The 72,089-nt window shown below is 36.8% G+C and overlaps 1 protein-coding gene and 1 pseudogene across 1 annotated transcript; one reads left to right on the top strand and one right to left on the bottom strand.

Annotated features, from left to right (window-relative positions):
• Positions 1-2,278: 2,278 nt before the first annotated feature.
• Positions 2,279-58,517, top strand: LOC105477532 (uncharacterized). The gene is made up of 2 exons (XM_071092483.1): positions 2,279-16,715; positions 22,500-58,517. The coding sequence occupies exon 2, from the start codon at positions 46,893-46,895 to the stop codon at positions 47,547-47,549; it is 657 nt and encodes a 218-aa protein (XP_070948584.1). The 5' UTR covers positions 2,279-16,715; positions 22,500-46,892; the 3' UTR covers positions 47,550-58,517.
• LOC139362073 (rRNA-processing protein FCF1 homolog pseudogene) lies at positions 21,069-21,615 on the bottom strand (annotated as a pseudogene).
• Positions 58,518-72,089: the final 13,572 nt, after the last annotated feature.

The raw sequence follows: 72,089 nt of genomic DNA on the forward strand, positions 1-72,089 counted from the left end.
GCCTGTCTTTGGTTTCACTACCTTGTTTTTTCTTAAAACAGGTACTGAGTATAAAACAATATAAAACAATATGAGAGCATTTCTCTCTTTCCTCACTACTCTTGGCTTGTCATCTTTCTACATTTCCCAGGGAGAAGAAAATGTAGTTTCATGGTTTTGATGAGGTGCAGGACACACTACCCCAACATATTTTAAACTGAAGGAATCTGAGAAAACTGTAGAAGCAGAAAGGTCTCTCTGACCTTCCCCTACCCTTCTGCCCTGAAGCAAGTCAGGAAACCTCCGAAGGATTTTCTGACCTTCCACTGAAGCAGGCCATAAGACCCTGAGGTGAGAGGGCCGCTCTCTATACCTGGAGGAAAAGAACGTCTTTATGTCAGAAGACAAAGCATCACAGAGAAGAATCTGAACAAACAGACCTCGCTAAGTTTCTTGCTATTTAGTACCATTAGCACGTACCCTTTTTGATCTATCCTATTTTTCCATGACTAATTAAACCTACTATACAAAACACTTAGGTTCAACTGTTTCTTCAGGCCTTCATTTCCTTATGAAGGCTCCCATACTTTGTAAAACTTACATTAAATAAATCTGTATGCTCTTCTCTTGTTAATCCGTCTTGTTATAGGAGCCTCTGCTAGGAACATAGGATGAATGAGAAAAATATGTATTTCCTTCTCTACAATTTCAGGAAATCATAGTCCTTGATTAGTGACAGACACAGTTATCATTTATACTTGCATGGTACAGTTGATTTGTTCCTTAATGAAGATGAACCCACTAGACAACTGAAGACAAAAAAATTGACAGCTTTCATCGACTTGTGCGCTTCTTTTTAAAATTACATTATCTTTTTTTGTTGTTGTTGTTGAGACAGAGTCTCCCTGTGTCGCCCAGACTGGAGTGCAGTGGCCCGATCTCAGCTCACTGCAAGCTCCGCCTCCCGGGTTTACGCCATTCTCCTGCCTCAGCCTTCGGAGCAGCTGGGACTACAGGCGCCCGCCACCTCGCCCGGCTAGTTTTTTGTATTTTTTAGTAGAGACGGGGTTTCACCGGATTAGCCAGGATGGTCTCGATCTCCTGACCTCGTGATCCGCCCGTCTCGGCCTCCCAAAGTGCTGGGATTACAGGCTTGAGCCACCGCACCCGGCCTAAAATTACATTATCTTATCTTAATTGTGTCTTTCTTTGAATTTTCTTTAGTGGTTTTACCCTAAATCTATCAGCCTAAATAAGAAATTATTTAATTGTAATTGTTTTTAAATTCAACAAAATGATATCAGTCTCATAAAACTTCTTATTCACTTAATATTAATATTAATGAACTGCATTTTATCTAGATTATTATGGGTAGTTATAGTTTATTTATTTTCACAGCTGTATAATATTGCATTATTTGGATATACCAAAACTTTGACTCCATTCTCCTTTCAGTAGACAGTTTTAATTTTTACAGTTGTACTCGATTATATATACCTTATTTCCTAGAATATACATCTCCTGGTTCACATTGGCAGGGGTTTCTCACACATATCTATGGTCAGAAGTGTTGGGTCATAGAGTATGTGTGTTTTCAAATTTTCTCAACAATGCCACACCACTTTCTGTCAGCAACATGGAAAAGATCTTGTTTGTTTTGCCTGTTTATCTAAGTAAAGCTCAGCTTTAATCAGGATCTCTAATCTCTCCCAAAGTGATACAGGAGGATAAAAAAACTTTAACTCCAGTAACTTTTCTTGATATTACATGTCATTATTGCCTACTTTTTTGGGTTAATTTTCTTAGATGTGTCTTCTACATTACTAACTCATAGTAGCAGGGCAGGGTACTACTGGTCAGGAGTATACGTTCAAATCCTGGGTCTACTATTTGCCAGCTGTAATTTCTTAAACAAGTTATTTAGTCATTCTTGGCCTAGTTTCACCATCTATAAGTGAGGATATTTCTTAAACAAGTTATTTAGTCATTTTTTGGCCTGGTTTCACCATCTATAAGTGAGGATATTAGTAGTAACTATATATATAGTTATATAAACTCTAGTTTATATAGTTTGTATATATATTATATATATTATATATTATATATAATAATTATATATATAATAATATATATACAAACTATATGGGGTTTATTATATATTATATATAATACATATATAGAGTATATTATATATAATACATATACAGACAGTATATTTTATATATATAAACTATATAGAATCTGAACAATTAGGCCTCATATTATACATATATAATATATATATGTACACACACAACTGTATATAAAGCCTAATATATATAAACTATAGCTCGAGACCAGCTATATAGTTTATATATATAGCTTATATATCTATATAGAATGTATATATATAAACTATATAGAGTTTATATCTATTAGGCTTTATATACAGTTGTGTGTGTGTGTATATATATTTATTATATATGTATAATACGAGGCCTAATTGTTCAGATTCTTCTCTGTAATGCTTTGCCTTCAGCAATAAGAATGTCCCTTTCCTTTAGGTATAGAGAGGGTCCCTCTCACTTGAGGTCTTATAACTTGCTTCAGTGGAGGGTCAGAAAAATCTTCCCAGATTTCATGACTTGCCTCAGAGAGGAAGGGTGGAGGAAGGTCAAAGAGACCTTTCTGCTTCTGCAGTTTTCTCAAATTAAAACATTTGGGGTAGCGTGTCCTGCATCTTTTCAAAACCATGAGACTACGTTTCTCTCTCTCTTTCTCACATTCCCTAAAGCACTTGAAAGAATTTCTAGCACATAGCTATACATGAATTGTCACTTTTTAATATTTTGTTTGTTCCTGCTCTTTATTCTTAGGTTAGTGATTATGATCACTGCTTTGGACAATACTTGATGAGATTTACTTGTGCGTACTGATTTCTCTGCTTATCATTATTTCTTGCATCCTCCTCCTTCATTAGCGTAAATTTCTCAGCTTCTCTCTGAATTATCTTCTAATCATTTCTTTAATAAGCATTTGTGGTGGTAATTTTTTAAAAAACTAAAAATGTTTTTCTTTTGCTTTGCTTCTGAATGATGATTTAGCTAAGCTTGAATTTTAGGTTGAATATTTTAATTCAGCACTTGAGATTCATTGTTTCCTCTACCACTGTTAATGAGCCGCTTTCTAACAGTCTGTTTTTGTTTGCTTGAAGATGACCTGTCTTTTTTCTTTGGGCACTTTTAGGATGTTTTCTTAGTTTTCGTGTTATCTCAAAATATTATGCTTTATATATGTTCTTTAATACAAGACTTAGTTGTTTTTAAATTAATTGTGGATATTTTTCAACCATTTGTCTTTTTTCATGAACTAGTTTATCACCTATTTCCTGTAATGTAGCATTTAGTTCCATGGTTTTAGTCGCTGCGGAAACTGGAATCCAGAGGTTAAATGCTTTTTCTAACATCAACATTAAAAAAGTAAGTATCTACAATGAATTAATAGATGAGTATTTTAGTAACAATGATAATAATAAGTTATTATTATTAGATTATCACTACTAAAATGGACTTCTTTTTCTGAGTGCAAAAGCCCAAGATTGATCTTTATCTCATTAAATGCCAAGTCAGACAGAAAAGGTATTTGTAAAATGAGATTCTCTTGGAAAAACAGATCTATCGAATGTTATAAGATATTGCACTACTTCTGGGACTAACTTGCTGGTTATAATCTTCCAGTAGCAGATTGTGGAGAGCTTTTTGGGAGGTTCCAGGAGGGAGATCCAGTAGCTTTCTCTAAGTTTATATGTGTCTGCAAGTTCTGGCTAGAGTCTTGTGGATGTTCATCAATGACATGGTTAGAATCTGAAGAGGAAAATCTTATCCAGGAGATAGGGGTGGGCTCTAAATGCAATTACATGTATTCTTATAACTGAGAGGCATAGGGAGTTTTGTAAGAGAAGAAGAGGAGAAGAGGAGACATAACATAACCAGGGAGTGATGTGGCCACAAGTCAAGGAATGCCTGGATCCACCAGAAACTAGGAGAAGCAAGAAACAGATCCTTCCTTGGAGTCTTCAAAAGGAGCATGGCTCTGTAGACATTTTGATTTAGTACATCTGGGTTTCAGAACTGTGATAGGATAAATTTCTGTTATTTTAGTTCACCAAGTTTGAAGTAATTTGTTATAGCAGCTATAGTAAACTAATACATACCCATTAGAGACACTCTATGTTAAATATTTGGGAGCCAAGATTTATTTCTTCTGGAATTTTCCAGTGTTTCACTATTACTCTTGATGTTACTGCTTCAATCTGGCATGGCTGAGCTTAGCAAATCAGATGGAAATGGAATGGGGAGAAACCACACCAAGGGGCTGGACAGTGGGTCTGTGGGCTCTGCCATGAGACAGATGAGGAAGCTGGGTTGGCATGAGTAGAGGCACCTGTAGCCCACATTGGCACAAGGGCAAAGAGGGCTATTCCATTGAGTTGCCAGAAGTTTGGTATTTAAAAGATGAGCTGAATTGGGGACTAGAGCAGATAGGTGGTTGTCATAGAGAAGAGGAATGGGGCCAGGCATGGTGGCTCCCACCTGTAATCACAGCACTTTGGGAGGCCGAAGTCGGCAGATCACTTGAGGTTAGGAGTTTGAGACCAGCCTGGCCAATATGGCGAAACCCCATTTCTACTAAAAATACAAAAAATTTAGCTGGGCATGGTGGCGAATGCCTGTAGTCTCAGCTACTCAGGAGGCTGAAGCACGAGAATCACTTGAACCTGAGTGGCAGAAGTTGTAGTGAGTTGAGATTGTGCCACTGCATTCCAGCCTGGGTGACAGAGTGAGACTGTGTCTTAATAAAAGATAATAAAATAAAATAAAATAAATATAAAAATAAAAAAAAGAAATGGGGTCCAAGTCGGTGCAGTCACATTTTGTTCTGTAGTTTCCACAAGGTGTTGTCCTTTTAATTGACACGGATTTCTATTTGGAGACTCTTATAACCTTCCCTGAAGGCACTTTTCAGACTCTCACAGTTATATATCAGAGGAGAAAAAAATTGTCAGCTTCTTCTTTAGCTGGGGAAGTAGTTGCATGGGTGATTGTTATTGTGTGATTGTGTCTTATATGATTTTATAAATAATCATATATATCTTATGATTATGCAGTGTATTTTTAAAATGTCTTCTACTAGTCAAGGAGTTACAATTGAAATAGACAATAACTGTTCTTCCTTTTAGAAAAATAGCCCATGCCCTTAACTAGATCGCTATGTGTGCAGCTTCTGTTTGTGTCATGTTTGCCAGCAAATCTAAATGAGTAATATTGAATAATAATATCCTACACCCCACTGAAGATCCCAGATGTGGATTGACACTTCTCCAATTTCTGATATTGGAAGCTCTCCTTGGCCCACTTCTATAGTTATTAGGACAGGATCCAAGATTGGCTTCAAGTGAGCATCGTGTGGAGTCAATTTACAAACCATGCGCATAATTTAGCTACCTAGTCAAGCTGATTTTCATGGGTAAGCTGCACTGTTTTTCTAGAAGAGTATTAGGGTATCTTGACCATGAAACATGCAGCACATCCTGGGGTGAATGCCCATGAATAAATGTGGCTCTAATCATACTTTTAATGTGAAAGAAAACTGTCATGTAACATAACTTCTAGTAGATGTTCAATACATAATAGTTCATTCTGATAGTCATTGACAAATCTGTCAGAGGGGTTAGAATATTTTCAGAGTGGAAAGGATATAAACAACTAAGCATGTTCCAGGATTTTTGGGATAACCTGTTGAACACTGGCATTTTTTTTCCAAGATGTGACCAAGAAGGCTATGCTGAACCTATGTGAGTTCGGCCTGCCTTTCATGGCAAAGCTTTCAAACAGATGCATAGACTTTGGTGAGACACATCAAGGTGTTCCTAGAGGTATGTTATTGTCCTGTTTTTTCATGGAAAGCTTCAATTCTTTCCAACATCTCCACTCGTGGTCATCCATCTATGCTTGGAGATCTCCACAGGTATCGCACCACTCTTATTTCCACAGCTGAAAAGTTTGCTCTCCCTTTCATGGATATAAGTCCTTTGATTTATTATCTCATACATTCCATGGGTCAGAATTCAGACACATCTTAGCTGGACCTTCAGCTCAGGGTCTCACGAGGCTACCCACCAGGTGTTGGCCAGGATATACGCCTTCTGGAGCTTGGGATTCTCTGCTATACTCACACAGTTGCCAGCATTCAGAGCCCTGCAACTGGAGGCCTTGAGGACCCTGCTTCCTTGCTGACTGTTCATGGGGACCACTCTCAGCCCTTGGAGGTATCCCATTGCTCTTTGCCACAGGCCATCTCACAGCATGGCAGCTCACTTCTCCCAGACATTACTTTTCAGGTGTTTGCATCTCCATATTTCTTTCTATTTTCTTTTTTGCAATTCCGTCTAGATGTATATTGGATTTTCATATTTTGTTCCCCTTGTCTCTTAACTCCTTTTATTATTTTTCTATCTCATTACCTCTCTAGGCTGCATATTAGGCAATTTTTTCATACCCATCTTGCAAGTAATTATGTCTTCAGCTGGGTTTAACGCTTATTTTTTTAACCTATTGACTGAGTTCTTAATGTAAACGACTATGTTTTTAATTTCTAAATATTATATATATTTTTTTCTGTTCCCAAGGTTTCCTGGCCTCCTGGTTGTTAAATGATGAAGGACAAACCCTTTAGTATAGCAGGAAAGCCTATTCAACCCCCTGACAAAGACTCCAGTTAGTTAGGCTCCTCTGAGCCCTCTTTTTGACTAGACTTCACCCTTGGACTCTGTCCTGGGGTCACTTAGTTCAGGTTTTTTTGTTGTTGTTTGTTTGTTTTGGGGGTGTTTTTTTTTTTTTTTTTTTTGAGATGGAGTCTCACTCTGTCGCCCAGGTTGCAGTGCAGTGGCATGATCTCAGCTCACTGCAACCTCCACCTCCCAGGTTCAAGCAATTCTCCTGCCTCAGCCTCCTGAGTAGCTGGGACTACAGGCACCCACCATCACGCCTAGCTAATTTTTGTATTTTTAGTAGAGATGGGGTTCCACCATATTGGCCAGGCTAGTCTCGAACTCCTGACCTTGTGATCCACCTGCCTTGGCCCCACAAAGTGCTGGGATTACAGGTGTGAGCCACCGTGCCCAGCCCTTAGTTCAGTTTTAGTAAGGTTCCTACTGGGTCAGTTTATCAAGACTTTCCCACCCTTGATATCTGATCAAATTCCTATTTCCTTACCCTCAATACCTGAACACCTTGTCTTGCCTTCTGCAAGAATCCTTGTGAGCTGGTTTAACCAGAATCCCCTTTACCCCTGATGTTTTCTCTTTGTAATTTTTTATCCACATGCCTGCGGGATGATCTTTGGCTGTAAATCCCCATTTGTTCTTGTTGTATTCAGAATGGAGCTCAATTCTGTTACTTTTTCCCTATTGCAATACTTTTGGAATAAAATCTATCTTTGCTGCTTTAACTTCTGTCCAGCTCTGGTTTCCTTTGATATCCCTTCCCAATTTGTTTCTTTTGCACTTCAAGATTGTTTAGGACGTCATATCCTAAGTCCTCCCTGTTCTTTACATACGCCATGCTTTTGAACATCACTACACCTTTACATTTGCTGTTCTCTTTGATGGAGATACCTTCCTCCTCTTTCTACTTATTGAACTCCTGTTCTTCCTTTAAGACCCACCTCTAAACCCTTTCTTCGTCAACTTTTCCCTGACTCCTCTTCCGTTCTGTGCTTCCATAACACCATATAAAGAACACTTTTTACATTGTACTTTAGTTACTAGTCATTTTTCTATTTCTTCCACTAAACTGTGACTACAACAACAATACCGTCCATGTCTTATTCACCTGTGTATTTCTGTCCTTTCCATTTAGTATCTGGCCCATAGTAGATATCCCATAGATTTCCTTTGTTGTTAGATAATAAAAATAAGTTCACTAAAATTTTTCTACACTACTAAATACAGAGTATAATTAAGTAGTTAATTGTATTCTGTATTCTGTATATCCTAACACATTATACAGAGATAAATCTCTGGGAGAAAAGTATTTGTAAATGAAATTGAAAATTGAACTACAACTTCTTATTTTCCAAGTTGCTAGATCTTACTTTTGATAAATTATCAATCATTCTTATCAGCTTTGTATCTGACCCATGACAAAACAGGAAATAATCTTTGAGTCAATATTTAATGCATTGCAGGGTTTACTATATTTAAAATAACCCTGGTATAAATCCTTTTATAAACTTGAGAGGGTTATAATATAAATAATTACTCCAAATTATAGCTTCAGAATTTCTCAGACTGTAGATATGTTATAATAGCAAAATGAACATATTCACTCATTTCTTGTCAAAACTAACTGGAAACATTTTCTTGCAATGATTGATATACGAGGACATTGAAACCCTAGTCAGTAGTTGAGACATTTCTAATTTTACGTCACAGATTTTTCACTTATTGAAAATACTTACTGGTTGTTCACTGCTTTTCTTCTTGGGGGCAACTTATATCAAATTGCATGACTCGAAGTTTGTTCAGGTTGAGAAATTGTGTACTTATGGTCAAAATATCTTCTCTTGTCTCTGCAGCCTGTGTTTTATTTTTCTTTCTCTTTATTTACATTATCTTTCAGATTCAATACTAAATCTGATGTCATTAAAGCTAAATTTTCTAAACAAATTTTAGAGAACTGAAGCAATTTTGTTGAAAGATTAGCTGCTACTAACACTTAAAATGTGAGCTGTCTGTGCATCTTATATAGTCATTTGAATACATTAAAATTTTGAATATCTAACAAGGAATGATTTAGTAAATTTTACATTAATAAAATAAATGTTAATTAACAGACAATACTTAAAATGACTTCAAAATGTGCATGCTAATGTCAGCTCTTGGAAACAATAGTAAAAGCTGAATCATAAAAATGAGTCCTCAGGGTAGCTGCTTTTATGTAAACTGACCTCCCGAATGTATGAGAAATGGGAAGCATTGCTTCTTAGCTAAAATTTAATAAAATGGTCACGGAAATGTCTTTCTGTGAAAAGGTAAGTTCCTAGGCTGTTTGGACAAAGAGAATTCAAGGAAATGAACTCATCACTGCTGCTGCTTCTTGTCAAAATTTCACTGAAATGAATATAGTTCTCTTATCAAAATAAACATGACATGAATTCCAGAGCTCACTGTTCCTATCTTTGCTGTTGGAGGTGCTGTTGGATTTTCTTGCAGCTATAAATGATGCTGAACAAATGTAGGCAAGAATCTAATGAATTGTATGCCGAGCAATCACAGAACCTGCCTGCTTTTCACTATCATCCTATTTATGGAGGGATTTTTATTTTACAAAGCTATTGATACAGAAAAGTCTATAGAATTCACGATGTTTGATGAAGCCTGGCAGGAAAGTCTATCTTTTGGAGCACTGTACCCTCCAGTTTCTGTATCTTTGTTTCCTTTGAAGATGTGAGAAATTATATAGAAGGGGTGCTGTTTTAGGTAAGCTGATGGTAGTGCTAGATTATATTTAGAGGTATTTACTGAAGCACAAAGCTACCGGTGAAAGCCCCAGTGACTTATCACTCAGTAAAAAGGTGAAGTAACAGCTTTTAACTCTGAAGACACTGATGCAAGATATGAAACGAAACAACTTACCCTTTTCAGGGAGAGTATTCATATTTACCAGAAAGAACAAAAACCTAAAATACTAAGCTATTTGACTCAAAAAGGACTCAAAGCTCCAAGTCTTTGTTGAAAGTGCTTGTTCAGTGTAAAACCATTCCCGTGACTGTTTCTTTTTAATTTTTCATATTTTATTTCAATAGGTTTTTGTGGAATAGGTGGGGTTTGGTTACATGAGTAAGCTCTTCAGTGGTGATTCCTGATATTTTGGTACACCCATCAGTCGAGCAGAATACACTGTACCCAATGTGTAATTTTTATCCCTTGCCACCCCCGCCCTTTCCCCTGAGTCCCCAAATTCCAATGCATTATTCTTATTTGTAAGAGGCCAATAACTCAAATGATTTGATAAAAATCTTTTTGTGTACTCATCTTAGAAACAGAGACTAAAACTTGTTTCCAATGTATTACTTCGTGATGTTTTAAACAATGCCTCAGAAATATTTTATTTGGTGGCCATATGGAACCTGACAGTGATTTGCATCTAAGGAGACTTATTTAAAAACTGTTCATTTGCATGTAGAATAATTTAAGGGGGTCAGATTAAAGAGAGTTCCACACTTACGTTACTTCCATCCATTGTTTCAAGTCACAATTCAACCTTAGTTTCTGTTTTAGTTTTCTGTTTTCAATTAATAATACATAGAGCCAACAGGCATGAGGCACTGCAAGGTAAGCGAAATGGAAAGAAAGTGATTCTGCCTTTGAGGAAGTGCGATCTCACTGGGAAGAGAAGTCACAAATAATTGACTTTCTTGCTTGGTGTGTAAAATATGGTAAAGCTGGGCACATGGTTTATAGGAGTGCTGAGGGGTATTATAATGACCATTAATTCACTAACCCCGTTGGTTTTCAATATTTGGAAAATCATTAGGCAAGCTGCAGATGAGGTGCATATAACAATAGTATTTTGAACTATTAGTTGTGTGGTTCTTAATTTAGTATTTGCTAGTTTTAAAATACTTATCCACACTGCTAGACCAAGCATCAATGCTGTCCCTCTGTTTTTGTTTTTCTAAAGATTGATTTTGGTGTAAGTAATGAGACAGCAAAATTTCAAAGAAGCATACATGGGACATTTTACCAGAGTTCATGAGAGTTGAGAATAATGTTGGTAGAAACCATTTTTGAATTAAGTACATTCATTGGTAAGTGTTCTTTTTTTTTTTAATTAATAGATTGGAAACTAGCATTTATAAAGTTAGCTATTTGAGCATTTGTCTGACTATCCACTACTTTAGGAAGACCCTGTAAAAAGTAGAAAAAATAAGATAGAACAGAACTACATTTGTATACCTTCTACAAATGACTTTGCTTACAAAACTCATTGGATAACTAATGCCAATGACTCATAGCTTTGAAATGAGCTCATTACTCTATTTTCAACATATTCCTTCTAATTACATGGTAAGGCATAGTCAGTGTAACCCTAAGGACAACAGCAGAATCATAGGTATACATATACTACCTGAATTTATGTCTAGGGACTAGATGTAAAATTATCCAGTATAAATTATTGTGGTCAGTATGTTTTGAGCAACCCAGAAAAGCTTTAATAAACTGCAGGAATTCAGTTGCTTTCAACCAACATGAGGGCAAAATGCACAGGCAAAATTTCTAGGACTTACGAAAGGGGACTATCCAAATCCTGTAGTTATAATATTTGATAATGAAGAAAAATGCTTTGAATATGATGGAAGAAGAAGGTAGGTATCACTTTTCTCCTATTATATTCTTGCTTAAATCAAGTTTGTTTGAGAGAATGATTTTTGGGTTGAGATGAATTTTATTTATAGTTGAAATTTTTCAGGATTAAAAAAATGGCCTTTAAAGAAAATACATACTTGATGCTAAGACTAAAACAACAACAAATAAATATCTCAGTTCTAGTTCAGGTTAATTATTTTTCTATAATTATTCATATCACTCAAGTTAATTTATTTTTCTCTAAGAAATGATTATTGAATATCCATGGACTCTCTTTCTTAGTTGGGTTTTGGGCTTATTTCCACTGCAAGATTATTTTTTATGAAAAATGTTTTGAAATTAGCTCCTTATGATCTATAAACTATCTGACTTATAACATATAAAGCAGCCACATAGGTTAAATAAAATTTTAGTGTATATATATTTGTATGAATCATTAAGAAGAATGTAGAATTTTAAGATTTTTATAGTTAACATCATAATGCTTTAAAAATCTTTGAATTATAGCTCATAAAGATATTCCCTTATACTTATGAAATCTCTAAAACTTTGCTTTTCACATTTAAGTCATGAATTCATATTAATTGATTTTATGTATGTAAAACCATCACTGTTTATTAAAGAGAACTTCATTTCCCCAGTGATGTGAAATGCCAGCTCTCTCATATGTTGTTTGGACCCATTTCTGGTCTCTTTCGTCCCATTCCATTGAGCAGTTTGGTTTTCTCTGAAATTATATCACATTGTCTTAATTCATCTAGTGATACAATAAGCTCTGCTTTTGCTATGAGGGCAAGTCCACACTCCTTTTTCTTTTATTTAATTTTACTTTAAGTTCTGGGATACATGTGCAGAACGTGCAGGTTTATTACATAGGCATACATTTGCCTTGGTGGTTTGCTGCAACTATGAACCCATCATCTAGGTTTTAAGCCTCACATGCATTAGGTATGTGTCCTAATACTCTCCCTCCCCTTGCCTCCTAACCCCTGGCAGGCCCTGGTGTGTGATGTTCCCCTCCCTGTGTCCATGTGTTCCCATCGTTCAACTCCCACTTATAAGCGAGAACATGCAGTGTTTGGTTTTCTGTTCATGTATTAGTTTGCTGAGAATGATGGCTTCCAGCTTCATCAATGTCCCTGCAAAGGACATGAACTCTTTCTGTTTTATAGCTGCATCATATTCCATGGTGTATATGTGCCACATTTTATTTATCCAGTCTATCATTGATGGGGATTTGGGTTGGTTCCAAGTCTTTGCTATTGTAAATAGTGCTGCAATAAACATATGTGTGCATGTCTCTTTACAGAAGAATGATTTATAATCCTTTGGGTATATACCCAGTAATGGGATTGCTGGGTAAGATGGTATTTCTGGTTCTAGATCCTTGAGGAATTGCTACACTATCTTCCACAATGATTGAACTAATTTACACTCCCACCAACAGTGTAAAAACGTTTCTATTTCTCCACATTCTCTCCAGCATCTGTTGTTTCCTGTTATAATAATCACCATTCTAAAAGGCCTGAGATGGTATCTCATTGTGGTTTTGATTTGACTTTCTCTAATGACCAGTGATGATGAGGTTTTTTTTTTCATATGTTTGTGGCTGTATAAATGTCTTATTTTGAGAAGCATCTGTTCATATCCTTCACCCACGTTTTGATGGGGTTGTTTTTTTTCTTGCAAATTTAAGTTCCTTGTAGATTCTGAATATTAGACCTTTGTCAGACAGGTAGATTGCAAAAACTTTCTTCCATTTTGTAGGTTGCCTGTTCATTCTGATAATACTTACTTTTGCTGTGCAGAAGCTCTTTGATTTAATTAGATCCCATTTGTCAATTTTGGCTTTTGTTGCAATTGCTTTTGGTGTTTTAGTCATGAAGTCTTTACCCATGCCTATGTCCTAAATGGTAGTGCCTAGGTTTTCTTCTAAGGTTTTTGTGGTTTTAGGTTTTACATTTAAGTCTTTAATCCATCTTGAGCTAATTTTTGTATAAGGTGTAAGGAAGGGATCCAGTTTCAGTTTTCCCAACACCATTTATTAAATAGGGAAGCCCTTCCCCATTGCTTGTTTTTGCCAGATTTGTCAAAGATCAGATGGCTGTAGATGTGTGGTGTTATTTCTGAGGTCTCTGTTCTATTCCATTGGTCTATGTATCTGTTTTGGTACCAGTACCATGCTGTTTTGGTTACTGTAGGCTTGTAGTACAGTTTGAAGTCAGGTAGCGTGATGCCTCCAACTTTGTTGTTTTTGCTTAGGATTCTCCTGGCTATACAGGCTGTTTTATGGTTCCATGTGAAATTTAAGGTAGTTTATTTCTAATTCTGCAAAGAAAGTCAATGGTCGTTAGATGGGAATAGCATTGAATCTATAAACTACTTTGGGTAGTGTAGCCATTTTCATGATACTGATTCTTCCTATCCATGAGCATAACATTTTTTTCCACTCATTTGTGTCATCCCTTATTTCCTTGAGCAGTGGTTTGTAGTTCTCTGTGAAAAGGTCTTTCACGTTTCTTGTAAATTGTATTCCTAGGTGTTTTATTCTCTTTGTAGCAATTGTGAATGGGAGTTCACTCACGATTTGACTCTCTTCTTGTGTACTGTTGATTTATAGGAAAGCTTGTGATATTCGCACATTGATTTTATATCCTGAGACTTTGCTGAAGTTGATCAGCTTAAGGAGTTTTTGTGCTGAGAAGATAGGGTTTTCTAAATATACAATCCTGTCATCTGCAAACAAAGACAATTTGAATTCCTCTCTTTCTATTTGAATACACTTTATTTCTTTCTCTTGTCTGATTGCCCTGGCCAGAAATTCCAATACTATGTTGAACAGGAGTGGTGAGAGAGGGCATCCTTGTCTTGTGCCAGTTTTCAAAGGGAATGCTTCCAGCTTTTGCCCATTTAGGATGATATTGGCTATGGATTTGTCATAAATAGCTCTTATTATTTGGAGATATGTTCCATCAATACCTAGTTTATTAAGCGTTTTTAGCATGAAGGGATGCTGAATTTTATCAACGGCCTTTTCTGCATCTATTGAGATAATCATATGGTTTTTGTCATTGGTTCTGTTTACGTGATGGATTACGTTTATTGATTTGTGTATGTTGAACCAACCTTGCATCCCGTGGATGAAGCCAACTTGATCGTGGTGGATAAGCTTTTTGATGTGCTGCTGGATTCTGTTTACCAGTATTTTATTGAAGATTTTTGCATCAATGTTCATCAGGGATATTGGCCTGAAATTTTCTTTTTTTGTTGTGTCTCTGCCAGGTTTTAGTATCAGGATGTTGCTGGTCTCATGCAATGAGTTAGGGAGGCATCCCTCTTTTTCTGTTGTTTGGAACAGTTTTAGAAGGAATGGTACCGGGTCTTCTTTGTACCGCTGGTAGAATTTGGCTGTGAATCTGTCTGGTCCTGGGTGCTTTTTGGTTGGTAGGCTATTAATTACTGCCTCAATTTCAGAACTTGTTATTGGTCTATTCAGGGATTCGACTTCTTTCTGGTTTAGTCTTAGGAGAGTGTGTATATCTAGGAATTTATCCATTTCTTCTAGAGTCTCTAGTTTATTTGCATAGAAGTGTTTGTAGTATTCTCTGATGATAGTTTGTATTTCTGTGGAATCAGTGGTGATATCCCCTGTATCATTTTTTATTGTATGTATTTGATCCTTCTCTCTTTTCTTCATTATTAGTCTAGCTAGCAGTCTATCTATTTTATTAATATTTTCAAAAAAACAGCTCCTAGATTCATTCATTTTTGAAGGATTTTTCGTGGCTCTATCTCCTTCAGTTCTACTTTGATCTTAGTTATTTCTTGTCTTCTACTAGCTTTTGAATTTGTTTGCCCTTGCTTCTCCAGTTCTTTTAATTGTGATGTTAGAGTGTCAATTTGAGATCTTTCCAGATTTCTGGTGTGGGCATTTAGTGCTATAAATTTCCCTCTTAATACTGCTTTAGCTGTGTCCCAGAGATTCAGGTACGTTGTCTCTTTCTTCTCATTAGTTTCAAAGCACTTCTTTATTTCTGCCTTAATTTCGGTATTTACCCAGTAGTCATTCAGGAGCAGGTTGTTTAACTTCCATGTGGTTGTGTTGTTTTGAGTGAGTTTCTTAATTCTGAGTTGTTCTCTAGCTGCCCTGAACATTTTTTCCTTTGTTTCAACCTTGGAGAATCTGTTGATTATTTGTTTTGGGGTTACTCTTCTTGGGGAATATCTTAGTGGCATTCTCTGAATTTCTTGAATTTGAATGTTGGCCTATCTTGCTAGGTTGGGGAAGTTCTCCTGGATAATATCCTGAAGTGTGTTTTCCAACTTGGTTCCATTCTCCCTGTCACTTTCAGGTACACCAATCAATCGTAGGTTTGGTCTTTTCACATAGTCCCGTATTTCTTGGAAGCTTTGTTCCTTCATTTTCATTATTTTTTCTCTAATCTTGTCTTCACACCTTAGTTCAGTAAGTTGATCTTTAATCTCTGATATCCTTTCTTCTGCTTGATCGATTTGGCTATTGATACTTGTGTATGCTTTACAAAGTTCTCCTGCTGTGCTTTTCAGTGCCATCAGGTCATTTATGTTTCTCTCTAAACTGGTTATTCTAGTTAGCAGTTCCTGTAACCTTTTAACAAGTTTCTTAGCTTCCTTGCAATGGGTGAGAACATGCTCCTTTTGCTCAGAGGAGTCTGTTATTACTCATCTTTTGAAGCTTACTTTTGCCACTTCATCAGTCTCATTCTCTGTCCTGTTTTGTGCCCTTGCTGAAGAGGAGTTGCGATCCTTTGGAGGAGAAGAGGCATTCTGGTTTTTGAAATTTTCAGCACTTTTTTTCTGGTTTTCCCTCATCTTTATGGATTTATCTACCTTTGATCTTTGGGGCTGATGATCTTTGGATGGGATTTTTGTGTGGGGATATTTTATGCTGACGGTATTGCTTTCTTTTTGTTATTCTTCTAACAGTCAGGTCCCTTTTCTGCAGGTCTGCTGCAGTTTGCTGGAGGTCCACTCCAGATCCTTTTCACCTGGGCATCACCAGTGGAGGCTGTAGAATAGCAAAGATTTCTGCCTGCACCTTCCTCTGGAAGCTTCATCCCAGAGGGCCACCAGCCTGATTCCAGCTGGACCTCTCCTGTATGAAGCGTCTGTTGACCCCTGTTGGGAGGTCTCTCCCCATCAAGAGGCACAGGGGTCAGGGACCCACTTCAGGAGGCAGTCTGTCCCTTAGCAGAGCTGGTGCACTGTGCTGGGAGAATCCCTCTTGTCAAGATCAGCTGCTCTCTCAGAAGGTACTTTTGCAATGTGGAGCCAGGTACTGCTGAAGGTAACGTCCTACTCTCCTACAGAAAGTGTGTAATAGGGTGTCTATTTTTGCTATTTATATTTCCAAGCAACAGTATCCAGTTCCATTTCTCAGCTTCAGGAATGTCCTGGAGTCTTAGCTCTGAATCTTCTAATACCAGCAGGTCACAGAGCGAAGGAGGCTGAGGCTATGGCAGAATCACCTAGACCTCCTGGAGCAGAGGACACAGGGCCGTGAAACCCTAACCCCAAGCTCCTTTTTTGTGTTTTGTTTTGTTTTTGTTTTTGTTTTTTGAGACAGAGTTTCGCTCTTGTTGCCCAGGCTGGAGTACAATGGCATGATCTCTGCTCACTGCAACCTCCATCTTCTGGGTTCAAGCAATTCTCCTGCCTCAGCCTCCCAGGTGGCTGGGATTACAGGTGTCCACCACCACACCTGGCTAATTTTTGTATTTTTAGTAGAGACAGGGTTCCAAATCCTGACCTCAGGTGATCCACCCACCTCGGCCTCCTAAATTGATGGGATTACAGGTGTGAGCCACTGTGCCTGGCTGCTCCTTTTTCTTTATGAGTGTCTTGAATGTACTTGACACTGTTATTCTATAAACATTTTAGAATCAGCTTATCAAATATTACAGCAAATCCTATGGTGTTTTTGCTTGGGAATGCACTGACTCTTCACATCAATTAGGAAAGAGCTGACATTAAGGGTATCTCTTTATTCACAGATATGTAAAGATTTTCATTAGTTTATCATTTGGAATATCTTTTAATGCTTGCATAATTTTCTCCATATAAGTTTTGAAATGTTTTTTAGGTATCTTCCTAGCATTCTTACAATATTTGTTGCTGTCACAAATGTCACTTATACAAGACTTTTTTCCTAATTGTTGTTTGATGAGATATAAATACACAAATAATTTTTGCATATTAATCTTATAACCAACCACCTAGCTTTACTTTAATCAATTTCTACAAATTTTAGTTAGATTATTTTGTGTTTTCTCCATTATATCATCTGTGAATAATATGTTTTGTCTCTTCCCTTCACATCCTTAGTTTCCCATTATTTTTCTAGTCTGATGCTGCTAGTTAGACATTCTAACTGAATGTTAATTTGAAACTATTGATTCTTTGCTAAATTTCTGTCTTTGAAAGTGATGCTTCCAATATTTCATCATTAATGATAACATTTGCTGTAGGCTTTTGGCAGATATCATTTATCAGATTAAGTTCATTTCCCTTCTCATTTTGCTAAGAACTTTTCTCCCAAATCAGTGTCTATTTTTTATCAAATTATTTTGACAGGTTTTAAAATTTAAAGAGTTTTTATTCTGAATCAGTGTCTATTTTTTCTCAAATAAGTTTTTCTCTCAAGATGGTCATATGGTTTTCCTTCCATTTTCTGTAATTTTATTTGTAAGAAATCATTTGTGAATTTCTGGCATAATGATAAATTGCTCTTAGTAGATCGTGTAGTTTATAAATTTTTAAATTTGGATTGGCAATATTTTCTTTAAAACTTTTGTTTGTATATTTATGAATGAGAGAGACTGGCCTGTCATTTTCCTTTTTTTTTTTTTTTTTTTTAAACTCTCCTTATCATATCTTTGTATCAAGGTTATACTGGTCTCATTGAATGATTTGGGCAATATCCTCCCCCTCTAGTTTTCCATTATCTGGAAGACTTTATATTAGATTGAAGATATAATATCATCAAAAGTATATTAGAGCTTGCATGTTAAATAACTTGGGCCTAGAATTTTTCTTTATTTCAGCATTGATCAATTTTTATAATAATTTGAGGGCTATTCAGACTTTCTACCTCTTGATTAAAAGTTTGTAGTTCTATTTTTTATAAATTTCTCATAATTTCCTAAGTTGATACATTTATTGGCAAGCCTCTCTTCTATTCCCTCATTTCTCTTTTTCTAGGACTCTACTCAGAGCGCTACTTTGGATTGAACATTTTCATTCAATCCTACATGTATATATCTCCATTTTCATATTTCTATTCCCCTGGCTCTCTGCTCTTTTTTTGTGGGTAATATTTCAGATATACCTTTACTGTTACCTCTTTGGCTATGTTTTTTCTGCTATTTAACCTCTTTAATTAGTGTTTGCTTCATTTCAGCCATTATATTTTCAATATCTAGAAGTTCCATTTGGTTGCTTTTCTAGAATTCCCTGCTTATTTATGAAAGTCTCTTGTGGCTTGGTCTATCAGAGAATTCAGTTTTTATGTTTTCTACATTGGCTATTCTACATTTTGCGTCTGACAATTTAATTATCTTAAGGTTTTTATGGGCTAAATCTTTTTTTTTTTCTCTTTTTTCTACTGCCTCATTCATGATATCTTGTCTCCTTATTTGCTTGATAGTATTTAGAAACTTAAGATTGACTTTGGTCTGGGAATAGTGTGGCCTTACATTGGGAATGCTTTTCTTCAGCTTTTGTTTCTGTTAAGGGTCTCTGGCGTATCATAGATCTAGTTGGACCTTTTAGGGTATCCTAGCTTAAGATAGGCATTTCAGCTTCAGCTTCCTTACTTCGTTGTCGGCCAAAAGTTTAATGTATAATTGCAGTAGTATGAAGGGCACCTGCTCGTATTAAAGCCACCTGTTTGAGGAGCAATCGCATTTCTCTCACTTGCTTACCTCTCACAGCACGCACTTTCAGCTACTTAAGTCCTTTTGAGGGAGGGAGAACAGCTTTCCCCTGCTTCCTGGAGCTCAGCATGCTCTGGAAAATGTGTTATTCATCATTTAGTTGTGTTTTTGTAGGAGACCTTCTCAGAGAATTCAGTCTCCAGCATTGCCAGATGTAGTTACTCTTGCATGATGTTTGCACTAGTGTGGAATTCCTTCAGCTATTTGAAGATGTTATACCAGTATTTCCTAGCATTTATTTATTTTTGCTAAAAAGTTTGCTGCCAAGGCAATTACTATTCTTTGGTAAGTAAATGGTTTTACTTTATGGTAACTTTTCAAATTTGTATTTTACCATGTCATTTCTAAGGTGAACTTTAAAATCTCCAGCCTTGGAATTGGATATCCTTTTGATTTTACATCTCCTCTCTTCATTTTGAAAAAAACATAAAAATCAGTCATTATCTCTCCTGTCATTACTTCTCTTCTATTTTTTGGCAGGGAAAAGAAGTGGTGGAGGCCGGGCGCGGTGGCTCAAGCCTGTAATCCCAGCACTTTGGGAGGCCGAGACGGGTGGATCACGAGGTCAGGAGATCGAGACCATCCTGGCTAACACGGTGAAACCCCGTCTCTACTAAAAAATACAAAAAAAATAGCCGGGCGAGGTGGGGGCGCCTGTAGTCCCAGCTACTCAGCAGGCTGAGGCAGGAGAATGGCGTGAACCCGGGAGGCGGAGCTTGCAGTGAGCTGAGATCCGGCCACTGCAGTCTATCTTGTAAATTTTCAACTATTTCCCGAGTCTGTAAACTGTCTTCTTTCTTCCTTCATCTCTCTCTGTCTCCCTTCCTTTCCTTCTTCTTTTTTTCTTTCTTCCTTTCCTTTTATTCTTTCTAAATATTTTAACCTCTGCCTTCTGTTTGTACTGAATATTTTTTTTCTAAAAACATGCCACTTTTTATTGTAAACTGACAATTTATAATTGTGTAAATTTATGGGTTACAAAGTTATGTCATAATCTATGGATACAATGTCAAATAATTAATTAAATCAAGTTAGTTAACATACCCATCACTTTAAATACTTAACATTTTCATGTTAAGAACATTTGAAGTTTACTCTCATAGCAATTTTGAAATGTGTGACACTTTTTTATTAACCATATTCACCACACTGTGCAACAGAACTCAGAAAAAAGTATAAGACATATTCTTCCTAGGATTTTGTACACTTTGATCATTATTTAAATTTTTTTTTTTTTTTTTTTTTTTGAGAAAGAGTTTCGCTCCTGTTGCCCAGGCTGGAGTGCAGTGTCGTGATCTTGGCTCACTGTAACCTCTACCTCCCAGGTTCAAGCGATTCTCCTGCCTCAGCCTCCCAAGTAGCTGGGATTACAGGCACATACCACCATGCCTGGCTAATTTTTGTATTTTTAGTAGAGATGGGGTTTCATCATATTGGTCAGGCTTGTCTCGAACTCCTGACCTCAGGTGATCCACCTGCCTTGGCCTCCCAAAGTGCTGGGATTACAGTTGTGAGCCACTGAGCCCGGCCTAAAATTTTTAAGTGAGACAAAGTATCAATTTCAAAACAGCATACGAAAGTGAGCATAATTAACCATACTCAGCTCATAATAGAGCAAATGGGTGAATGGAAGCTACATATCACACTACGGAATGTTTAATGAACTGGAAACAACAGAAAGTTGGTCGAAGAAAGGCATATAAGAGTTAGAACCTAGGGGCTCCATAGTCACCTGACATCTATTCAGAGTTTTATCTAGGTTAGAAATGTACATGTTAGGAACTCCAGGATTCTTTTGGATTCTTTTTTAAGGTCCTTGTCAACCAAGGACACAATGTAGCACTTGTGAGTTACTCTCTGTGCTAAGTTGTCATCTGCATAGGTTTTTTTGTGTGTCCCCGGTAATCATTCAAATATTAGATCCTTAACAATCCTTAGAGCTACCTGATACTTCTGCCCTAATTCCCCAATTTCAGCCATTACACAGTTATACAAGGGATAGACGTGTATACAGACAGTCCAACATTGACTACACTATTTTAATGGAAAAGTTGATAAAGCTGGTATCAAACAGGATGTGGTAAGGTGGACTCAGCGTGTATTGTATTGGAAAAATAACCAAGAAGGGTGTTGAGGAACTTTTCTTTTCTTTAGCATGCCGGGATACTATTTTTCTTTCTTTTTAGGTTTCAGTCTATCCTATTCTTTAAGCCTCTGATCTCTGAGACTGAGCATTCACTTCATGGTCACATACTTCCTGTTTAATTTTGCTTCTCCATGTTCATGCCACACTCTTGTGTCTCCTATTATTATCTTTAAACTGAATTATTCCTTTATTCAACAGTACTGTATATGGCTTATTAAATTTTAATTTCAATGATCATATTCTTAATTTCCAAAAATGTTGATTGGTTTATTTTTATATCTACCTGTTCACATTTTGTAATATCTATTTTTGGTTTGGTTTGGTTGGCTGATTTGCCTATTTGTAATGTTAGTTATCTTCATGTATTTTGAAGTTTAATTTTGCATCCTTTTCAATGACACATTGTGGTTTTTCCCTCTCCATTCTTAACTTTATTGGCTAATAGTTTTGCATTATCTACTGGATCCCCTTGCATAAAGAGATCTGTTCTTCTTTGATATAATTACCTCTGGAAATATCTCATTACACATCATTTAACTTCCTTTCGTAGGTTATCTAAGTGTTGCAATATGATATAGACATAACGACAATATGATTGTCAGACAGAAGTTCGTTCCCATCACACTTCCAATAGCAGAGGGACTGAGAAAGCTTCTAGATTTTATTTTCTCTCTAAAAACAAAATATCACTTTAAATATGAAAGAAGAATTAGATCAACACCATACAATTCTTATTCAACCTTACTCCATACAAGAGGCATAAAATACTCGGTACACAGGTTTTCACTTATTCATCTTGTAATGATGGCAGATTTCTACTAAACTTTGTAGTATCTGAGCCAAGATACAGCTGCAGAATTTTCCACAAGGAGCTCTTACCAAGTGAGAAGGGATGATATTGCAGAAAATCTATCTGTGATTTTAGCTCTGAACTCATCACTTTCACCTTTTTCTAATATGCCAAATTTACTTATTTTATTTTTTGAGACAGAACCCAAGCGGGAGTGCACTGGCACAATCTCGGCTTACTGCAACCTCTGCCTCCCAAGCTCAAGCAATCCTGCTGCCTGAGTCTCCCATGTAGCTGAGCCACCATGCCTGGCTAACTTTGTATTTTTAGTAGTGATGGGGTTTCACCATGTTGGCCAGGCTTGCCTCAAACTTCTGACCTCAGGTAACCTGAACTCCTTGGCCTCCCAAACTGCTGGGGTTACAGGCATGAGCCACTGTGCCCAGCCCATGCTGCATTTACTTATTGCTAATATGCACCAGTAAATAAATGTATCCATAGATCCAGGGAAGTGTTAATGTCTCATATGACTTAATTTTAGATGTGTCCTTTTTCTTAAACAGACTAGGATATAGAATAAGTAATTTTACAGAATAAATTATATTTGAGTGGCAATAATTATTAACTGGGAGAAAAGGATACGGACAAGAAATGGGTTGGCAGAATAACAGTTTAGCATAAAAGCACTTGAGAGAACATTTCAAATTGTATTCTCTAGGTTGTGAATATGTGTGTAGGGAGTGGGTTTGATGAGAAAACAACTTCATGATAAAATAAAATATAGATTTAATGAAGCTAATAATACTTTTTTTTTTCTGAAAAGAATTCTGAAGGAAGGAAATGGTAAGTGTTATTTCCCAAAGGTCATTGCCCATGGAACTCTTTTCTTTCTTAGGAATTTTATTAGCTTCTATATAGAAGTAGGACTGATAAGCCTCACTATATTGTACTAGCCAGTATCCTTTCTGACTGCAGACAATCACTTTATTAGTTTCTGCCTGTGCCATACCACTTGTTAAGTATTTTGAAAATCACCTTGTATAGGATGAATTTTAGAAAATTCCATTTGAGAGTTGATGTCATTGATGAGTCACAGGTGAAATAGGATTGAGAATATTTGTCATATTTGTTTATTTTTCATGGTTTCAGATTATTTTATGCAAAATAAATTTCAATTTGTATATTAATTACTATGTGACATGTAAAGTACCACTGTAGGCATTATGATGCAAAAACACATTTATTAAAAACACAAGTAATTCATGTCCAATGGAAAAATATTGAAAAGCACAGATAAGCAAAAATTTAAAAAAATAAAATTAAGAACTCAATTTTGGAGCTTTCCCCCATTCTTCCTGCCAAGTACAGCTAAAACCCCTAAACATTATGTATAAAACACAGAAGAAGGCTCTGAAAGGCAGAAAGAGGAAAATAGACCAGCTAAGAATCTTGAGACCAAGAAATGACACACTGGAGAGTTCCTTGGGTTTCCTTTTGCCTCATATATCCCAGACTTGGAGCTGAAGAAGCCAGCAACCTGAAACAGCCAGGGCGGAGATGTAACCATTGAAGATTCAAAGGATAACTTACTCTTTTTAACTACTCAAAACACTGCAATTTCACAAATTGTTTTTGAAAAGATTCCTTCTCTTTTAAAAGTCATCAAAAATCCTCTATTGCTTAAGTCAACTCATATAGAGTATTAGTTTCCTACTACTGTTGCAAATTACCACAAAATATGTGGCCTAAAACAACACAAATATGTCTTAACATCCTGGAGGTCAGAGGTCTGAAATGAATTGGCAAAGCCACATTTCTTCTCTCTAGGGGAGAATCCATTTCTTGGTCTTTTCCAGCTTCTAGAAGTCATCTGAGTTTTTTGGCTCCTCTCTTTTTCTCTCCCAGTCTCTTTCATACACCACCCCTCTGTTTTTATTACCGTATCCCTTTCTCTGACTCTAACTCTCCTGCTTCTGTCTCATAAGGATACTTGTGATGACATTGGGATTGCCCACATAATAATCTAGTTAAATCTCCCATTTTAGGGTCCTTCACTTAATCATCTCTGCAAAGTCCCTTTTGTCATATCATGTATCATATTCACAGTTCCTGGGGTTTAGAATGTGAATCTCATTTGAGAGCCATTACTTTACCTATCAAATATGGCATCTGCTTTCCTTGGATTCTTTGTTACATTTATATTTCTTAAATGTCTGGCTATTTCTTCTCAAATTGCCTTTCAGGTTTTACTCTCTGCTCTTTCCTTAATTATTGGGGCTTCTCAGGTTTTATTCTTAGTAACTGGGATCAATCCCAAATTAAATACTAGAAATTTCCATTGTATTTCTTATCCTGTGCAATCAAGATAATTCCCTAAGTGGGTTATAAGAATCTCTATTATATTTCTGACTCTGCTATTGAATTTTTACACAAATAATCCATAGACATCTCACAAATAACATGTCTCAGACTGAAATCATGTTTGCACCTTCAAAGGTGCACCGTTTTACCCATTCACTTAATGTCATTTCCACGCACCCTTTGCCAAGTCAAAGTCATCTTTATTTCCTCTATCTCCTTCCCTTCCCCAAATCATTATGGATCTGAAAAGCACATTAAATTTAATTTCTTTATAAATCTTTCTCCATATGCACCAACACTCCTCAATCTAGGTCAGTTTTGTCTTTTCTCTATATTTTGGCAACAGACTTCTAAATGGTCTTAAATCCAGTATGACTCCCTTTAAATTCATTCTCCATATTGAAGCTAGACTAGCAGTGAAACAAGCAACTATAGCCCTCTTTGTAAACCACAAATCTAATCATGCCACATTCCTATCTAAAATCATCCAGTGACCCTTAATTTATGTTAGGATAAAAACAAAACCATTTTTTACAACATGGTATGACAGCTCCATGTCTTATCCTGTTTTCTGCTGTTACAACAGAAGTAACACAGACTAGACAATGTATATATTTAAAAAAAGAGATTGATTTAGCTCATAGTTCTAGAAGTTGGCAAACTGAAGATTGAGGGGCTGCATCTGGTAAAGGTCTTCTTGCTGTGTCATAACATGGTAGAAGGTATCACTTGGCAAGAAAACATGCATGCAAGACAGAAAATGGGGGTCAAACTTACTCTTTTACGGGGAGACTACTCTCCAGACAATAGCATAATTCATTCATGAAGGCAGGCTCCTTATGCCTTAATCACTTCTTTAAAAAGCTTACTTTTTAATACTGTCACAATGGCAATTAAATTTCTACATGAGTTTTGGAGGGGACATTCAAACCACAGTACTCTTGTGTATTGAGGTCACTGGTTTCCTCTCTAGCTTCACTACTCATTGTATTCTTTCACTTCCTTAGTTGCTCTAATCATTCTCTCATTCTCTCGTTCTCCGTTTTCTCCTCCTGACTCTCCCATACACTGTTCATGCTACTCTTTTTGTCTAGAAGCTATTTTTCTCACCTTCTCATCTGGCTAACTGCTATTCTCTTTTCAGATTTCCAACTCCTCCAGGAAGCCTTTTCTGGCTGTGAATTCAGGTCAAACGTACTTTCCTAATGGCTCCTTTAACACTCCACTTGTCTCAAATTACCTGTTGTCCGTTTTTATGCCCATGATTAGCACTAGACTGTAAACACCATGAGAACAGGCGTAACATTTATGTGATAGGTATTCATTAATTGTTTGATGAAAGAAGAAAGAAGTTGTTTTATGAAATACAAATTGGATGTGAAGGATTGTAAATGTTATTTTTTTTTGCAAAATAGAAATACCTTTCAGGTGAAGTAGCTCATGTTTTCTTAACAAGAGAGGAAGGGAGAAGGAGAGCCATGATAGTTTTTAATATCTATAAAGGATATGCTCGAATTAATACTTTAACTCTTAAGAGTAGATGAACTTTAGTTTTAATTCAAACATGTTACTGTTTTAACTATTTAATGTCTTTTTCATGAATCTTTACTGTAATAAAAATAAATAAACACACAAAATCTCACACTGTTTTAGAGTTGACAAACATCATTTTGAATTGCTGTTGTTGTACCTACATGTAAACTAGAAATGAAACACTTGCTGAACTTAATATCGATCGAGTTCCATAATATTAGAGCCATTAAAGCAAAGCCATTGATGTTTTAATGAAAACAATTAGAAAAAGTTTAGACTCAGATTTTGCATCTTCATTTCAGTAGTGTCCTTCTGTAAGTCATAAACATGTCTTAAATTGGACTTTTAAGAATTATAAGCTAAATATAAGAGTTCTACTTGTTTGAAAGTATTTTATATGTTAAAACTGCTAAACTCTAAACATCTATGTGCTTTGGTGCCCCCATTTTCTTTGATTTGGAGTTTAGGATGAGAGACGTTAAGCTCCCAACTCAGAATAAGAATCTATAAGAAATATGCTTCAATGCAGAAGCTGTTCAAAAATGGTAATTATTCCTGAAACTCTGTAACACACACAAAAAGTTTTGCAGATTATTTATTCAATTGCCTTCTCTAATCAGAAAGTTGTTTATTTAATTTTCCTCTCTAACTGTTATAGAGGAAGATTGTTTCCTTGAGCCAAGAAAGAAATGCAGAAGTCTTGACAAACGAGAGAAGAGACTGCCTTAGGGAAAGGGACTACAGTGAACACTCAGAACTTCTTCCTGTGCTAAGAGAATCTTTAAAAGTAAACATAAGAAAACAAAATGTGGTGTGACTCACTGGCTTTTGACTATATAGTGGAACATTAAATCTTAAATTATTTGGTCATTTGAAAAATGCTTATATATGCTAAATGGGTAATCTTAATAATACTACCCTGCTTTTGATAAAGATTATCCAACCTTAAAATTGTTTTAATAAGCTCACAAGCCAGAGTTGTTCAAGTTTAGGGAACCGAAGGAGAAAACACAGTAATTATAAGTAAAAGTAAGAAGGAGCTATAGAAAGAAATCCAGAATACCAAGGGATCTTTAAAATGAAAGAAATAATAAAGCCCAGCTTAGTAGTATAGGAAAGGCATTCATTTTTAATCAAAATCTGTATTACCAATTTGGGAAAGTAACTTTTATTCCTAAAGAATCGGTTTATTCTTCTGTAAAAGAAGCTTCTGTCTGGGGAGTCAGTGATTATGACAATTTCCTATTTTAGTGAGTATTGTATTTTTCTGACATGTTCTGAGTAAAAATATCAAGGGGACTAAAAATATCAAGGATAAACCCCATGAGCAATGGGGTTTCTCTGTAAACATTTGCTACATTCCAGTGGTGATAATCAAAGACATCAGTTCTCACGTATTTGTTTCTAATCGTTGTGAGAAAGAAATGAAATTAGTGATAGCCTGTATTAGCAAATGTGTATAATCCCAACTTTTATCGACAGCCCAACTTCAATACCTGGGTATGTGATTATTTTGCATGTAAGCAGGTGTTAGAATGGAAAAAAAAAAAAGAACTACTGATGTACAGAGATAGGAAGTAGAAAAATAAATGCTTAGAGATGTCTAGATATTAAATAATTAAGTATAAAAACATCAAATCCTGTCCCATTTGATGATATTTTAGTTAAATATCAAAGTTTTTTCATAGCTTGAAATGCTCAGGTCAAATCTCTTTAAAATGCCATGGATGGCAGCTTTACAAAACTGTGTGAACCCATCATCCTCATGAAATGTTAAACACTGATGGTTCTAAAGAAAGTAAATGCAGATCTCTTGAATTTAATAGAAAATTTTTGTAGGTTTTTTTTAAACTGAATGTATCACCATATTGAGGCCAAATATTCTTAAAGTGAAAGGAAATGGCTATGTCAATTTATCTCCGAAAAGAAAATTATTTGGTAAATTAAGATAGATGTAAAAAATGGGTGAATAAAGAGTTAGATACTTAATTGTGATAAAAAAAGAAATATTGGGAAGAAGGATTGAGGATTCAAAGGAGAGCAGATAGCTGTGGATATTAACAGCTTCTCAAATTATGTAGTATTGTTGACAAAACATGAGTGATCATGCGACCACATGTTTGGTAGCCATGAAACCAATACATTTTTTAAAACTAAGAATATAAAAAAAGAAAGTTTTCATATTTTTATCATTCTAATTAAGCCACTCTAGCTCGATATATCTCTGTGATTTTCCAATTTTCCTCTTTTTGTAATTGTGTGGAGTGCCTTTGATTTTGAACTATGAAACCCACTTGAAGATTTTAACATGCTTTTTCTCTTGTCCTTCTCTTCAAGAATAGTCTTAGAGATGTTTTCAAAACACATAAATCAAAGACCTTAGATAAATCTATCTCACACCTTCTCTTTGATCCTATTTTCTATGTCCTTGAATGCTTTTGCTCCTTTCATAAAGTGAACAGAGTTTCAATTTTGCGTTGCAGATTTTCCAATCTGACTGTCAAAGATATAAAACTAATTCTTTCCATCACTGAAAGTGACATTACCCTTTTCTTTCCCTTTTTCATTAGTAAACAAACATCCCTGAATCATTAAGTTTTGTTGCCTGTTAATATTAATTTGGGATATAGCCTTACTTATGAAAATGGTGACAATTCTAAACTATTTAAGAAACAAAGAATAAAGATGCCGCCCTTGAAGGGCATTGAGGTTTTCAGCATCATAATAATTTCAAACTTCTTAATATACCGTAGTTAATTAAGTCATCAACTAGACATATCAGGTTTATTGCTCTTTTGGATTAAAATAAATTAAAGCAGAACAGAAAAACAACTTAATTGGCCTTAGATAAGTTGTTATATTGTTACTACAATAGTTCTCTTGGAATTTAGTAATCATAATTATGCAAATCTTAATTAGGTAATTATTGTTGTGCAGTTTTTCTTGACTTAAGGAGGAAAATCCATTGGCACAATCAACCGTATCATGCTGTGTCAGAAACTTTAAATCAGAAAATTTTTTAGAATAAGTTGTGGAGTGCTTTATTATTTACTGAGTATAATTCCCTAAGCAACTAAGGAGAAAAAGTTTGAAAATACTCCTTGATTCAATATATATTCTCTTTTGTAGCTGCCCGTATGCTGCTCTGATTTGTCAGAATAAAACTGATGGAGGGGACAAGTCATCATGCATGGGTGATTTTCCATCAAAGTAGACACTATGTAAAAGAGGCTCATGGATTCTTGGTTCCACCAAGAATAAATTTTGAACACAGTTTGGAATACTTTTATGTTTCTTAGCCCATAAGAGATTGAGTTCAGCCATTTAATTTCTACTTTTGATTTACAACAGCCATGGAAAGAGGAGAAACTGTGTTTCTAGTGTAACACATTACATGCATTTGAGGAAATTTATATACACTGCATTCTGCAAAATGAAAGAATCTTCATTTTGAGAAAAATAAATAGAGTTAAATACAATAAAAAGTTTTAACCAAAATACTAACAAAAACAATGAGAGGTATTTCAGGAGATAATTTGAATAATCCAGAAAGGCAGCTGAGCATGGCTAAAGATAGAATAGAATGGCTTGTGGTATCCTGCCAGTACAGATGGAAGTAGATCTCTGAGTCAGTACAGCTTTCATTAAGAAGGAGTCAGAGGAAGAACAGTCTGCTCTGAGGTTGAACTTTGCAAAGTTGGGAATGTTCCTGCTTTGAAGGAGATCTTAGTTTAAACATTCATTTTATTTTATTTTTTATAGAGTTAATGAACAAGTTTACAGTCTTCCTTTAACCAATGAGTTAAAGAAATCTTTGCATAAGTTCATTGAAACTAGAGGTTCCACCAAGATATCCATGTAAATGCACCTTCCAGAGCCAATTTAACTGTGTAGGCATAGAAACAAACATCCCCTCTTGGCTTCTGCAGCAAATTCCAAGTGGCAGTGGAAACTACCTTCACTGACTCTTTTGTTTCTTTTTCCCCCTGGATTCTGTGCTTGTGTTTTTGTTTCTGGTTTTGGTTTTTATATAACTCAGAAGTTATTTCCTAATGTGCCAGAAATGTTTGTGAATTTGGTTTTATAGCCTATTTGATCATCCTTTTTTAGGTGGAGACCCATTCTGTTGGGTTAGAGATGACAGAAAATCTTATTTGTTGGTTGGTTGGTTTGTTCAAGAGTACACTGACCTTCTACAAGAAAGGATATCTGGAAATGTGAGTTTTTTGTTCTCTGTTTATTTTAAACCATGACTAAGGGTATAGAACTAAAGCTGCCAGCTACTTGTCTGTCTGGCTGTAATTATCTTATAAGTCTAAAATCTTAATATCTTATGAGTCTAAGATATTAAAATTAATGTCTTATAAAATTAATATCCTATAATTAAGTATAATTTAGTTAATTTTAATATCTTAGACTTATTAACTCGTTATTAATGATCTCTTAATACTTGTATAATATCTCAGACAATTGAAAATTGGTCACCATGCATGGTTTTAATAAAAATATACATACATATTTAAATACATATTTACATGCATGTATATATCTTAAATATATATACATATATGTACACACCCTTGTGTTTCATAAGCTTGCAGAAGCTTGAGACAGCTCTGAATGGCAACACAGTCCTGAGATGTGTGATTTCCTGGGACTTTCACTGGACCTGCATTTCAGCTGTACTCTCCCTACTGCCCTATGCTTCTTTGACCCTATAAGTGAAGCCAGCTTGGCTAGGCACAGTGGCTCATGCCTGTAATTCCAGCACTTTGGGAAGCCAAGGCAGGCGGATCAAGAAGTCAGGAAATCGAGACCACCCTGGTCAACATTGTGAAACACTGTCTCTACTAAAATACAAAAAAATTAGCCAGGTGTGGTGGTGTGCACCTGTAGTCCCAGCTACTCAGGAGGCCAAGGCAGGGAAATCACTTGAACCCGGGAGGAGGAAATTGCAGTGAGCCAAGATTGTGCCACTGCACTCCAGCCTGGCAACAGAGAGAGACTCCACCTCAAAAACAAAACAAAAAACAAAACAGAAAGTGAAGCCAACTCAATTGTCTCAAATAATGATGTTTACAATGTTTTTAAATAAACACAGAAATTGTCCCTCCCAGTCTTAAAACTTCAAAAACTTACATTTGTATTATCTGAGTTCCTTTCTTACGAAACCAATCATCAAGGCTCCCAGATAGTATCAATGAACTGAAACTTACCAGATCACGACATCTGGACAATGAGATGTCAGACCCCTCATCCATCCTGATCACCTAACTGACTGCCTGCTTCCTGTTGGCCAACTACTCTACCTTACCCCTCCCTAATTCCTGTTTTCCCACAAATGGTTACATTTCTGTCCTGTTATAGAAGCCTTTAATTTTCATTGGTCGAAGAGATGAATTTGAGACTGATTTTTCTCTCTCCTTGGCTGTTGCACCTGCATAACCTTTTTCCCTGGCAATACTTTCTGTCTCAGTGATTGACTTTCTGTGCAGTGAGACCAAACTCCTGGTGTTTTGGTAACAAATTTTGGTTTCCTGATCGTGAACGCATTGCTTGTGACTTAGCTGCCATGGGCTGGGAGAGTTTCCCAGCCGACTAAGCAGCTATCTGACCATTTTGGCCAGAGGTGGATTTTAGTCTCTCCCTATTTGGGCCCACTTCTGCCAACCCTAGCCATGCTCCTGATTGCCTAGGAAGAACACCTCTTGAAATTTGACATCTATATCCAGAAAGGTGAATGTCTTTTATGGGTACTAGATAGTGGGAATGGCTCCTCTCGATTTGGAAAATCACAAAGGCATATCAGTTTGCAGGTTAAACAAGCCAAACTGATGGAGAGAGGATACTACCTTGACTGATTCAGTTTGAACACTCTTGGGGCTTGTTCATTGCTACAGAAGTTGGATTGTGTTTTGGTGATTGTTTGTGTATGTCTACGTAGTTATGGGAGGTCAAGCTTTGATCCCAGAGTGCAGCCCACATGGGTGCATTCTTTGGGTTAGTCTGTATGTAGTTGTGGGTTGATGGAGCAGGGGAAAGTCTACAGCCATACCACTCTGAGGGTGGCTGATCTTGTCTGATTGTGTTGTCTTTGCATTGTACTGCTATCTTAGAATTGAATTCATTTTCCTCTTGAATGGGAAAGCAGGATGGAGGTCCATGTATATATGCTTTTATGCTGCTGTTCTAAACGGAGTTGGGTCTGCTTAGTACTGTGATGCTCTTCTGTGGTGCTGTTTGGCTCCAGTGTTCTTTGGAATCTGGGGAAGTTTGACCTTTAAAAGTTAAACTGCCATGGGAACCAATTTACCCAGTTTTGTTTCATAGCCTTCACTGTACTATCTATGAGGGCGAAAAAGTTAGCCATGTGAACATGTTTGTAAACCAATGAGTTTGTATTGCTATCTCATGCCTAGAATTCTAAAGTAAAAACTATTGGATCTTTGTTTGCATAAATGTATATGGGTCTAGATGTTATGTGTTGTTTTTACAGGGTACCAGATTGGCTCATAAATAAAAGAGCACTCATAATTAAGGGAATATGTCCAAGCATTTTTCAAGTTCATGTGACTTGAGTAAATCATCAATAAAAAAGATGACTTTAAAATTATTGGTAAAATAAAAATAGAAATGTCTTCAGAATTGTCAGCATACATTTTTGTCTGGGTTTTATATTTGTCTTTATTAGATAGTTTGAGGTGTCAAGGTCTGGTACAGAAGGTTATAAAACTATAAAGCCAGCCAAAATAAAATAATCTGTGTTTGTGTGATTTGTTTGACAAGTCTAATTTAATGTTGTTTTAATGAAAACAGCTGAATCTTCTGAGTTATTAGGGGAAATGTCCATATATTTAATTTGAAAGTTCTCACTTAGGTAAGCACCTGATATCCACAGGGTATAAAAAGTGATTCACAAGGAAATGACTTAAAATGATTATTAACTTTGTTTAATATCTCAGTTTTCGGAAGCTATCTAAATAAACTTTAAAAATGAAAGAATTGAAAACATGTAAATGGGATCAATGCTTGTAGGTGAACTTTTTGTGTAGTTTAAAATCTTAAAATTATTTTGAATGCTTATTGGATGTTTGGGTCATTTCCAATTCAAAAAGGGTTACGATATGGGGAAACAGGTTTTTGAAAGTTGTGAACTGTTCTCACCTATAAAATGCTAGCTAATATCTGATAAATAGTTCAGAATTTTCAGAATTTCTTGCCTTCTAGGTTTTCATTAACATTTAAGATTAGTAAGAATAAGAATTCTAGTTAATATAAAATTCTCTATATAAAATGTACCAAAGAAGATATGTTTTTATTGAGAAAAATAGTAATTTTGTCTAATTCAGAAGTTACCTAAAGGTTAATTCTAATTATGGACTTAGAAAGCTTATTTATGAAATAAGGAAGAAAGGAATCAGTAAGTATGGGAGAGAGACAGGAAAAAGTTATGGATATGAAGATATATTTTTGGTAAGGAAGGTTAAAGAAAAGATTTTCATATGAGAAAGAATCTTGTGTGGTAAATTTTTGTACTATAGTAAAATGATTTGTTATTTAAAAAGAAAACTTAGGACAAAACAGAAAGTGTAAGCATGTCATATGAATTTTTTTTTTTTTCTGTTTCTCTATCACCTTCATGTACATACAGAGAAAATAGAAAGTTAAAAAGATTAGGGCTGGGTGAGGTGGCTCACGCCTGTAATCCCAGCACTTTGGGAGGCAAAGGGGGGCCGATCATGAGGTCAGAAGATTGAGACCATTCTGGCTAACACGGTGAAACCCCGTCTCTACTAAAAATACAAAAAATTAGCCGGGTGTGGTAGCAGGCGCCTGTATTCCCAGCTACTCGGGAGGCTGAGGCAGGAGAATGGCGTGAATCCGGGAGGCGGAGCTTGCAGTGAGCTGAGATCGCGGCACTGCACTCCAGCCTGGGTGACAGAGCGAGACTCCGTCTCAAAAACAAACAAACAAAAAGATTAGATAGTAAATGATTCTTTAAAACTTGATAGAATATTAGAGAAATCTGGCAAATTTACATTGCTCATAGATAAAGCTCTTAGTCTTGATGAAGGTAAAATAAGAAATATTGTAAAGAAATAAATTAACAGTTTGACAATTCTTTTTTAATATAGCTAAACATGAAGCTAGATTTAGCACGCTTTTAGATTGCTTTATCTACAAAGCCCTACAAGCGAATTTCACATGAATGCTTATATTGCTTTGTAGATAGTACTAACACCAAATTACTTACTAGTCATGTGCCTAAAGTGAATTTTTTTTTTTTTTTTTGAAAAAGGTTGGAGTGCAGTGGTACGATCTCAGCTCACCGCAGCCGCCGCCTCCCAGGTCCCAGCGATTCTAGTGTCTCAGCCTCCTGAGTAGCTGGGACCACAGGCACAAACCACCATGCTTGGCTAATTTTTGTATTTTTAGTAGAGATAGGGTTTCACTACGTTGACCAGACTAGTCTCAAACTCCTGATCTCAAGTGATCCTCCTGTCTCAACTTCCCAAAGTTCTGAGATTACAGGCGTGAGCCACTGTGCCTGGCCTAAAGTGAATTTCTTAATTGCATGAAATGTAAAGTGGTATTGGTGGACATAAAGACATTAATTTGTATACCAGGAACAAAATATTCAGAGTGTGTGTGTGTGTGTGTGTGTGGGTGTGTGTGTGTGTGTGTGTGTGTGTGTTTAGGCTCTGGGTAACACCATAACTTCGAAGGTTAAATTGAGTAGGAGAAAAATTTGGAGTGGATTTTCTGTTATGTTTCTCCTTTTAATTTTCATTTATTTGCTGCTTGTTCTCCTTTGGGTTTCACCTATACATACATATATATAAAGCCACCGAAGTTTTTAGTCTCTAATGGAAGGCTTTTATTTGGTTCTATAGTAGTTCTTTTGTTTTGTATGCATTTCCAGCAATTCATCATTTGCTCTATTTGTTTAAAATTCCTAAGATACCTTTGTCATACCTCCAAAAAAAGATAGAGCACACCAGCCATTTAAAATTGGATTGGTTTTGCTTACTTCTAATAATCTAGAGAGATATAGAGTTTTAAAATAAAGACTTGTTTTTATAAGTTCTGAACAGCAATAGTACACTATTTATTTTGTTATTTGGAAAAGTAGGTGAGAATAGAAATTTTTAAATGTTGTTTTTTTCCAAAGTAATTTAATTTAATCAATAATTTGAGTTGGTTTCAGATCTTTTCCTTTAGATGATGAGGACAAACTGTGATATGGGCACAAAGTTTTAATGTTGAGGAAATGTTGGCCTTGTCCTTAAGGAAACTATATTAAATAGGATTTCTCTCAAACTACTTTAGTTATATTTACCATTATTAAAATTTAGTGGCAATCTCTTAGATTAAGTAGCAATAAAAACTTGTGAAACTTTTTAGTGATTTTTAAATTTTTATCCTAAGCCTTTTATCACTGATGACAGGCCTTCATGTGTGGACTTGAAAATAAAATATGTGCACTTGAGGATTATTTATCCTCATTTTGAATTTCCAAAACTGATATTTGCATATACTACTTTTTTTAATGATGAAGGAGAATGTTAATTGTCTTACATTGATAAGTTTGGCATAGGACCTGTCACATTTTTAATGCTTTGGTCACAGTTCTGTCACTAGATTGCTAGTGATTAGGTATATGCAAGGAGTAACCTAACTACTTATTGGTTTCAAGTGCTGTAGACAGTAACTACTAGACACCAAATCACAGTGTTTTAATTTGTGATATGTTAGAGAGAACAGCAGGACTTGCTGCTATATTAGTAAACTGAAACACTAATTTCTAAATGTTCTTTTTCATGTCTCTAAACATTTCATTAAATATTGTCTTCTATTCTTAACATAGATGCATATACTATATTTGATCATTTATATTATAGATAGAAACTTATTTTACAGTAAAGTAGTCTATCTGCAAATTATGGGTAGAATGCTCCTTTATTATAATTTTATTTCTCTATTGCTTTCAAAGTGTTTTGATTAGCACTTTTGTTAAATGAATAACTATTTTTTTCAATGACTTGTGATTCTGTTTTGACCAAATGTATTGATGCTTTTAACATTTTTGATAGATGTCCTATTAAGTCATCTTTGTGCTAAATTACAGGGCTTTGACTCCTGGGTAAATCTAAAACACTGACACCGGTATAAGCCTCATCTGTAGACCTGGGAGAAGGTGACAATCGAAATAAATTGCTTTCATGAAAAACAGGGTCAAAAATTAAACTATTTAATTCCTCCAGAACCAGGGATTATTAAGGAAGAGATAGTGGGGGCTTGAGATTGTAAGGGCCAATTTTGAAGAATAAAATTAGTTCAGACCCTCCAATTCAAGGATGGGCATACAGATGCCTAAATAGCTGATGAATTGAGGAGTTTTGACTCTTTAACTTCTTTACTCAACAGGTTTAACAAAACACTTAAATGTGGGTTATCTACATTATTAAACATCATAGTATCCCATAACACTCCTCCTCAGCATGAAGCAGCCAGAATGATCTATGACCAGACTCCCCATGATTGAGGTATTGATAAATACAAAAGAGGAACTGATACTGGTCCAATTGTCCCATAGAATTGATGTTTATGGTTTTTTGAATGAACATAGAAATCGACCCTTCCAGTCTTCAAACTTGAGAAACTTACATTTGTCTTATCTGAGTTCCTTTCTCAGGAAACTAAACATCAGGCCTTCCAGAGAGTATCAGTGAACTGAAACTCACCAGATCACCACATCTAGAAAATGAGACACCACACCCCTCATCTGTCATGATTGCTTAACTGAGCACCAGCTTCCTGTTGGCCTAACACCTCTCCCTTGTTCTCATCCCCCAACTAATTCCTGTTTTCTCATACATGGTTACATTTCTGTCCTGCTATAGAAAACCTTAATTTCAGTTGGTTGGGGAGATGCATTTGAAACTGATATCCTGTTCTCCTTGGCTGCAGAATCTGAATAACCTTCTTCTCTGGCAATACTTGTTGTCTCAGTGATTGGCTTTCTGTGGAGGGAGGAATGGGACATAGACTGAGCCCCTGGTGTTTCAGTAACAAAAGTACTCCCTGATAATCTTCCTTCATGTTTATCTCCATATCAGTATCTCCTCGCTGGGAAATCTAGCCTGGGGCACTTTTGGTTTTCTATCTAACCACTTTAAGAAAGTATAAAAAGAATGTGTGTATTGTATGCATTTATGAAATTTCTGGTATGCTCAAAGCTTGCATATGACAGATAGTTCTCAATTACCTATGTTCTGGTAATCAGAAATAAAAATTAGTTGTTTTGTTAAAAGTTATATAGTGCATGGGTGATTGCAACTTACTAGGAGCAATAGGGCAAAGACATTTGCCTGTGTACACAGATTTTGAGAGGTATTTTTTAATGAAGAGAAAATCGGTCTTATAGAAACATGTGTTGATACAGAACATTCTATTTGATAGGTCTTGAGAATGTCACAGACAATTTTACTGAGGAAACCGCAATCAGTAATATGAGATTGATCCTTGGCAGAAAATTCTGAAAGCAAGATGTAGATAGAAATCTTTGGCATCTAAGCAACAATTCAGGAAAGGTGACCAATGTTAATTACAAGTAAACAAATTTTATTTGCCAGCCTCTCTCAATGGAGAGTTACTTGAACAGTATTTATTTTTCAAAAGACTGGAAATAGATGCAGATGACTGAGGCTCCAACCCTGATTTGTCCATTACCCTTTTGCAGGTTTTGTGCAAATCCAGAGCCTTATGATTATCATTATTATTACTGGAATTATTACCAAATAGTTTTGTAATTTCTATTGTCCAAGTATCTTCATCACCTGATCCTTGCCTAACACTTCTGTCTCACCCCTTGTGCTCCTTTCTTGCCCATGCCCTTTCCATCCTACAAACCACATATGTAGCTTCTGATACTGGAATATTCTCTGTTCTCCTGCTCCAAGAGACATCAAGGGGTTAAAAGGGTGAACCCTTCAGCCAGCTGAGTCCCTGCATTTTCTCTGTCATTTCCTGTGTGATTTGCAGCAAGTTACTTACCCTCTGGTGCCTCAATTTACTCATCTCTAAGTAGAGATTAATATTAGCATCTATGTTATTTGATTGTGACAAGGATTAAGTGAAGAGTATTTGCTTCATAGTAGCTCAAGTATTCTTTGGTGCTTTATTATTTGTTAGCAATGACATGTTCCTGTTTAGGAATTCTGCTGCTCTATTTTGCACTCTGAATCTATTACTGTGTGAGCATATTTTTCAAATTCTACTTTATGAATATGTATGGTGAAAGGTATTTGATAGAGTACTTGCACGTGTAAATTATTGCATAATTGTTGAGAAATTAATGAAAATTTTATTTAAAATGTTTCTGTTGCCTAGAAACAGCATAGATGCCTAAAAGTACCTCTCCCAAGTTTGTATTGAACAACTGAGAGATGTATGTGAATTTGTTTCTTTTCATACAGAGAATTAAATGTGTAGAAGACCTAAAGAAAGGAAGTCTCTTTTGTTTTTGTTTTTTTTTTTTTGTGAATGACCTAGTAGAGAATATGAATATTCTGGAATTTTCTGGTAATTGGCCCCAGGTGGGACTCAAGAGGGGGTGCTGACATGCTCAAGGAAATGGAAATGCTCTCACATTAAGTTAATCACTTTGGCTGTTATTACCACTAAAGGGATCACCCTGTGCTCTGCACTGCTGCTATGTCCCTGTCTCTCATAAATTGCAGAAAGGCTGCAGGAAGGCTTTAAAATGTAGGGTTTTTTTAGGGATTAATGGCACCCTTAGTTGTCTAAGTAATGGACTTTTCATGATGTATTTTAAACTTATTGAGCATTAGTTAATTGCTATAATACATGTCAACAATGTGACTAAAGCTATTTCAATTAGATCAATTGTGTGATTAAGTGGTTACCAGTTAGCCTCCCAGGTAGTTTTTCTCCTCTAAGCCCTAAAAATAACATCTTTACAGAATTTCCCCAAATGCATACTGTAAACCAGTTGCCACAGCCAAAATGGAATTATTTATTCAAGTATTTTATTTGCATCTGAATGTTTGGCAGTTGTGGAGAATAGCAACAAAACAAATAGGGGAAAATATTTGAATATAATTTGTCCTCTTTTGCCACTTAATTTGCTATCACACATTGAGTTTAAAATCCTCAATGTGATATACAGAATTTCAAAACATTCCCTTTGTTTTTTCTTGACTCTTCAATAGCTTTCCCTGACTTCCCACAGACACTGCATTCTATGAACTTTCCTTCACATCTAAATCTTTATTATCACAATCGCTGTGAGAAAAAACTAATAAACCAACAAAAAATGTATCAGTTAACTAAAAGACCACCCATATTTTATAAATCTGTAAAACCCAAGAACATTACTACTGCTCAGTCAACAAGTCAGTCAATGTATGTTGCAAATTCATCATTTTCTTGTTATTCTTTTTCTACTACTATAGTCTAAGCCTCATCATTCTCTGCCCACATTACTGCAATAGATTCTTAACAGATCTCCCTGTGTCTAGTTTATCCCTTCACAGGTTCTTCTACTTGTGAAGGGATAAATGCATGGCCAATGTAATTCTCAACTTTCATCTTGGTTATTTCTCTGCTTAAAAACTAACATGCCTATTACTTATCAAAAGGAAGCTCTTCATTCTTTCTGACTTAAAGTCAAAGACAGAGTTCTGGCCAGTGGAATGTGGGCAGAAGGAATGTGCCCATATCCCTGCCTCAACCACAAAACCTCCCATACCATTTACCAAATGCTCCCTGTCTCTATCATCTGCTGGCTAAATGGAGGGCAACCTATGGAGAACTCTGAGGTGATAGGCAATGAAAGAACCAACAGATTAAAATATCAAGGTCCCTGAATAGCTTCATAGTGCAGAGCATCTCGCCTCCACATCCCACTCCTGCCTTAGACTTGACATAAACAAGAATGAAAAGTTCATTGTGTGAAAACAGTGAGGCTTCTAAGATGTTTGCTGAAGCAATTAGTCCATTAGCCTAAGATGTATTGGTTTTGCAATAACAGTGTTGTCACTACAAATCGAGATTAACAAATTTACTGGGAGGTTTATATGTGGGTTTTGAACTTTTTCTATGCAGTTTTTATTAGTTCTATGCTTATGGTTTTTTAATCTAAAAGGTTTTTCATGTTTATAATTCTTTATGCTAATTATTTTAAATCTTGTTTTGGAGCACATGAAAATAATGTTTACTCATTTATGCAATAAACATTTATTTAGCATCGATTATGTCCTAGGTACTGTGTTTATACAAAGAGAAAGGAACAAAAGGTTATTTCTATTTTTTAAAAAAGGATTATATTATAATCTTATATGGAGACCTTTTGCTACGTAATTTCTACACTCAGCATAAGCTCTCAACAACATCACTCCTCTCAGGATCCCAAGTGACTAGATTCTGATTTTCAGGCCTTATCTGAGACACTCAGAATTGTTTTCCTGCCTGATTTTTCCTGGGGTTTGATGCTAATGACATAGGTTTTTTGATGCTAATGAAATCCCTTTTTTTTTCCATTATTAATTCTGAAGGAGGAATTCTTTTTTACTGAATTCCAACCCATGTACAGACAGCATAGATTTTCTTTTGCAAGCATTCATTACTTTAGGTATTCCTTTCTAAACTTGAACACTTTGACGGTAATGTCATGGTAGAGAAGGCATCTTCTCTCTCTTTTGACAGTTGAGTTTTTGAAGTTACATGATTAGGTCCAGAGACAGGGATAGGAAATAGTACCTTCTAGCTTGCTCCACTACTGAATTAGTGTGTAATTCATGATCATTTCTCTTTCTAACCATCCTTTTCTTTTCACTGCCATTTGATAAAGTTTATCTCTTACGCAAGGGCGTAAAACTGGCTATGACTAGTTCACCAGTTTTAAATACACGTTTTGGACAATATATAGGAATTTCAAAGGAGTCTTGATAGTTTTTAAAGAAATGTTGGTGCTAATAGTGTGTCCAGAATTGGTTCCTTCCAGTGGGTTCTTGGTCTTGCTGACTTCAAGAATGAAGCCGCGGACCCTCGCAGTAAGTGTCACACTTCTTAAAGATGGTGTATCTGGAGTTTGTTCCTCTGATGTTCAGATGTGCCCACAGTTTCTTCCTTCTGGTGGGTTCGTGGTCTTGCTGACTTCTGGAGTGAAGCCGCAGACCTTCGCAGTGAGTGTTACAGGTCATAAAGGTAGTGTGGACTCAAAGAGTGAGCAGTAGTGAGATTTATTGCGAAGAGCGAAAGAACAACCTTTCCACAGCATGGAAAGGGACCCGAGCAGCTTGCCCCTACTGACTTGGGTGGCCAGCTTTTATTTCCGTATTTGGCCCCGTCCACGTCCTGCTGATTGGTCCATTTTACAGAGCGCTGATTGGTCCATTTTACAGAGTGCTGATTGGTCTGTGTTTGCAGCATGTTGATTGATACGTTTACAAACCTTTAGCTAGACACAGAGCGCTGATTGGTGCATTTTTACAGGGTACTGATTGGTGTGTTTACAAACCTTTAGCTAGACACAGAGCGCTGATTGGTGCGTTTTTACAGAGTGCTGATTGGTGCGTTTACAAACCTTTAGTGCACTTGGTGTGTTTTCTCTGTACTTTAATAGGCTCAGTAAGAAGATGACAGTTATCACATTCTATTGTCATTAGCTGTTGATTTGTCTTCCATATTTGAAGGAAAAGACTGTGTGTTACTTTCAAATCTTGAAACAAACACATTCAATAGAGTTTTGGTGACTAAGGGAGTAAATAAGTAAAGTGAATTTACATTTCCCCTTTACTGTAGAAAAACAGGATGATGTAATTGAACTAAAGACTCTATTGCCATACAAATCCTAATTTCCAATCTAGGCTTCTATAAAATAAAGGTAGGAAAGGAAAACACATAGTACTGAGAAAGACGAATGAAAGATGAGACAATTTAAATGGGGAGGGATGGGCGAAAGTTAATCAACCAATAAAGAGAACAGAAAAGATTGAAAAGAGGAAATGGGATTTATAAGTTGAGATAGAGAAAGAGCTATGAAAGACATTAAAATGTTGGTGGAATCAGCCAGTAAGCATCCAAGATTATAGTCAAGTAGTAGCTTGACCCACGTATACGACAGGATGTTGTAAAGATGTAGTACAGTAAACCAGAGTTTCTCAGAGGGAAGTTGTTCTGTAGATAAGAAAGCCCCATTATTTTGTATTATTATTTTCCTTTCATGTTGAGCGGATGTACCAGTGACAGTTGGAGTCTCCTTTCAGCCAAATAACTCCCATATGCTACATAATGCTGCTGCTGATTAAAATCCTATGGAAGATTCGGGCTGTATCTGGAACAATAACAGTCTGAATTCGATTTATCAGTCTTCTGGGGAAGCAAAGATAATCAAATTTCCCCCTTCAGCAACTTTGGGACCAAGCCATTTGCTGAGATGACAATGGATGTGAGTCTCACACTTTCAGTTTATACACCTGCTGCCTGTTAATCACAAGTTTCTGACATCTTCTGAGGTTTTTTTTCCTTCCTATTCAAATCTTACGGGCTTTGCCATTTAAAGGCAAGGGCACTTCTGTGAAAACTAGTTACAGAAACATGCATGAAAAATTAGGGAAATCTGTAGGGAGACAAGTTATGGGCGATACGAGGAAAAACACAATTTTGTCAGAAATCTGGATTCCAATATGCTTCTTAATTTTTTGGTATGTGACCTGAACAAGTAGTTTAAGCCCTCTGAGCTTTAGTTCCCTCATCTGTAAAGTGGATAATGATATCCACTTTATCAGAGTGTTGCCCTGTAGATTACATTACATAATTTGCATTTGACTTTGCATTCTGGAAAAATCTAGGTAATGAGAACTGCAAAGAACTCTACGTACAAATACTCCATTCAAACCCGTGCACTACGGAGACTTGACCAAACTTTAACATGGCTTATAGCAACCTAAGGCCTGTCTCTGGGACAACCCAGTCCTCTTTTGAGTTCCTGTCTTGAAAAGCTCTGGGCTATCAAAAGAATTTTCCTTTTGTTCTACTCAATATCTGATGATAGGTTTCCCTTTCTTAGAATGTTTACTAAACAAACAAAAAAATGGTAAATCATTTCTCTGTTTCTTTGAGATGTATTTGTATTTCACACAACTCAAGAGTGTCTTTCTCAAGGGCCTGAAAGCCATTCCTTTGAAATGCAATCATCAGGAAGGATAGAGTCTCTGTCTTCCAGGTTCTGTAACAGACCAGAATCCTAACTTCAGTAATTGCCAGCCAGCAGACACAGCTGGCCTAATGGCATTTATACTGACTCACCGTAATTTTTCACTTGACTCCCTGCTTTAAGTTGCCCAGTCACCTCTCTGCAAATCAGAATGCAGCTCTGCTCTTTCTCCTACTGTTAACAATTACTGAATAAAATCTGTTTTCACCACTTTAAACAATGTCCAGGTTTGGTTATCTTTGACACTAGAGATTGGCTTTGTGATAACACCTACCAAACCCCTGCCTCAAATTTCTTTTCATGGTAGATATGTGTGCTTATGTGTGTGTATATATTTTCTGAAGCAGACCTTGAGGTTGAGTCTTCTTAGGACAGTTCATGGGGAAAAAAAAAAAAAAAAAACCCTGGAAAAACATGAGAAAGTTGTATGTTTTCTGCATCTAGTTCTGAGGAAAGGGACCGAGGGCTAGTTTATGTTACAAATTTTTAAAGATCACAAGTAAAAGTTAAACATACTTTCATTATGTTAGCTTAAATCAAAATGAAATTTAAAGTGGATGCAGCTTTAGGCAATGCTGGATACAGGGGTTTAAAGGATAAAATTAGAACTCAGTTTCTTCCTTTAGATCATGCTGTTCAATAAAACACTCTGTAATGATAGAAATGTTCTATATTTCAACTGTCTAATTCAATTGTCATGTGTGACTATTGAGTACTTGAAGTGCGGCTAATGGCAACTGAGAAAATAAACTATTTCCATTTATTCTGAATCGGTTCAAATGTAAAACATTGCATGGTGGCAACTCTGTTAGTGAGAGCAGTTCTAAATTATGCTGTGCTTGCCTCTTCTTGGCTTTATTCTCAAGACAGACTGTCTCTGTGTGGCATCTAGATGGTTCCTGGAGGGTCCAGATTAGCTAGTTTTTAAAAAATGATGATCTCACAGAAGGAGAAAAACTATCCCTCTTTCAGTAGCCTTGTCAACCTCTGAGAAGGATTCTACTTGACCTTGCTTAGGTAAATCATTGTGTGCAAGAGGATGGACACTCATAGTGTAGTCTGAGTCACATTCTATTGTGGACCGTTCAATTCACTGCCCTTCTAGAATAGTTTTGAGTTCAGAGGAAACCATTATTAAATAGTAGTTGAGGAAGAAGCAAAAGGACTGTGTGAGAAAGGGCAAAAGCAGTGACACCTTGTGGCCTGGTTGGTTTTGCCAAACCAAGCCTGGGTCTGCTTATCTGGCACAGTAAAACCAAACATTCACACTGAGATTTGCAGCAAGAGAAGGCATGGTGTTTATTTGCAGGGTGCCAAGCAAGGAGAATTGGACAGCTAACAGTTAAGACCTGACTTCCTTGATGGTTTACAAGCAAGCGGTTTTAAAGGCAGGGTTAAATTTCAAAAAAGATGTTACAGATAAAATGATAAATAAATACATGGAGGTTATACATTGGTTTGGCCCAAAATGGTGGGATATTTTGAAGCAGGGACTTTCAGGTTATAAGTGGATTCAAAGATTCTTTGATTTGGGATTGGTTAGGAGAGGAAATCTTTGTCTAAAGTCTTGGGGTCAGCAGAAGGGAATGTTGAAGTTTGGCCTGTGGGCATGACTGTCTCCAGGACTCTCAGGAAAAAATTTAGAACAAAGAACAGTGGTCAGATTTCAACCCTCAGTGCCCCCTTCTCTGAGATCTACATGCCAGTGGATGGCATTTTCTACCCAGTGGGGGTCCAGGTTTCTGAAAAACAACTCAGGAACATATGTTAAGATATTACCTTTACCTACCAAGGGAATCAAACATCTTGAGGTTCAAATTTCCTTGGCTGCTATTTTACGTTATTATCACCTTTTTGCTTATCAAGTTGCTCATTTATTTCTCAAAGCTAGCTAGGTGCCTGGAAATTTCCTTGAAGGAACTCAAAATTTTTCTTTATTTTCATGCATGGGGAGTGGGGAGTGGGTAGCAGGCCGCTAAGAGGGACCCCTGCTCCATGTTAGTGACAGCGTACCATGCAGGGTTAATACTCGGAATTTTGCTCTTCAGTACAGAGAAAAGTTGGTACCTGAAGTCCCGGTCAGGAAGCAGCAGAAACCATACAGTTTATAGAGTAGTGTCCTGAAAACATCAGCAGTATCAGCATGTGAGGCACAGTCTAGAAACCTCTCCTGTAGACAGTCATAAAAAGGGTAGGAAAGTGAGACATTAAGCACATAGAGCAAGTCATGTGGCTCCTGTGAACTATTCTGCTTCATAAGCTCATGACAGCACGCTCCAAGAATTATCAGAAATACCATGGGTAGGGTGGGGTAGAAGCCTGCAAGTAAACGTGGTAGTTAAATACAGGAAATAAGACTTTACAATTAATGTGACAATATTCGTATTTAAAGTCTAGTAAAGCTGAGACATTTGAATCATACATTTAAGTGCTTAGAAGGCCGAAAGGCACAAATTTTACCCACCATTTCCAGCACATGCAGACACACACATCTCATATTCAATTCTTGAACAAGTAGATTTTTCTGTGTTTATTGATACTGGTGATATGAAGAGATATAATAGATTTAACTTCAGGATTTAGTGTAGAACTATGAAGATTTATTTTCTGAAACTTTGTGTGTTACCAAATTCACTATTGGGAACATTGGAAGCAAATCTATAGACCGGGACTAATACTCAGCCATTGTATAAAAATATAACATATTGGTTGTTAAAACATAAAAATGATTATGAACTAGTTTTATATAGCATCTTTCCTAAGTCAAATTATCTCCTATCGTTTATTGACTCACTTCTGTCTCTTGTCACAGTCCAGCAATTAAAGTTTTAATTCTGGACACGGGTAGGGGCCTCCCAGTGCAAGACACTATTCTAAACCAGCTATGTTCTGATTGGTCAGTGCTCATGTGATATGGTTTGGCTCCGTGTCCCCACCCAAATCTCACTTTGGATTGTAATAATCCCCATGTGTCAAGGGTGGGACCAGGTGGAGATAATTGAATCATGGGGTCGGTTTTCCCTATACCATTCTTGTGACAGTGAGTTAGTTCTCACAAGATCTGCTGGTAGTATAAGGGGCTTCCCCCTTCACTTGGCACTCATTCTCTCTCCTGTCGCACTGTGAAGAGGTGCCTTCCACCATGATTATAAGTTTCTTCAGGCCTTCCTAGCCATGTGGAACTGTGAGTCAATTAAACCTCTTTTCTTTATAAATTACCCAGTCTTGGGTATTTCTTCATAGCAATGTGAGAACAGACTAATACATCATGTCAGTCAGTTTCCCTGAAATCCCAATTTCCTTTGGCTTCCCAAGGAAAACCAAAACAATCATTCCATGCTCTACCAGCATTTTATTTTTTGTGTATTGGTTCATCAACCTACATTTTCACTTATTTGTCGATTACATTATTTTTAAATCCTCTGTATCACAGAGATAAAAAGTAATGAAATATTGTCATGGGAGCCATCGGGTGTCGCTTTTCCAACTGGAAATTTCTGTGGCTGGTGGAACCTTTACTCGAGTTTTGTTTGGGGCCCACTGAGCTTGTTTCACCCATTCAGCCTGGCAGGGTGAGTTTGGCTCAGGCTACCAGCCTGGATCCCATGCCTGCCAAGGGTGAGTCGGGCATGGAGTGGCACAGGGTGCATGAGCAAGTGAGTGTGGGGTCCGGCCACTGTGCACAGCCAGGCACGCCGGCTGCTGAAGCAGAGCAGGCATCTCCAGACGCCCGCTCAGGCGCTGACTCCCGTGCAAGCCTGTGGCTGGATCAGATGCACCGCAAACGGCTTCCACTGCAGGCACCTGCATCTAGACAGAGGGAACACAGTGGCTCCTGGGAGCTTGAAAATTCCAGAAACCACAGAACCCCAAAGAGGGTGTCACAGCCCTGGCTTGGGGGGCTCCTATGTCTGGGCTCCCCAAAAGGCAGCAGCTCTTTCCTCCTCCTCATTGCCCACAACATGGTGAGCAGTGGGGGCATGTTCCAGCCCTATTTGTTTTATAGCTCTCTCAGTCATACCATTCAATGGGTCCTGAGTTCTTATCCTACATCCAGGAAGAATGAGGTATGCAGACAACTGAAAGATGAGCAAGGTGGAGAGGAGCTTTTTTGAGCTACAGAACAGCTCTCTGGAGACCCAAAATGGGTAGCTCCTTCCCACGGCTGGTAGTCCCAGCATCTGTGTGCATCTGGCTGATTCTGGGATTTTTATAGGCTCAGAAGGGAGGAAGTGTGGGCTAATTGGTTTATGGGTGGCCATGGGTGGGCCTGGAAAAAGCACCCATAAGTTCTCACTCTAGGCCACGGACTCGACCCGGAACTAGCAGCGCGGCCCCCAGGTTCCAGGCCATCCCTGGCTTGAAAGTGGGACTTCAATGGGGACCTGCGCCTTTCCACCCAGGAACCCGTCTGCCTCCCAATGTCATCAATATGCCCTCCACAGTGCACAAGATGTTTTTGCCAAGGGGTGCCTGCAGGCCTGGGTCCAGCCACTCTCAGTCACTGCCCTGGCCTCCGTCCCATGCTTGTCAGTGTCTGATATGGTTTGGCTGTGTCACCACCCAAGTCTCATCTTGAATTGTAGATCCCATAATTCTTAAGTGTTGTGGGAAGGTCCCAGTGGGAGATCATTGAATCACGGGGCGCTTTCCCCCATACTGTTCTCGTGGTAGTGAATAAGTCTCACGAGATCTCATGGTTTTATAAGAGAAAAACCCTTTCGCTTGGTTCTCATCCTGTCTCTTGCCTGCCGGCACGTAAAAAGTGACTTTCGCCTTCCACCGTGATTGTGAGGCCTCCTCAGCCACGTGGAACTTTAAGTCCATTAAACCTCTTCTTCTTTATAATTTATCCAGTCTCAAGTCTGTCTTTATCAGCTGTGTGAAAACAGACTAACACAGTGTCCAAAGTCGGCGGGGAGGGCTGAGGCGGCAGGAGGCTGACCGTGTCGGTGCTCCCTGAGGCACACACACCGGCTGGTCGCTACAGCGCCTGGGCTTGGCTACACCTTGGCTCTTCGCCAGCGTGGGTTCCAGGAATGGGGGGAGGCCAGGGAGTAGGAGCAGGCACTTCTGATCCTGTTGGGGAAAGGGGGTTTCCCGGGCGCCAAGGGCATAGGGATGCCCAGTTCTGGAGCCGCACCCAGGAGGCTTCAGCTGTGCCTGGGAGCACGGACTCCTGCCCTGCCCTGCTCTGCCCTGTTGACTCGGTTAGCGGGTAGAGCTCCTACCTGTTCCTGCCCCGCCGTCTCCTCGGGGCATGCAACCTCAGTTGGACCTCCCTCACTGTAGCTGGCAGCTTTGCAGCCGCCACTCCAGATGGGCTGCCGCTGCCATCAATATTTAAGATATGTTGCCTTGTTTGGGAAATCCATAAAGTCTTTGCTGTACGGCAGATGGGGATAGTAAAGAAAAGGAGTTAAATGTAATTTTGTAGCGATGTAGTCCATAGTGACAGCAGGAGAAAATGTTGCAAGTTTGTCAGGAGGCTAAGTCTTATGGAAAGAGAACTGCCATTGATACCTATAAGGTTTAGTCATGATCACAAAATTAGGACTGGATATGGGAGTACAAACAACTGAGAGAAAAACTGTGATCAATAGACACCATCATTTTCAATCAAATAGCTTCAAATCCCTACCTTCAAGTGCCAATAGGGATGTATCACAGGTAGAGGAATTTGTGGTGTGATTAGTAGAAGAGGTATGTGTGTGTGTTTGTGTGTACTTATATAGTCTTAACACAAGTGTAGTTATTGGCTTACATAGATGTGTTTAGTTAGTTCCTATTAAAACTGCTATGGAGAATTTTGTAGAGGTTGAGAGATCAAAGGGTCTGGAAAAATGTTATGGCGTTAATTCAAGCCAGATGGGATTAGTAATTCTGGAGACAAAACTGTAACTATTGCCAAGCCCAAAACCTTGAGAGACACAGGATTTTGCAGCTTTAGACCACTGGGAATAAAAATAGGTTGTTTTGCATTGTGTTGATGGTTTAAATTTTTGACAGCTACTGCATTGTAAGACAGTCTGAGCTCTTCTGCCAACTGACAGACACATCCTTCTAGAGATGAAGCAATAGATCCAAATAGGATTTTTTTTTTCAGATTATCTTTCTTCTTTCCTCAAATACAGATCAAAACCTAGAGAGGTGACTTTTGTCTTCTTTACTTCATTACCCTAAAACTGAGGATAATTTCAAGTTTGTAAATTCTAAATGTGAACATTTCAGAGGCCAAATTTCTATAACTCACAATCACACCACAGGACAATAACACGTAGCCAGCAACTTAGATCTGTGTTCCTTTACTTAGATTTGTTTGCTAAGGAAAACTATGGCAACTGTTGTTTCTTCTGAAAGTCCAAACTCAGCATTTGAGAGCATTTAGTATTTAGCCAAGTGGTAGAGCAGCAAACTCATTTTGAGTAAGATATTTAAAGAAGGAGCACCATATGTCATCAACTGGCATCATTTAACTTGCAAATCACATGTTGGCAAGAGCTAGTTGGCAGCAGATGGCTGAACTCTTGTGTTTCAGACCCCAAACCTATCCTTTCCCATTTTGTGTTGGAAATCTAATTAAAAGCCTTTTTAGCACCATCAGATTAATTATAAACAAGCCTCTTTATCTGGTAGAAAACTGACCTATGTTTATCAAATTTCCCTCCAAGTCCTCTATTTTCCAAGATATTCTTCAAGAAGTACTTTTTTCCAAGCTCATTTGTTCAAATGAAACACACTTACTCTTTGTATCTTAAATCCCATGAGCTACTTCCTAGGCCAAATATGAACCACCCACTTACTATTAGGACATAAACTGCTATTAACTTAAAACTACTTGCTAATATAATTAGTACCTTTAGTCAATTTGGTGAAATTTGTTGATAGACAATCTTCTTTCAGTTACATAATTGCCATTGAAAATAAGATTTTATAAAGCCTAATTTAAAGTCTTTTATCATATAGTGGTACACTAAATATCAGAGAAAAGGACATGTGTTTCATTAGTTTGCCTGTCACTCCACTAGTTTATGATCAGAGGACTGACATTTCTGTACCATCTGTCTGTATATGACATAAAAAGCTATATGTGCTTATTTATGGCCCGAAGTATTTAGACAGAGTAAATCCACAACCATTTGCTCAACATTTTGATAAGTATTAGGTTATTTCTCACAAAGAATTTTGTTATTATTAGATTCTTTTTTAATTTTAAAATTTTATTGTAAATTTAAAAATTATAATTATATATATTTTGGTGGTATACAGTGATGTTATGATATATGTATACAACATGAAATAATTAACTCATTAATCATAGATAATTAGCATATCTATCACTGCACATACTTGTCACTTTTTTTTGGTGAAAACATTTAAATATGTAAAATTCAAGTAAAGGATAAGCTATAAAAGGGATGGGAATAAGTGACTATTTCTTTCCCAACATACAGATGAACTGTGTGTTCTACTGGTTTAAAAAAGGAGAGAGTTATCTTCTGGTTTTTGCTTAGGATGTGAAAGGCTAATCAGGGCATTCTTTATACCCTTATAATATAAAAAATAGATCATTTGCAAATTCATAGTTGTTCTTGGATTCATCAGAGAGCTGAGGTTTTGGAGCGGCCAACTAACCCAAAATCTCAAGAAAGATACTCACCTGAAAGGAGAAACAGACTGTGAGCATTTGCTTTTTTGCAGTAGATGCTGGACCCCATAAAATGTGTTCAGAAGAATGTGACTACAATTTTTGACAAATTGCTAAAAGCTGACTTTGGTTTAGCATGAGTGCATAGCATCCCTGGGAGCTGCAGTCACAAGGGGAAATTGCAGGTATGTGCATAATCACCACAGAGCTCACCAGGTACCTACAAGAGAGAGTAGGAGCGTGGTGGGAGTCCTGAGAAAGCCTTCATCTTGATGCAGGCAAAGGAGTTGGGAACAAAAGATGTGGAAGAAGAAAAGGAAAAGGCAGAAAGCCTTACCAAGAACCTTCTCCCCTACCTTCTCATAGAGGAAAAGACAAGCTTCTGTGGAAAGGGCAACAAACACTATCACCCTCAGGCCAGAGGTGAACATCCTTTGCAGCATGGTGAGACACAAAACACCTTCTCCCCTTGAAGGAGAGACCAGAGACACCTCTGTTGGCTTCTCTGCTGCTTAACAGAAGTCATGAGACTCCTGGGTAAGAGAAAAAGGACAAAGGACAGTAATAGCAGTAACCAGAGTATAACCAGTAGCATAATTTCCTTGTGCCTGTTCCCCAGATCCTGACAATCAGAGGACCAGGTGACTCCTTTAGACACGTAAAGGTGTGGAAACTGCCTGACTTGGTTTTCAGCATTCCAAGAATTTCTCCGCGAGAAAAAATGACCAACACAATGTCTGCCCACCTCTTGGTGGTTTCAGAGTCTCTGTGATCTTGGCTCCTCAAGTTCTAACAGCTTCAGCCAGTCTCTAATGCCTCAATCTAAACTCTCCTTATTTTCCCTGTATTTCACGTAGGTTTTCTTTTCCTTGAGTTGCTTGCAAGATGCTTCAACTTAGCCACACCTGGAATATATTACATATTTGTTTCTTGTTTATTTTCCATATTCTTCTGTAGGAACGTAAACTCCGTGAAGTTAGGTTACTTTGGCTTCTTCTCTAATAAATCCCCAGTGTCTTGAAAAGCACATGGCAATTGGCGGCACTTAATAATGTTAAGTAAATAAACAATAGATAGCTGAATTCACATAGGTAAAAAATAATAAAACCACAATTTAAAAAATTTTGTTTTCTATCTTGATGCCTGCTGACTTATCTAGTAGTTTCTACATTTACCCATATCTCTGTTGGTATATGTTTTCTTAGTAAAAAGATTGCATATTTTTAGTACATTGGTTTATTAGTGCATATCTATGTCTTTAGCTCTAATCAAGAGGAGATGTATGAATGTTCTTTGAGTTTAGATAGAGTTACTTTATTCTCTAGGACCCCAAAAAGCTGTAAATAAACAGATTATTTTATGCACACATCTGATTCCTTCCTTTCTTGTAAAGTCCTTTCAAGTCTCGGCAGCTTCATGCTTGCTGACTTCTTTGATCAAAAACTGCACTCATTTTGGATCCAGTTAAAAGACTGTGTTTTATAGGAAGTCTTCTGAGACTTTTTTTTCCAGGTGACTCAGTTACTGTCATCTCTGTGTGGGTTCTTCTGCTATGGAACGGATTATATTGCCTTTTAGTTATTTGTTTACATGTCTGGGTTTCCACCTAATTACTGAGCTCGTTACATAAATATCTTTGCATCCTTAGTACCTAGCACACAGCCAGGCACATAGAAGTATCTTAGAAAATATTGGCTGGATGCATTATTAAGCTGAGAATGTTGTCTAGCTTGGGAATATGTACACTTTAAAAAGATGACAACAAAATGACACTTTCTAATTTTGGGATTTTAGTTAGCAATCCTCTGTGTATAAAAGCTATTGGGATAGCAGAGAGGCCTTCCCAGAACCACTGGACTCTGTTATTCTGCTTATCCCTGAACTTACAAACTTTAAATCTCTTTTTATAGCTGATAATTCTATGAATTAGCCTTAACATTCAGAGGTGGGACAAATGGTGTCATGTAGGTGGTGGTGGTGTAATTTTAAGGAAATCAGTAAGATTTTCCTTCCTCTAAATTTCCTTTATTTGTGTTTGGGATTCCATATATCTATTGCCTTGTTTTCACTCTGCAGTCATGCTATAGACTAATCTTAAAACAGAAATCTGTAGAGACCTGCAGTAATTTATTAACCAGATCATTTATCTTCATGGTAGGAGAAGTCTGGAGAGGCAGGAGCTCTGTATACCTGGAGAAAGCAAGGATGGTAATTAGGGACACCAAAGACCAAATGTGAGTTATTGACACCTCTGTCAAAACTTAATCTTCCCTTGAGATGGTATTTTTATATAATATTGTCCTAATCTACCAAAAGAGGTTATGCAAATAGTACTATAAACATCTTTGTATTTATTTAGTGGAATATTATATATATTATATTATGATCCAGATGGGGAAAAGATTAGGGCTTCAAAAAGCATATGAAGGCCACTTAGTAACAAATTTACAGAGATAAAAATATCCCAATGTTTTCTGTTTCTCATTGAACTATTCAAATCACATATGAAGATAGCTGTTTTATCCTATTTGCTCTTTTTACCACCAAATGGTAGGAATTTAAAAAGCTTTACTATAAATCACCCAACCGTCTGTAGAGTTTGGGTTGCTTTTCATAGGTTGATGACAATGTAAGTGTCTTGGACTGTAAGTACTTCCATTTGGCATAATCTTGCTCTATACTTGCAAAAGAATACTATTTTATTATAGAAACGGACTATTGTCTCTCATCAGCAATATTTGAAGGATATAGATACAGGTAAAAAGATGGTGACTCAAGGCTTAGGTAAGTTGACCATCACCCACATTCATATCTATAAGCTTTTTCTCTGTATATGCTTAGAATATGGGACTATGTTTTCTATGTATGTGATATAATTAAGTAACCCTAAGCTTCTGTGAAACAATATATTTTTACTTTGAAGAATTTATCTAACAGGGAACTCAGCATCTGAAGGGAGTAGGTTATAACTAACCCAAGAATTATTTGTCAGTTCTCCTGCCCTCACCTCCTCCAATATATAGAACTCAAACTCACTTCTATCCTTACCCAGTCTCTGTCTTCCTGGTAGAACGCTAAGGAACTCACAATTCTCACTTGTAGGAGACAGAAGTATCCAGGTATTTGAAGCACAGAATCCACACTTTGTCTCTTAATACCTATAATCGTGGTCAAGATACCTAATCCCCAGATTCCATCTGCTCATCTGTTAAAGTGAGGTTTAAAAATAGTACCTACCCATAGGGTTGTAGTGAGTTTTAAGATAATGCACACAACGCACAATGCTGGAAAATAACAAACATTTCATAAATAATAGTTGCTATTATTATAGTTAATGTAATAGTATTCCCCCTTTATGCCCCTCATATTTCCATGAAGGGAAGAGAATTACTACTTCACTCTCTAGAAAATATTACTGTGCGTTAGGGAGAGAACCTCTATCCTTTCTCTTTTTATTCCTACCCATGGGTGGGAGAGTGAATAATGTTATCTGGAACATGGAAGTCCGAATGTGCCAATTTCAGCTCCTTATCACTTCCCAGATATAATTTGTCCCCAGCACATACAATTCAGATATTCCTTTCACCAAGCCTGCCTCAATAGACAAGGCTTCTGGTTATCCAGATATGCCAATGTCTGGTTTATGATGAAACCTAAACAAGCCACTTTAACTACAGATCTTGAGCTACATTCTGCAATAAGCTTTATCAGTAGTGTGATAATTTTATATCCATATGTCCAACTTTCCTTTCTTCCTATTTGTTTTGCAGTTGAATGAGGAAGGTAAAAAGGGCTATTTATTTGCCTTCCAGTTCCCCCAAGTTTTTGTTCTCTAAATCATTGCTGTGTCCTTGGGTGCTCTTGACTACAATTATCATCATGGAATTCCTTTACATTTTGAGCCTTAGGCAGTTTTCTCCATCTGCTGGCTGTGCATTTGGCAGCCTGTGGCCATTGCCCCTGTTGAACTGATTCCACAAATGCCTTTGGCCTGCTCCCGTCACAGCTGCTGGGCTGATGTGAGAGATGGTACTGCCTTAGACACTTTCTCAGTGTTTGTTCCTGCCACTTCCACTGTTGCCGTGGCAGACATAGGTGCCTTCTCAAAAAGCAGTTAGTATCTTCTAGTCCCATGCACCATGTCTGGGCCCCTGGTGCTCTCCTCTGCAGCAGAAGTGAGACACTTTTCCAAATGTTTGGGACACGCATTGTGTTGAATCTACCCACATTGTGAGAAATGTTACTTTTCTATTCCCATGCACATTCCCCCCTCATTGGAAGCACAGATTTTCTCCTTAGAAGCACTCCCATTACAGAGTATGCAACCTTAATTCTTTCCTTTTGGGGCTCCTCTCCCTATAGTAAGAAGAAACCTTCTTCTTTCTAGATTTAGCTGACAGCTGCTGAAACGAATACCCTGGTCAAGGATTGTGAGGCCGGAAGCAAAGGCATGTTGTCAGTCATGCAGGAATTTGTTGGCCCATGTGTTGTGCAAACAGCTGCTGCATTTTCAATTTTGAACTTGGCAGACCTTATTTTAAATCTGCTTTGCCAAAAATTGTGGCTCATTTGCCTTATTTTCCTCTTCTCCCAATTGGAAAAAAAGAAAGGGTCAAATAGAGAGCTAAAGTGGGGTCAATATAGAGTTGAATCTCTAGCAAATGCTACTATGTATTTATCAGCATCACATAGTTTGAGGGTATTTCTGTGGCCCGTCCATTTAGGTACGTATGTAGGTACATCTGTATGTATGTAAGTACGTGTGTATGTATGGAACAAATAAATCATAGGGTTTAACAGAGCAGGCAACCATGAAATTAATGGTTTGTGATGGTTTTCTAGTGCCTGAGGAGATTTCTGGTCTAGTAAAATGCATCTATATAAATTCCCTTGCAACCCTGTAATGGTGTTTATTTCTTTTCCTAAAATTTCTTATATCAAATATTCTTCTTGAAATCATTCCCCACCAGTTTGTTTATTTTGTTTTAAAAAGTCAGAAAGATAATTTATGACACATGAGACTCAAAAGTCTCCATTTTTTGTTGTTGTTGCTGTTCAATCGTTCCTAATTTCCTACAGAATAAATTTCTAACCTTTGTCTGGATATAAAGGGAATGCCCTTCAATACTTGGTATGAAACTCTTTCCACCTTCCATCCCGGAGCACCTCTTTCTTGCCTCCTCTATAACTTCTTTCTCATCCTCCTGTCTCCTGGTGCCCATAATTCTAATTGAGTACTTCTTTTGGGAACATGTCATGCACTTTTATGCCTCAGAGAATTTCCTCTTGATATCTGCATCAGATTTTACTTAGATTTTTTTTTTCTCTCCCTTGCCTGCTTGGAGAATTCATACTCATCCTTCAGGACCCAACACAAACAATACCTTTATAAAGTCCTTAAGCTAATTTTTTCAGTATTTCTTTGTTTGCATGTTTGCCTTATCAACTAGTGAGCTCCGCCAGGGTACGATATAAACTTATTCACCAAGTTCCTTCCCAGCACTTTTGCTTATTGTATCGGCGTGGAAAGAGGAAGAGGAAAAAGACATCTGTCTTCTCATATGACTGCCTGCTATCGCATCGCTTTTCCTATTTGTCATTACCACAGGCATAAACTGTTGCCTAAGGACACAGGGTGTGTGGCTGGTGGCGTCAACAGGCCCCACGACTCGGGCACTGAGACCCAAGCTGGTCCCTCAGGTATGGTTAGCCCTTGAGAGATTCTGCCACATCTTCTCTCTGACCCCTGCTGGTGGTCTCATCCTCAAGCTCTTTCCTCTGGGGCTAAGCTCTGCTTTGTATTGCATTGGTCCATGACCAGCCAGGAGGTTCAAGTGTCATCTACTCTGCATGACCCAAATGTGTGGGATGAAGGCTGGTACTCCATGTAGCTTCCTTTTTGGCTTATATCCTTGGCCCCCTCTCCCCAGTACAAATAAATAAATTCCATTTACTCTCATAACAACTTTAGGTAGTATATACTATTGCTATCTGATTTGGTTTGGGTGTGTCCCCACCCAAGTCTCATCTTGAATTGTAGCTCCCATAACCCCCACATATTGTTGTTGGAGGGACCGGATGGGAGGGAATTGAATCATGGGGGTGGGATTTTTCCATGCTGTTCTCGTGATAGTGAGTAAGTCTCATGAGATCTAATGGCTTTATAAAGGGCAGTTCTCCTGCACATGCTCTCTTGCCTGCTGCCATGTCGGATATGCCTTTTTCTCCTCCTTCATCTTCTGCCATGATTGTGAGACCTCCCCAGCCATGTGGAACTGTAAGTCCATTAAACCTGCTTTTCTTTACAAATTACCCAGTTTTGAGCATTTCTGCATAGTAGTTTGAGAATGGACTAATACTCTATCCCAGTTTTACAGGTGAGGAAAGTGAGGCACAGAAGACGCAAAGTCAGAAGTGCCAGGATTAAAACCCAAGCAGTCTGGCACCAGAGTTAATGCTCTTAACCCAGTGTACTGTAAAGACTTTTATGTTAAATCTCATGCTTAAGTTAGAATATAAACTAATATTTGTTTACTGCCCACAGCATAACAGTTAGTTTATATGATATATATGTGTATATTCATTGAATCACTGAATGATGGTGGAGTCATGATACAAGTCTTAATTTTATGACTCAAGTAAATGATCTTTTTACTAACACAACTATTTTTGTAGTTCAAATGCCAAAATTAGTTTTTGAAGATTTATTTTTAACATCAGGGTAACTATTCTCCACTTTACAAAAGTATTCATAACAAAATTAGCTATAGAGAGGATGAGTAATTGTAGACCCTGAAAGATTTTGTTGTGCACTGATACTTTGTCTTCTGTTTTTTCAGCCCATATTACCAAATGCCTGACTTAAGAAAAAGAAAATGTAAACAAAAGACAAATTGAGACTGAAAGCACGAGAATTTTATTCCAGTGACTCAACCCCCATTGTGTGAAGTAGACCAGAATGAATAAATTGAACTTACTCAGCACCTTAATTATTAAATGCATCCACAGAAATTCATTCTGTCAAATTAACTGTGGAGGTTGTTGTTGCTATTGCAGGTATGAACATCTATCTTTTTGTGCTCTGTCATCACATCTGGTTTTTGCTTTCTAAACAGAACACCAAATTAACCCATTAAAGAAAATCACTGATTTCCACAGAACATTTGATTTATGTAAAGCAGCATATGTTTAATCATTTATTTTAATCATATTTCTCACTCAAGTTAAAAGTTATCAAAATAAAAAGTGTAGCATTAAATCACTATCATTGTTTCTGATAGATTACAGTGTTAGTACCTAAATGAAGAGATGTTATTCTATATTTTTGTTTTTTTTTTTTGTTTGAGACCCTTCTTTATTATTTTCTCTTAAATATGTATTAGATTACAATGTTAGTAGACACTAGAATATTTCTTTTTGTTTTATGGCTGGATACTATTTTCTTCAGACTAAATGGTTTTCCGGGGAACTCTGACTCTGGCCACAAGATGAAGACTAACAAATTTCCTTTCTCTGTTTATGGAGGGAGACTTCATAACATTCATGGAAAGAGGAGCAAATGACCTGGTTTTTGCCATGACTGGCTTTGGCCCTGTGAATGAATGTTCTTCTGGCATTGGAAAGTAGATAGCAAAGAGAGCAGAACCACAAATGGGCTATGAAGAAATGTGTTCAATGAAGAAGACAAAATCTCTGACAAGATCCAACATAGGACCACATCTCAGCATCTTCTGTGATTTATGAACCCAAGTAAAGCACTTCTTAGAGTTATCTGGCACATTCGCAACTAATAGCTTTCCATGAATAAATACTGTGGCAACCACATTAACTGTACAAATACAAACTGCTCATTTCTTATATTCATGCTGGAAGATTATCTGGCTGGCCTATCAGCCGTGATGTCAGGAATGTCAGCCAGTTATCCTATGGTGCATTCAGCCGGGTCATTGTGCCCCATCAGTGAGGCAATTGCAAAGTTCCATCTGAACAGAGGTAGAAAAAATTACATTCACTTTGAGTTTTGGATTGTTTTTTCTCTTAATTTTCAAAGATAAAGACAATTGCTTTTGGCTTTTTAGAGACACATCTGGTATGCCTTGGGCTGGAAGCCAGATATTTCTGCTGTTGAGTTTTTATAACATTGTATAGGCCTCAATATTTTAGAATTAGTATACATTTGATAAAAATGACTTGTCTAAAGTTTTAGGGAGAATCTTTTGCTTAGGTGCAGCTGAGTATTTTTAGTTCAATGCTACAGATGGCATACCAAATTTAAGAGGAGTCGAGTGACTGCTTCAAGGTTGCACAGCTAGTTCTTGGTAGATCTGGGAGAGGACCAGTATCCCTTGCCCCTTTGTCAGATATTCTTTCTTTGATTTCACACTGTTTTTAAAGATGTTTAATATATTTTAAAATAAAATAGTTATTTGAATCTGCTTAAACTAGACAATACTAATTGTCAAACATCCATCACCCGTTTCTTTTCTAGAAATAGATTGGTGGAAAAGAATTGCTGTTTTTACCATTACTTTTAATGGCATTAATTACTTTTAATGGCAAAAACCCCAGTTCCTTTTGCACCAGCCTAGTAATATAACCCCTAATTTTAACTTGGCATGTGGCCAACCAGAATAGAAAGTACATGTTCCTACGTCGCTTTCAGTAGCATTAGCTGAAGTAATCTTCAGTGGGAATGGGAAAAATGAGGTGTACAACTGCCCGGCTGCACTCTTATAGGAAAGGCATAACCCTTCATTTCCCTTTTATCTTTTCCACTCACTAGAGTAGTGATTTGGTCATAATTCATTCTGGACCATGTTGACAAGGGCAATACGCTGGAGAAGGTAGAGAAGAAGTCAGAAGGGACTTGTATCCCTGATACTATGGAACTGTCTTGCAACCCTAGTTTGCTTCTGTCTATACTTTTATGCAAGAGAAAAAATGAACATTTATTTGTTTTAACTACTGATACTTAGATCTCAGCTACAGCAACTGAACACACAATGATATTTAATAATTTGCAAATGTTATACCGCCAGGTGATGTGTTATAACTACCAAACTTAAGTGCAGTAAATGGGCATTATGTTTGTTTAAATGTCTGGCAATCTTGGAATTAAACCGTTACCATCATATGTTACATGAGATGGTTTTCCATTCCATTTAGAGTCCGTACAATAACTCATACAATGTGTCACTACTGCTCTCCCTTCTTGGCGGACTTCAACCATACTTACTTCTTTGCTGTTCCTAAACATTCCAGATATGCTCAGTGTTTCTTCCTCAGGGTAAATGTTGTTTTGTTGGTCGTGTGGTGTTTTTTTTTTTTTAAATTCCTCTGCAGCAAATCTCTGCCTAGTATTCTGCATATGGTATTTTGCTTCCACAATTTTAGAATTTTTCTCAGTTGTTATCTTTTCATTAAGTCCTTTCCTGATGAATTCAACAAATTCCATTCTCCACTGCGTGGCACTTGTATATCCTTTGCATTTGTGTTTTCTCCATATTATTTATTTCTCTTCTTTTCCCCTTCTCATTGAAAGAAAAGATCTGTGGGAGTGGAGATTTTGCCATTGCTGTACTCTCACAACACTGTCTGCCAACGAAAAGTCACTACGTAAATACCTATTGAATGGATGCATGGATCAACAACTGAATGTTTTAATAGATGTGAATGATGTTATGATCTATTAAGGGGTTTATATTAAGCTGATAACCAACTTAATTTTCTGAAATATCTATAAAAGGAATATGTTGGCTCCTCTAGAGGTAAAATCTCTTCCAGTGATAAATATTTCACACACTGATATGCACACCTCATTCATTCACAAACATAGTTGGATTTCACAAAAGATTACTAATTTCTGATTTTGAATTAATTAGCAAAATCTGAAAATTTCAAGGGTTTTAGGGAACAATTTTATTAAATATATTCTGCAATATGTGTTTTACTATTTTATTTCTGATCTTTATTTTCCCAAAGTAAAAATTCTGTGCTTTATTGGCCTTGAAAATATAAATAAATGAAGAATAAATAATCTTTTTTTATAGTGCCATTAACTAAATGCTAAACTAGTATAGTAGGAATAGACTTATTATACTACATTTCTTTTCTAATTTTAGTAGAGATGGGGTTTTGCCATGTTGGCCAGGATGGTCTCAACCGATTGACCTTGTGATCCACCCACCTCGGCCTCCTGAAGTGCTGGGATTACAGGCGTGAGCCACTGCATCTGACCACTTTTTTTTCTTTAAACAGTGATATCTTTTAAATGAATTAAGAGAATTTTCATTTTTATATTTACCTACATACTCAGCATTATCAGTGCTGTTTCTGTAGACTCATATTTCATCTCATATATTTATCTTTAGCTATTATACTTCTTTTTTATAATACAGATCTGAGGGTGACAGATTCTCTCAAGTTACACTTACCTGAAAATGACTTCATTTTCCCCTAATTTTTGAACTGTATTTTTGATGGAAAAGTAATACTGGGTTGACATACTTTATAGAACTTAAGAGATGTTATCTCATCTTCTGGCCTTCATTGTTTTTGGTAAGAAGCCAGATCCCATTCATATCTTTATTCTGTGTGTAATTTATTTTTTTATGTCTGGTCATTTTCAAGATTTTGTCTTTAGCTTTGGTTTTCAGCAGTGTGACAATAATATGCTTAGGTGTGGATTTTTTTTATATTAATCCTGCTTAGTTTATGAATTTGCAAGTTGACATTGTCACAAAATGTGGGACATTTTTGGGCTTTTCTTTGAATATGTTTTAACCCCTTTTTTCCTACCATTTCTTTTAGGACTTTATATATTTTAGACGGGATATTACTCCACAGGTCACTGAGAATCTAATCTTTATTATTCAATCCTTTATTTATCAGTTCTTCAAAACAAATTATTTCTATTAAACATTCTTTGATCAGTTCTTCTTCTTCTCCAATCTGCTTTTATTCCCATCACAGAAAATTTTGATATAGCGTAATTTTTTATTCTAGAATTTTAATTTAGATTTTGGATATTGGTCCTTTGTTGGATGCATACTTTGTGAATATTTTCTCCCATTGTGTAGGCTGTCTGTTTACTCTGTTGGTATGCAGCCTTATTTCTGAGTTCCTTATTCTATTTCTTTGGTCTATGTGTCTGTTTTTTGTACCAGCACCATGCTGCTTTGGTTAGCACAGTGTTGGTACTACAGTGATTGTAAGTCCAGGCACCAAAAAGGAAACTGTCCATCTAAGAATCAGAGTTACCTTTCTGTTTCTGTCTTTAAACATTATTTTTTTCAGCTAATGGGTAATGGACAAAATATTTATGGATAGTGTATAAAAGTCATGATTTGTATGATACGTAGTTAAAATATTTTTGTTCCAATAGAAAAAAGCAGACAAAATCTTTCAATATTTCTATTTTTCTATCCTAATCATTCCAGAGAATGTTGGTTTGGGTTTTCAAACTTCATTTAACATGAAGCTTCACGTAAAAGCACACAAAAAAAAGAAAAAAAGACTTTTTTTTTTTTTTTACCTTTAACAAAATAGAAAGTAAGCGAGCTAATCTAAACACATAAAAAAACATTCAGATGGCAAGTTTGACCTTGGTTCTAGTCCAATATTTTACATAGGAAAAGTCATTTTGTCTAGTCTTATTATTATAAATACACTTAAAATCCATAAAATTTATGTTTAGTTTTATCTTTAGTATTACCCTACATTTAATGCATTTTAGTTTTTACATAACAGAAATTATATCTATTGAATATATGTCTACATTACAAAAATCAATCAGAAGATATATTAAAGGAAAAAATTCCCCATTTCTCAGTCTCATACATCTCCTGTTGAATTTATTTGTCATAATTCTGTTGAATTATTTACTTTTTTTGTATGCACTTTATGTTCTGGGGTACATGTTCATAACGTGCAAGTTTGTTACATAGGTATACACGTGCCATGATGGTTTGCTACACCCATCAACCTGACATCTACATTAGGTATTTCTCCTAATGCTATCCTTCTCCTAGCCCCCACCCCCTGACTGGTCCCAGTGTGTGATGTTCCCCTCCCTGTGTCCATGTGTTCCCATTGTTCAACTCCTACTTATGAATGAGAACAAGCGGTGTTTGATTTTTCTGTTCTTGTGTTAGTTTGCTGAGAATGATGGTTTCCAGTTTCATCCATGTCCCTGCAAAGGACATGAACTCATCCTTTTTTATGGCTGCATAGTATGCCATGGTGTATATGTGCCACATATTCTTTATCCAGTCTATCATTGATGGGCATTTGGGTTGGTTCCACGTCTTTGCTATTGTGAACAGTGCCACAATAAACATATGTGTGCATGTGTCTTTATAGTAGAATGATTTATAATCCTTTGGGTATATACCCAGTAACAGGATTGCTGGGTCAAATGGTATTTCTAGTTCTAGATCCCTGAGGAATCACCACACTGTCTTCCACAATGGTTGAACTAATTTACACTCCCACCAACAATGTAAAAACATTCCTATTTCTCCACATCCTTACCAGCATCTGTTGTTTTCTGACTTTTTAATGACCGCCATTCTAACTGGCGTGAGATGGTATCTCACTGTGGTTTTGTGCCAGCAAATACTGGGTCTTATTTATTCTTTCTGGGTTTTATTTGTTCCCATTAACCATCCCCACTTCCCTCCCACCTTCACTCCCCACTACACTTCCCAGACTCTGGTAACTATCCTTCTACTCTCTATCTTCATGAGTTCAATTGTTTTAATTTTAAGCTCCCAAACATAAGTGAGAATATGTAATGTTTGTCTTTCTGTGCCTGACTTATTTCATATAACATAGTGACCTCCAGTTCCACCTATCTTGCAAATAACAGAATCTCATTCTCTTTTACGGTTGAATAGTACTCCATTGTGTATATGTACCACATTTTCTTTATCCATTCATCTGATGATGGACCCTGAGCTTGCTTCCAAATCTTAGCTATAGTGAATAGTGCTGCAGTAAACATGGCAGTGCAGCTATCTCTTTGAAATACCAATTTCCTTTCCTTTGAGTACATACTTAGGAGTGGGAGTGCTGGATTTTAATTTTTAAGGATCTTATACATTTCACTTCATAGTGGGTGTACTAATTTACATTCCCACCAACAATTTAAAGGGGTCCCTTTACTGCACATCCTGGTCAGCATTTATTATTGACTGTCATTTAGATAAGAGCCATTTTAACTGTGGAAAGATGATACCTCATGTAGTTTTTATTTGCATTCTTCTGATGATCAATGACATTGAGCATATTTTCAAACAACTGTTTTCTATTTGTGTGTCTTCTTTGGAGAAAGATCTATTCAGATCTTTTGGCCATTTTTAAATCAGATTATCAGATTTTTTTCTTATATATTTGTTTGAGCCCCTTATATATTCTAGTTATTGATCCCATTTCAGATGGGCATTTTGCAAATATTTTCTCCCATTCTGTAGGTTGTCTCTTCACATTGTTGATTCCTTTCTTTGCTGTACAAGAAGTTTTTTAACTTTATGTCATCCCATTCGTCCATTTTTGCTTTGGTTGCCCATGTCTGTAGGGTATTACTCAATAATTATTTGCCCACTCAATGTCCTGGAGAGTTTCCTCAATGTTTTCTTTTAGTAGTATTATAGTTTGAGGTCTTAAATTTAAGCCTTTGATCCATTTTGATTTGAATTTTATATATGGCTAGAGATAGGGGTCTCGTTTCATTCTTCTGCATGTGAAGATACAGTTTTTTCCAGCATCATTTGTTGAAGTGACTGTCCTTTCTCCAAAGTATATTCCTAGCACCTTTGTTGAAAATTAGTTCACTGTGGATGAAAGAATTTATTTCTCAATTCTCTATTCTGTTTCATTGGTCTATGTGTCTGTTTTTATGCTAGTATCATGCCATTTTGATTACTATAGCTCTGTAATATAGTTTGAAGTCAGGTAATCTGACTCCTTAATTTTGTTCTTTTTGCTTGCAATAACATTGGCTATTCTAGGTCTTTTGTGGTTCCATATAAATTTTAGGATTCTTTTTCTATATTTCTGTGAAGAACGTCATTGGTATTTTAATAGGGCTTGCATTAAATCTGTAGATTGCTTTTGGTAGTATAGACATTTTAAGAACTTTGATTTTTCCAATCCATAAACATGGAATATCTTCTGTTTTGGCAGGTGTCATCTTCAATTTGTTTCAATTCTCATTTCTTTGGTTGAGTTAATTCTAAAGTATTTTATTTTATTTGTAGCTATTGTAAATGAGATTACCTTGTTTATTTCTTCCTTAGATTGTTCACTGTTGACATATAAAAAATGCTACAGATTTTTGTATGTTGATTTTATATCCTGCAACTTCACAAAATTTGTTTATCAGTTCTAATAGTTTTTTGTGGAGTCTTTTGGTTTTCTCAAATATAAGATCACATCATCTGTGAGCAAGGGTAATTTGACTTCTTCCTTTTTAATTTGGATGCCCTTTTTTCTTCTCTCATATGATTGTTCTAGCTAGGACTTCCAGTATTATGCTGAATAACTGGTGACAATGGGTATCGTTGTTGTCAAGTTCCAGATCTTAGAGGAAAGGCTTTTGGATTTTCCCCCTTCAGTATCATACTAGCTGTGGGTCTGTTGTATATGGCTTTTATTGTGTTGGGGAATGTTCCTTCTGTACCCAGTTCTGTACCCAGTTTTTGAGGGTTTTTATCATGAAGACATGCTGGATTTTATAAAAGCTTTTTCAGCATCAACTGAAATGATCATACGATTTTTTTTCATTTATTCTAATGATGCGATGTATCACATTGATTGATTTGCATAGGTTAAACCATCCTTGTATTCCTGGGATAAATCCTAATTCATCATGATAAAGGATCTTTTTAATGTGTTTGTTGAATTTTGTTTGCTAGTGTTTTATTGAGAATTTTTGTATCCATATTCATCAGGAATATTGCCTTGTACTTTTCTTTTATATATATATATATATATAAATATCTTTGTCTAGTTTTGATTTCAGGGTAATACTGGCCTCACAGAATGAGTTTGAAAGTATTTCCTACTCTTCTATTTTTTGAATAGTTTGAATAGGATTGATATTAGTTGTTCTTTAAATGTTTGATAGAATTCGGCAGTAAAGCCATCAGGTCCCAGACTTTTCTTTGCTGGGAAATTTCTTATTACAGCTTTGATCCTGTTATTTGTTTATGGTCTGTTCAGGTTTTCTATTTTGTGGTTCAACATTGGTAGATTATATGTATCTAGGAATTTATCTACTTATTCAAGGTTTTTCAACTTATTGGCATAAAGTTGTTTATAGTAGTCTCTAATGATCCTCTAAATTTCTGCAGTATCAGTCATGATGTCTCCTTTGTCATCGCTAAATATATTTATTTGAGTCTTCTGTCTCTTCTTAGTCTTTCTAAAGGTTTGTCAATTTTGTTTATCTTTTCAAGAAACAAAGTTTTAGTTTTATTGATCTTTTGTATTTTTTCTTCATTTCATTTTTATTCATTTCTGCTCTGATCATGAGTACTTTTTTCTTCTACTAATTTTGATTTTAGTTTCTTTTGCTTTTCTAGTTCTTTATGATGTATCATTAGGTTGTTTATTTGAAATTTTTCTTCTCTTTTGATGTAGGCAGTTTTAGCTCTAAGCTTCACTCTTAGTATGGGAACATAAATAACAGAAACGTACACCATAGGTTTTGTTATGCTATGTTTCTTTTATCATTTGTTTGAAGACATTTTTAAATTTCCTTCTTAATTTTTCCATTGACTCACTGGTCATCCAGGAGCATATTGTTTAATTTCCATGTGTTTGCATACTTTCCAAAATTCCTCTTGTTATAGATTTATAGTTTTATCCCATTGTGGTCAGAGAAGATGCTTGATATTATTTCAAATTTTTGAATTTTTTTGACTTGTTTTGTGACCTAACATATGGTTTGTACTAGAGAATAATCCATGTGCTTAGGAGAAGACTGTGTATTCCATGGTCATTGAATGAAATATTCTGTAAGTATCTATTATGTCCATTTGTTCTATAGTGAAGAGTAAGTCTCATATTTCTTTGTTGATTTTCTGTCTGGAGGATCTGTCCAATCCTGAATGTGTGGTGTTGAAGTGTGTGGTCTCTAGTTATTATGTGTTGGAATTTATCTCTCTCATTAGCTCTAATAACATTTACTTTATATATTTGGGTGCTTCAGTCTTGGATGTATATATGTATTTACAATTGTCATATACTCTTGCTGAATTGATCCCTTTATCATTATATAGTAACTTTCTTTGTATCTTCTTATGGTTATTATATTGAAATATATTTTGTCTGATGTAAGTGTAGTGACTCTTGCTCTTTTTTGGTTTCTGTTGGCATGGAATATCTTTTTTCCATCCCTTTATTTTCACTCTATGTGTGTCTTTATATATGAAGTGAGTTTCTTGTAGGCAACAAGTCACTGCATCTTGTTTTTTTTGTAGTCCATCAGCCACTCCATGTATTTTGATTGGAGAGTTTCGTCCATTTACAGTGAATGTTATTTATTGATAAGGACTTACTCCTGCCATTTTCTTGTTTTATATGGTTTTGAGGTTTCCATGAGGCTTAAAACACTATCTTATAAACCATTCTTTTTAGCAGATCATAATTTAACACTTTGCATAAACAAACAAAAATAAAACCAATAAAAAAGTATACTTTGAGTTCATTCCCCTGATTTTTAACCTTTTGTTGTTTCTTTTTATATCTTATTGCACTATGTCTTGAAAAGTTATTGTAGTTATTAGTTTTAATTAGTTTATTGTTTAGTCATTCTACTTCAGATAAGAGTGGTTTACATGCCACAGTTAGAGTGTCATAATATTCTGTGGTTTTTCTGTGTCCTTACTATGACCAATGAGTTTTCTACCTTCAGATGATTTCTTATTGCTCATTAATTATCCTTTTCTTTCTGATTGAAGTACTCCCTTTAGCACTTTTTGTAGGATGGGTCTGGTGTTGATGAAGTCCTTTGGCTTTTTTTTTGTCTAGAGAAGTTTTTATTTCTCCTTAATGTTTGAAGGAAATTCTCACTGAATATACCATTCCAGGGTAAAAGTTTTTTTTTTTCCTTCAGCAGTTTAAATATATCGTGCCACTTTCTCCTGATCTGTAAGGTTTCCACTGAAAAGTCTGCTGCCAGACATATTGGAGCTCCATTTTTTGTTATTTGTTTCTTTTCTCTTGCTGCTTTTAGGATCCTTTCTTTGTCCTTGACCTTTGGGAGTTTGATTATTAAATGCCTTTAGTAGTCTTTCTTGGGTTAAATCTGCTTGGTTCTCTGTAACCTTCTCATACTTAGATATTGATATCTTTCTCTAGATTTGGGAAGTTCTCTGTTATTATCCCTTTGAAAAACTTTCTACCCTATCTTTTTCTCTGCCTCATCTTTAAGACCAATAACTCTTAGATTTGCCATTTTGAGGCTATTTTCCAGGCCTTGTAGGTGTACTTTATTCTTTTGTTTCCTCTGACTGTGTATTTTCTCATGCCTGTTTTCAAGCTCACTGAGTATTTATTCTGCTTGATCAATTCTGCTATTAAAAGACTGATGTGTTTTTCATTATGTCAATTGCATTTTTCAACTCCAGAATTTCTGCTAAATTCTTTTTAATTATTTCAGTCTATTAAATTTATTTGCTAGAATTCTGAATTCCTTCTCTGTTATCTTGAATTATTTTGCATTTCCCCAAAACGGCTATTTTGAATTGTCTATCGGAAAGGTCACATATGTTTGTTTATCCATGATTGGTCCATGGTGCCTTATTTAGTTCATTTAGTAAGGTCATGTTTACTTGGATGGTGTTGACACTTAAAGGTATTCACTGGTTTCTGGGCATTGAAGAGTTAAGCATTTACTGTAGTCTTCACAATCTGGGCTTATTTGTAACCGTCCTTCTTGGGAAGGCTTTCCAGGTATTTAAAAGGACTTGGGTGTTGTGATCTAAGTCATATCTGCATTAGAGGACACTCCAACTCCATTAACACTGTGGTTCTTGCTGACTCATAGAGGTACTGCCTTGGCAGTTTTGTATAAGACACCAAAATTCTCTGCATTGCCAGGCAGAGATTTTTGGTCTCTTCCCTTATTTTCTCCCAAAAAAATGGAGTCTTGCTCTCTATGCTGAGCCACCTGGACCACCACTACTGAGATAACACTGGGTCAGTCCTGAAGCCGTTACAGCACTGGGTCTTCCCCAAGGCCTACAGTAATCATAACCTTGCTACTGCCTATGTTTGCTCAAGACCCTAAGGCTGTACAATTAGCCAGTGGCAAAGGCAGATAGGCTCATGTCCTTCTGTTCAGGGCAGTAAGTTCTCCCAGATCCCAGCTGGATCCAGAGATGCTGTCCAGGAGCTAGGGAATGGAGTCAAAAACATTAGAAATCTACCTGGTATTCTATTTTACTATTGATGAGCTTGCTCTCAAACCATGAGATCCAGTCCTTCCCACTCTTCCCTCCCCTTTTCATAGGCAGGGGAACCTCATCCCTTCGCCATTACTACCACAGTTGCATGGGGAGTATTGCCAGGCTTCCACCAATGTTCACTTAAGGCCCATGGGCTCTTCAGTCAGCTTGTGGTTAATGTTGCCAGGCCTGGGACTCACCCTTTAGGGTGATGGGCTCCCTTCTGGCCCAGTGCAGGTCCAGAAATGCCATCCCAGAAACAAGACCTGGAATCAGGGACCCCAAGAGTCCACCTGGTTCTCTACTTCCCTGTGGTCAACCTGCTAATTGAGGTACAAGACGAAGTTCCTTTACTTTTTTCTCTGCTTTTCTCAAGCAGATGGAATCTCTTGTAATAGCCATCAGAACTGGGAATGTACTGAGTCTTAACTGAAACCAGCACATGGTAGAGTCTCACCCAAGGCCCCCAGCCTACTACCTGGGTATTGCTGCTGGTTATTCAGGGTCCAGGGTTTCTTTAGTTAGCAGGTGATAGATCCTGCCAGAACTAGGTCCTTCCCTTCAAGGTAGCAGGTTCCCTTTTTGCTCACTGTGTGTCTAGAAATGTTGTCCAGGAGCTAAGGTCTGGAATGGGGGCCTCATTAATTTGTCCAGTGCCCTAGCTTTCTGTTGGCTGAGCTGGTATCCAAAACGCAAGACAAAAGTCCCTTTTACTCTTCCTCTTCTCTCCTCAAGGGGTCAGAAGGGGTCTCTTTTGGAGTCATGAACTGTACAGTCTGGGGTTGGGGGAGGGGTGGTGCGAGCACTCCCTTCTCCCTTAGCTGCCCCAGCTGGTGTCTAAGTAGGGCCATGTGCCTTCCAAGTTCACTGGTTCTGATCCCAGCTCAGCACCAGAACTCACCACAAAGTTGCAGTTCTTGTGTCCTAGACTGCCCTTCATATTTATTTAGGGCCTCAGAGCACTCCAACCAGTGGTGGCAAGGCTTGCTAAAACTCAAGTTCTGACTGCTGGGATAGGTGATTCCCCTCCAGCTGGGGCTGTTCCAAATGCTCCCTCCATGGGCAAGCATCAACTACATACAGCTTGGTTCTGCTTTACACTGTGACAAGGCAGAACTGAGTTCAAGGCAAAGTCTCATAATCACCGTGTTCTCCCTCCCCAGTTGCATAGATTCTCTGTACCATGCAGCCACTGCTGGGAGATGGGGGATGGGTGGCCTCAGCCATTCAAGACTGTTTTTCTTTCCATTTTCAGTGCCTCTTTTAGTAAGTTAAAACCAGCTGTTATGAGTGCTCACTTAATTTTTGGTTCTTATGAAGGTGGTGTCTTATGTGTAGATAGTTGTTGAATTCAGTGTTCGTATTGGTGGGGGGACAATTGGTGCAGCCTTCTTCTATTCCACCGTCTTGGTCCTCTCCCTCCATATATTCTTTTTAACATAATATGCTCATACATTCTTTTTCTTGTCACTCTATTTTTTATCATCATCATTTTAATGACTGCACTAAAAGCTTACCACAGTTGACTGGATTATTAAACTTTAAAATATTTTCTGAATTTTACTATTATATATTATGTCATCCATATAACCTTGGGTTTCATTTTTCTTGTCTTTAAAAGGGAATGATACCTATGTCACAGATTACAGTGAGGAGCAAATAAAATAATCTGTATTAAATGTGTAATATACTACCTGAAACATCTTTGACTTAAACAAAGTGTTAGTTTCCTTTATCTTTTGAGACAAATCTGTAGGCCATAGATGCCTTGCTACAGATAAGTGGATACACATCGTTCACAAAATAAGAAAGCAGGAAATGGTGGATTTTGCAGTGTGTGGAGCAGGCCACACACTAAGAAACTGGAAAAGACTTGCTGTGAACATTAAATTGTAATTAACATAAAAACCATATGTATTTTGGCATTAGATATTTGCTAGTATATGAGTTTGGGGAAGATAGATAGTTTGTTTTCTTTATGCCTCGACTCTGTTTCTGTACAGTCTTTTTTCTGCTATAATCCCATGATAGAAGTTTCGACTTAGAAGTTAGCTGTGACTCTTGGCTCACAGATGAAATGCCCATGTTTTATACACTCAAATTGTCATTTAAAGTAAATGTCGGAACTTACATATGCCCGCTCCCTTGGAGATTTCAGAAGCAAAGTGACGTATCAAAGAACCGGGGTTCAGGAATCAGGAGCTCAGTATCTGGTCTAGTGCTGTCACTAACATGTACAGATAAAGGCTACTTACTGGGGGCTGTTTCCCTCATTTAAAAATAAGTTTTAAAAATTATTTCATCTTTGAGATTCAATGACCAGAAATACATAAAGGAAACAAACATTTTAAACATTTTATTTTAATTTAAATATCATCTAGCTGAGCAAATATTTACTTTTAAAAGAAAGCAGTATGGGGACTAGTTAATAGACAGAACATCTCTCATACAGAGAGACTGATAGATTGAAATTTAAAAATTCAATTATTTTTACAAAGTGAGTGACAGTGAAAAAATAATTTTATTGTATCTCCTAATGATCTAGATTCCTGTCT

The sequence above is a fragment of the Macaca nemestrina genome, chromosome 2 (genome assembly GCF_043159975.1).
Source record: "Macaca nemestrina isolate mMacNem1 chromosome 2, mMacNem.hap1, whole genome shotgun sequence".
Classification (NCBI taxonomy): Eukaryota; Metazoa; Chordata; class Mammalia; order Primates; family Cercopithecidae; genus Macaca; species Macaca nemestrina.

What these genes read in the sequence shown, in the direction of transcription:
- LOC105477532 (XM_071092483.1), top strand. Translation starts at nt 46,893, where the DNA reads ATGGGAGCCATCGGGTGTCGCTTTTCCAACTGGAAATTTCTGTGGCTG.